Raw genomic sequence first — 72,089 nt, forward strand, 5'->3', positions numbered from 1 at the left:
TGAATCACTGTAGTTGTTAGATTAGTAACACGGTTGTTAAGTGAATCTGGCTTCTCCATTGACTTTCTTATCAGAATGTCACTAAAGGTGATCACATGACCCTAGGACAATGCAACCTTCATTTATTTATTTATTTATTTATTTATTATTTGTATTTGTATACCGCCCTATCTCCCGAAGGACTCAGGGCGGTTCACAGGCAAATAAAAAACATATATACACAAATTAATAAATTCATAAATACGAGCAGTTGCAAAGAAGCTGAATTTTGATCATGGGATCATGGGGAGGTTATAATGCTTATAAGTGTGAAAAATGGTCATAAGTGTTGTGCCTCACCCGCCTTCTTCTCCTCAGCCGGGCCCCTCCCTCCTCCTGCCGGGCCTGCTATCAGATTCAGAGTCGGATAATGAAGAGGAACGGCCTGGCATGCCTCCAGCCCCCAGCCCTGGCACCATGCTCAGACAGAATGTCAGGAATGAACAAACAAACCTCACTCCTACAGTGTGTGAGCACGAAGCCAGCCACGTTTTAGAATTGCTGGCAGCAGATCCGGAGGAAGGGAATGTACAGTGGACGGCTCCCCGCTTCCGGAGAATTGAGAGGCAATGTCAGCAGAAGGAAGGGAGGGGCAGGCCTGGATAAGTGCTGAGTCATGGAGCCACACCCCATGGCCTATATAAAGGATCTGCTTTTTGGCATTCCTTGAGTCAAGCAAAGTCTCATCTGGTTTGCTGAAGTCACACCTTGGATTCCTGCCTGCCTGAGAAATCTGAAAGGAATTTGGCAAAGCTGCAGAGGCTTCGTGGCCACGCTTGATACAGACTTCCCAGACCCAGTCGTCGGAGGGGGAGGGGGATATGACAATAAGTCACTTTTTTCGGTACCGTTGTAACTTCAATTATTAAACAAATGGTTGTAAATTGAGGACTATCTCTAATGTTTACTGGCATGTTATCCCATTTTCTACTTTTCTTTAACCCACCTGGAGGTTACCTTAAATTTACCCATCAAATACTCTTCCAATCTCTTCCTCCAACACAATTTCTATTTTCAGATACAATTTTTTTTATTATTTTATACAAATACAATACATACATACATACATACATACATACATACATATACATGTATACACACACACACACACATACATGTATACATACAGTATATATACAATTAACACCTGCGGCTGCTAGCAAAGAGCAACCTAACGCTGGCCAACGCTCTGGACGAAGCCAGAGCACATGAAATGTCCACCCAAGCGGCGGAGACACTGCAAAAGCCTGTCCCACCAAAGGCGAGCGCGAAGCCAACTCCAGTGCACCAGGAGGAGGTTCAGACCGAATCCGACGGTGAAGATGAGGAAGGGGTCTGCCGAACCGAGAAACGCGACAAAGGGGACCGAGACGAATGCGGAAGCTGCGGTGGTCAACACCAGCGCCAACGCTGCAAGTTTAAGGACGCGACATGTCACCTAGCTCAAGTTTGTCGAGCGGCCCAACCTTCCCGCCGAAAATTCAAATCGGCCAATCAGAGCGTGGAATCGGCAAGGCGACCCGCGATTGGCTCAAACAAAAAAGGCGCGGATTCAAACCAAACGACTGTGGTCATAGGCCGCGCCTCGACCCGAGTGGAGAAGAAGATCTTCACCAAACCAAAAATAGAGGGAGTACGGTGCCGGCTCGAAGTAGACACGGGATCAGCGATCACCATCATGTCCTGGGACACTTTGGCGAAGTCACTGCCGTCAGTCGCGGCGCCACCTGCAAGCACAACGGCTACGAGTCCACGACTACCAGGGAATCGCATCCCTGTTCGAGGACCACCTCCGTCCGAGTCGAGTACGGACCACACAAGAAGACCCTGCCCATCACGATCGTCGAAGGACCCTGCCCAGTCTGTTGGGACTAGACTGGTTTCGTGCCCTGGGCATGGGCGTGACTGGCATCTACAGAAGTGACTGTAACCTGAAAGACATTCTCTTTAACGAGTTCGAAGATGTCTTCAAGGACTGCCTGGGCAAGTACAAGGGGACCCCTATTTCCTTCAACTTAGACCCCCAGGTAGCTCCCATTAGGCTTAAGGCGAGGAGAGTCCCTTTTGCCCTAAAACCAAAAATTGACAAGGAGCTAGATAAGCTCATAAATCAGGGGATTTTGGTGCCAGTCGATCACGCAAAGTGGGAGACGCCAATCGTCACCCCAATAAAACCAGACGGGTCAATTAGAATTTGCGCTGACTACAAGGCGACGCTTAACAAAGCCTTACAGAAAAGCGCTTACCCGGTTCCCGTGGTGCAACACTTGCTGCACTCTTTGGGGCGAGGGCAAGTCTTTGCAAAGTTAGACTTGGCCCAAGCCTACCAACAACTGCCCGTGAGCGCCCGCTGGCGAAGCCCAAACGATTGTAACGCACAGGGGGCCTTCAAGTGCACCGATTGCAATTTGGGGTGAGTGTGGCACCAGGGCTGTTCCAAAACCTAATGGAACGACTTCTGCAAGGGCTCCCAGGGTAGTTCCTACTTGATGATGTCCTGATTTCAGGGAAAACGAGGAATTGGGGGAGCGTTTGAGAAAGGTTCTGGGCATTTTCCGGACAGCCGGATTAAAAGTCAAGGTAAACAAATGCCAGATAGGGGTCGAATCCGTCGAATTCTTGGGCTACCGGATAGACAAGAAAGGAATTCACCCCACTGAGAGCAAGGTCAAGGCAATTAGAAAGGCTCCAGCGCCCAAAAACAAAGCAGAGCTACAGGCATTCCTGGGGCTAGTGAATTTTTACGCGGTTTTTTTAAATAACAAAGCGACCGTTGCTGAACCGCTGCATAGGCTTTTAGGAAAAAATACTGTTTGGTCTTGGGGAAAGTCGGAAAATAGGGCTTTCGAAGCAGTAAAAAACCTGCTCTCAAGTGACAGCCTGCTCATCCAATATCATAACTCATTGCCCTAGTGCTGGTTTGCGATGCCTCCCTTATGGGGTGGGGCTGTACTCAGCCATAGACTTCCAAACGGCACAGAAGCCCCTATAGCTTTTACTCTAGAACGATGTCCTCCCAGAGAGGAACTACAGCCAATTAGATAAAGAAGCACTAGCCATTGTGTCAGGGTGAAAAATTCCACGAATATGTTTTTGGGCGGATTTTTGAAATCGTGACTGACCACAGACCGCTACTAGGGATACTGGCTGGCGACCGCCCAACGCCTGTGGCACTTTCGCCACGCTTGACCCGATGGACTATTTTCTTAGCCGCTTATTCGTACAAGCTGCAGCATCGACCAGGAAAAGAAGTGGGGCATGCAGACGCGTTAAGCAGATGCCCACTACCAGGGGCCATCGAAGACCCTACCGGGACGCCCGTCCTGCTTATTGACTCTTTGGACTCTGGCCCAGTCACATCTAAGGAAGTGGCTCGGCATCATACCGACATTATGTTAAGGACTGTACTCGGTTGGGTACAAGAGGGTGGCCGCTGGGCCGGCGGACCGCTTTAAGGAATTTGTTAAAAAACGGGATGAGCTCTCGGCTCAAGGGGGGTGCCTGTTATGGGGTGATCGTGTGGTAATCCCCGATAAACTAAGGGGAAAGGTACTGGACCTCCTCCACGAGGGCCACCCAGGGATCGTCCGGATGAAGGGGCTAGCGAGAAGCTATGTGTGGTGGCCACTCATGGACTCAGAGATTGCTGAGAGGGTGGGGAAATGCCAGGCTTGCCAGAGTCCAGACCCCTACCCCAACGGCCCCAGTCAGGGTATGGGTAAAACCCCAAGGGCCCTGGTCAAGAATCCACATTGATTTTGCTGGCCCTTTCCATGGCCAAACTTTCCTAGTGGTTGTCGACGCATTCTCTAAATGGTTGGAGATCATACTCATGAAATCCACTACGGCCGAGGCAGTAATCGCAGCCCTCGCCCACTTATTCGCGAACCCACGGGTTGCCTGACACTCTGGTGTCCGACAACGGGCCGCAATTCACGGCAGCCCAGTTCAAGAATACTTGGCAGAGGAGGGCATCCGACATGCCCTCTCTGCGCCTTTCCACCCTGCGTCGAATGGCCTTGCAGAGCGTTCCGTCCGGAGCGCTAAGGAGGCATTGTCCAGGCTCAAGCCAGGTGACTGGCAAACAAAGATAGACTTCTTTCTGGCCGTTCAGCACAGAACCCCAAGCACTGCTACAGGCAGAAGCCCAGCCGAATTATTGATGGGACGGAAACTCCGGTGCCCACTTGACCGCTTGAGTCCCCATTACACACCAGAGGGTTACAAGGGGGAAATAGACAAAACAAGGGAATTGGGCATAGGCGACCGAGTGTGGGCCCGCAACTATGGGGACGGCCCAAGCTGGCTCGCAGGGCAAGTAATAAAAGCTACCGGCCCAAAGTCATACTTGGTCGAATTACAAGACAACCGAGTATGGAGGCGCCACATTGATCAGATAAGGAGACGAATAACTGAACAAACTAAGCCACAGGAAACAAATTATGACCCCTCCTTATTTGAACCCACAGCTGACCATGACCCGGGGGAGGCGCAAGACTTAGCTGAGGTCCCGGAGGTCCAGCGACGCCATCAGGTTCCCGAGGGAAACGACAGGGAAAATTACAAAAGTAATCCAGGGCCGGATGGCCAAGAAAAAGAATCTGCAAATAATCCAGGGCCCGATGGCCTAGAGAAAGAGCTGGGAGGAGAAAACAGACCCTCCGAACAGCTCAAAACACCACCCAGGACTGAACCGCGCAGGGCTGAAAGAACTAGGAGACGCCCAGGTTATTTGCGTGACTACGTCGAAAAATAACATGTAAATAAAATGCAAATAGAGGCAAAGTGTTTTCTGGGAGGGGAGGAGTGTTATGTATTCTTGTATGTACCTTTAAATATTTGGGCGGGAAATCAGCACGTTGCTGATTGGACGAAGCCGCCAGTAGAACTGTATAAAAGGAGAGGTTTTTCCCCCAGCCTGTTGCTGGGTTCACCCTATATTAAAGAGCTGTTGTCACTACCCTGGTCTCCAGCCTCGTTACTTCCCGAACTTAACACTTATAAGTGTGAAAAATGGTCATAAGTGTTGTGCCTCACCCGCCTTCTTCTCCTCAGCCGGGCCCCTCCCTCCTCCTGCCGGGCCTGCTATCAGATTCAGAGTCGGATAATGAAGAGGAACGGCCTGGCATGCCTCCAGCCCCCAGCCCTGGCACCAATGCTCAGACAGAATGTCAGGAATGAACAAACAAACCTCACTCCTACAGTGTGTGAGCACGAAGCCAGCCACGTTTTAGAATTGCTGGCAGCAGATCCGGAGGAAGGGAATGTACAGTGGACGGCTCCCCGCTTCCGGAGAATTGAGAGGCAATGTCAGCAGAAGGAAGGGAGGGGCAGGCCTGGATAAGTGCTGAGTCATGGAGCCACACCCCATGGCCTATATAAAGGATCTGCTTTTTGGCATTCCTTGAGTCAAGCAAAGTCTCATCTGGTTTGCTGAAGTCACACCTTGGATTCCTGCCTGCCTGAGAAATCTGAAAGGAATTTGGCAAAGCTGCAGAGGCTTCGTGGCCACGCTTGATACAGACTTCCCAGACCCAGTCGTCGGAGGGGGAGGGGGATATGACAATAAGTCACTTTTTTCGGTACCGTTGTAACTTCAATTATTAAACAAATGGTTGTAAATTGAGGACTATCTGTAATGTTTACTGGCATGTTATCCCATTTTCTACTTTTCTTTAACCCACCTGGAGGTTACCTTAAATTTACCCATCAAATACTCTTCCAATCTCTTCCTCCAACACAATTTCTATTTTCAGATACAATTTTTTTTATTATTTTATACAAATACAATACATACATACATACATACATACATACATACATACATATACATGTATACACACACACACACACATACATGTATACATACAGTATATATACAATTAACACCTTCTGAGGGAAGGAAGTACGCTTAACAAGCATGAATTTCAAAGTAATTTTGGGTATAATTGATTCTTAAAGTAATTTTTTTCTTTAACGTACAATGTCAACCACTTTTATTTCAATATAATCAACTGAAAATCCCAATGTCTCTCTGTTTACAATTCCAACATTAATACCACAGTAATTCAGATCTGATAAACTGTATTTATTATTATTTTAAAGAGTTGCAGACATTACTAATTCCAGCCACCTGGCAAAGGACTTAAATTGCAATTCCACAACAACAATTAAAGAGATTCTTCTTCCCTTTAGACTCTTTATTAGTTTCTGTCATTTTCTTAAGCACTCAGATTTGCAAAGTTGACTAGATGCATTTTGATACATAAGATTCAAAGACTCTTTTGCTTGCCTCCCCATCCCCATTCTGATACTAGCAATGACACTGAGTTTTAGAATGAATTGTTCAATGCAATACTAGCCTTTCTATCTCAACATGCTTAGACAGATTGAATAAGCAGATTTAAGATCCTTACGTGGTCTCATCAATCTTCTGTGAAAACTAGAGAATGATTTGACTACATTTGGGAAATGTAGCCATTTTCGCTATTTCTGAATAGCGAAAATGTGAACATTACAGGGAGTCCTTGGCTTATGACCACAATTGAGCCCAAAATTTATGTCGCTAAGAGAGCCATTTGTTAAGTGAGTTTCCCCCCATTTTATGACCTTCCTTGTCACAGTTGTTAAGTGACTCACTGCTGTTACTAATAATTGTTACTAACACAGTTGTTAAGTGAATCTGGCTTTGCCATTAACTTTGCTTGTCGGAAGATGACAAAAAGTGATCACGTGACTTCAGGCACTGCAACTGTCACAAATATGAGTCAGTTTTGCCAAGCGTCTGCATTTTGAACACATGACCATGGAGATGCTGCAACAGTCAGTAAGTGTGGGAAAACAGTCTTAAATTATTTTTTCAGTGCCATTGTAACTTGAACGGTCACTAAATGAACTGTTGTAAGTCGAGGACTACCTGTATTAGTGTTCTTGAAAGTGTACTAGACCCCCCCAAACACACACATCCCCAATGTGCCTAAAGTTGCTGGACTTTCTCTAGGATTGACTTTATTGTTTGGACATTTCATCAGAAGACTAGCTACTACAGATCGTTGCCATTTCTATATGACAAGATTCTTCTGTTCTGCAAAACATCTTAGGGAGGGAAGCAAATGGAGCTGTGATAACCTTCCTAATCAGCAAGTAGAACTAAATCAGTCCTGGAAAAAATGAGGTAAAAATTTCTGAATTATTTCCCTAATTTTCTCCCCCGAGAATGCTAAACTGGCAGTTGATAGACTAATGCAATAGCCACTTCTTCTTTTTTAGTTTATGTGTGACCTTTGCCCTTTAAAGTATTTGCACACAATTGCTACATTCCCTTTCCTGCATATTTTGATATTCATTTTCTTTCCTTCTTGTTATTTTTATGCAGAAGGGCTGCTTTATTTAGCGGGACTGTGCATATTTTAGAAATGATTTGGAAGAAAGTGCTTGGCATCTCACATTAGTGCAATTCCTCTCTGGTATTCATTAAAAGAGATCAATTGTCTTCAGGCTTCTGTTTAAGTTTCAAGAAAAGTGTATTAATGCTTTAAGAATTCACTCATTAAAGTTAATGCAACTTTTAGAGCAGCAGCACTTGCTTTTTTCAGACAGAAAGATTTGACTCCTTTAATGGATGGCAGAGGGTTATATTCATTTCACGTGAGAGATGAAGCATCTCTTCGAAAGCATGTAAAAAGCATGTTCAGATTCACTATTTCATAAGGAACAAATCTTAATTAAACCATATCCATTTTAATCTCAGCAGGTGCCAGCCTCTAGCCAATGTTGGCTGAACTTGACGATGCTAAGCTGGATCAGATCTCATTAAAACTTGGATGGAAGGCCATCAAAGATTCTCACAGATGTAGGCTAGACTGGGTAGCTACACAAACCTGAAATAAGGAAGTGTCACTTTCATTTTGGTGCCAAAGCAGTGTCCATATAGTCACCAGGGCTTAAGAAAAATTTAATTTTGGCTTGAAGCGCTCCAGCGTCACAAAGTCAGCCAAGGATTCCAGATGCTGCTATACCAGACTGTCAGGACAAATATAGGCAGAAATAACCCTTCACACTTTTTAAAAACATAAAAAATAAAAAGTGTAAAGCTCTAACAATCAACCAGATCTTGAGTATCTCTAAATTTTTACAAGCCTTCTTACTTACTGGCAGGTAGCAAACATTTTACCTCACTTAAGTCACTACTGCTTACAAAGGGCCTCTGGTGGCTCAGACTGCTAAGACACTCTGTTATTAACAGCAGCGGCTTGCAATTACTGCAGGTTCAAGTCCCACCAGGCCCAAGGTTGACTCAGCCTTCCATCCTTTATAAGGTAGGTAAAATGAGGACCCAGATTGTTGTGGGCAATAAGTTGACTTTGTATATAATATACAAATGGATGAAGACTATTGCTTGACATAGTGTAAGCCGCCCTGAGTCTTCGGAGAAGGGTGGGATATAAATGCAAATAAAAAAAAAATCTTTGTGTGTTACAAAATGGTAGATTTTTGGATCTCTAAATGTTCTAGCCTCACATACTTGCAAATATATGTTTACATTTTATTTATTTATTAAATATATTTATTTATATGGCCACTCAACTCACACATAGAAAATTGATATGTAACTTTCCATCTAGACCAGTGCTATCAAACTCCCAGCCAGAAGCTGGATGTGCCACACGCTGGCCACGCCCACACCCAGTTTAGCAAAGGCGAAAAACATCATGATACGTCACATGATGATGATGATATGATGATGCTAGTTTACACCCCTGATCTAAAGTAAGAAGTCTTTACAGCAAGATCTCTAACATATGGCTTCATATAATATATGAGATGTTATAGTGGTTCAATTAATGTGAGATATAATACAAAAGAATATTTTATTTTTTTAATTTATCTTTTCCTTAAGTGGATTATTTGATCATCTCTGAATATATGTTCTACAAATATAGTATTTATAAACTGAAATGTTAGATGAGAGAGGGAAAACTATTAGTGGAAATTATCCATTTTCTCTTAGTTCTCAGATGCATTGCACGTGAAAACACTGATGGATTTAATAAAATAATGTTGCTGTAATTATTAAAGATACACTACTATATATGTTGGTCCACTCACAGAACTGCAAATTATTATTCTTCATTTAGGGACACATTCCATGTAGATACAGGGCTAACTTGCCATGACCAATTGTGATAAACTATTGTGCATTAGAGCAATGATCTGGGATGAACTAAAAAAAAGTTAGCTTTTTTCTAATATGCACCTTAATCGTGGACATGCTTATTCTGCCTAGGAATAAGAGCACAAAGTGTGGCAGAGTAAATGCAAATCCAACATTTACCGTACAGAATAATACAAATTTGGGCATCATAATTTGGAAAGTTCACAAGACCAATAGATATATAAAAGGCAGCCAAATAAATTTTGAGATTAGGGATAAAATACAGCTTCACAGTAAAAGGTTAACACATCAATAGCCTTTGTTTTATGACAAGAAGTAAATACAATAGAATATATGCATACAAGTGCAGTGAAAACATTTTTTTAATTTAAAAAAAAGGGAAAAAGAAATTTTACAAAATGTGCTTCAAATGCAATCCATATAACATGGCATCTAAATCTAGTGATGAACATCAAATATAAATATGTATGGAAATATAATGAAAGGCAATTGTAAGACATCAAAGAAGAGCCCAGTATCCTATTAATAGCTGCCAATTTTGTCTCCTTGCTATTTGTCTGAGTAGCTTTCTCATTATTTCAGATAACTGTTCCAAAGTTCTCTTTTAGAATATTTGTATCCCTGAAAAACATTCCATTGATCAAGAATTTAAAACATGACAGCCAGTGACTTTGAAACAATCAGTCATTCTCAGCCCAAACCACCTCACAGTTATTGTGGGGAAAATAGGAGGAGGAAGGAGTATTATGTGTGTTCACTACCTTATAAAGTAATAAATGCAGGAGAAAAATCAAACAAAAATACTTTATACATAAAAATCCATATTATTGAAACACACACACACATCACACACACACATTGGAAGGCTATGTTTATCTTTTCTTTCCTGATATCACTATTGCCCCTCACACACACACACACACACACACACACACACAGAGAGAGAGAGAGAGAGAGAGAGAGAGAGAGAGAGTTTATTAAAAAGATTCAATTAAAACCAATGTGAATTTTTATTAAGCTCTTGGATCTGCATGATGAAGATGTCTGGAGGTAGTTACAAAAATATCAGATTTCCCAGATTTACTGGGATTTCCAGTAACAGTGTGTTCTCCTTTTTACATCAGTAATTTACTAAAATAAAACCTGGTTATATTAACACATATTTGTGTTGTTTGAAGCGCACACCTTGACCTTTAGCTTTCTAATTTTGTTGTTGTTAGTTGCAAAGTCGTGTTCCACCCATCATGACCCCATGGACAACGTTCCTCCAAGCCTTCCTGTCTTCTAACATCCTCTGGAGTCCATTTAAGCTCATGCCTACTGCTTCAGTGACTCCATCCAGCCACCTTGTTCTCTGTCGTCCCTTTCTTCTTTTGCCCTCAATCGTTCCCAGCATTAGGCTCTTCTCCAGTGAGTCCTTCTTTCTCATTAGGTGGCCAAAGTATTTGAGTTTCATCTTCAGGATCTGGCCTTCTAAAGAGCAGTCAGGATTGATCTCCTTTAGGATTGACTTGTTAGTTCACCTTGCAGTCCAAGGGACTCACAGGAGTCTTCTCCAGCACCAGAATTCAAAGGCTTTGATTCTTTGGCACTCAGCCTTTCTTATGGTCCAACTTTCACTTTCTAATTAGACAAAGAATTAAAAGTTACCAACGAAAACCAAATGAATAACTAAGAAGAGAGAAGAAATACACAGTGTCAATCAGCACCTAGAAGAATCAAAATGACAAATTGTGTCAAGCTCGGAAAATAGTGCAGATATATGATAAGATGAGCAGATTCAATTATATTCGCATTAAACAAATTGAAATGGCAGGATATGCTGAATAGTTCTAATATTAACTATGTTGAATTCTTAGGAGGATTCAAAAGAACATGCTATATTCCAATTCTTATTCGTTGTAATTTGTTTTGGATTTTCTTTTGTCTCTCAAATTGTTAAACTATTGTCTATAAAACATAATTTGGTAAATCATGTAAACCAGAAATCACCATCTTTGTAAGCGCTTCCCAGTCTAATTTGTATTCATTTGCTCTTCCTTCCCTCACTGACCCAACTTTTAACTAATTACACACATGAAATCACAACCTATTACACACATGAGAACACTGTGAGCATATTTATCATCCCCCAAGACCAGGTCATTCTATTAAAGTACTGGCCAAGGTTCAAACATTAAAACTTCTCATTCTGGAGTAGAACAGCTTGCCAATTTGATATGGACCTTTAATTCTTGGTTGGTCTAAAAGTTTATTTTGACATGTCATTGAGACTTCTGTGAGTTTACGTTCCAGCTGTTCTACGCCCACTGTATACAATGTGAGCTAAAAGAGATATTAATTTACACACAAATAATAAAATTTGAATTATATCTAGCTCTTTTTTTGGCTCTGAATATCATCTTCCTTTCAAACTATCACATTTTCTGCAAGTTCTCCCTCTTTCAGAAACAATTTGTGAAACGCATTCGAAACAGGGCTTGGACCCACTAGCAATTCCACTGTCAGAAGGGTAGAAAGATCATTTTCAACAGTTCTCATTTCAGTTCTTAAGACTATTCTTTGTGCTGCAAGTTAATGTTTGAAAAGGCTTCTTCAACATGAACATGTTGTCGTGTCCCACTCCTCTTCTGACAGCCGGGTCGGGGAAGTCCATATCAAGCGTGGCTGCAAAGCCTCTGCAGCTTTGCCAAAGTTCTGTCAGAGTTCTCAGGGCAGGCAGGAGACCAGGATGTGACTTCAGCAATCCAAGTTAGACTTTGCCTGACTCAAAGAATGCCAGAAAGCAGATCCTTTATATAGGCCATGGGGTGTGGCTCCATGACTCAGCACTTATCCAGGCCTGCCCCTCCCTTCCTTTTGCTGACGTCGCCTCTCCATTCTCCGGAAACGTGGATCTATCCAGTGCATCATTTCGTCCCCAGCTGCCAGTAATCCCAGCTCGTGGCTGGCTTCAGGCGCACATGCTATCAGAGGGAGATTTGTTTGCTCGGTTTGTCCAGGCATGGTGCCAGGGCTGGGGGCTGGAGGCATGCCAGGACATTCTTCAGCACTATCAGTCTCTGGCTGAGATAGCAGGAGATGAGAGGGGCCCGGCTGCGGCGGGGGGGGGGGGCGGCGAGCGAGGCACAACACATGTATTTAATCATTTCGGATATATTGTCTTCCTTATTGTGCTTTTTTTGTTTATTTATTATTTATTTATTATTTCCTGATTGCTTATTTGTACCTTATGACTATTATTAAGTGTTGTACCAGAGGTGGGTTTCAGCAGGTTCTGACCAGTTCTGGAGAACTGGTAGTAGAAATTTTGAGTAGTTCGGAGAACCGGTAGTAAAAATTCTGACTGGCCCCGCCCCCATCTATTCTCTGCCTCCCAAGTCCCAGCTGATTGGGAGGAAATGGAATTTTGCAGTAGCCTTTCCCTGGATTGGGGAGGGAATGGAGATTTTACAGTATCCTTCCCCTGTCACGCCCACCAAGCCATGCCATACCCACCAAGCCCCACCCAAAGAACTGGTAGTAAAAAAATTTGAAACCCACCACTGTGTTGTATCTTAGAATTTTTGATGAATGTATCTTTTTTTTTCTTTTCTTTTATGTACGCTGAGAGCATATGCACCAAGACAAATTCCTTGTGTGTCCAATCACTCTTGGCCAATAAAAAATTCTATTCTATTCTATTCTATTCTTATTTTTCTTTTGTGCTGTGTGTGAAACTATTTCCACATCAAACCAAATTAATGCATGACTGCCAAGTAATAGATTTCTTTACTTATCAGTTTGGAATAGAAAGCAGAGTATTTTTTTTCTTTTATTCACATCTCCTATTCCACCTAAAATGTAATGAATGAAAGAAATCTCCAGCCTTCTCCAGCAATGCCATTTCCATTGCTATTGCTTCCTACATGACAACCAGGTAAACTCTAATCAAATATTCTGGTTAAGCTGCCCATATTTAAGCCATATTCAATCACTGGATGGCACCAAAGTTAGATTTTTTTTTTACTGACATTTAGCATTCAATCAAATTTGCAGCCCAACCACTCAAATATCCATACAAACACAATTAGCAATTAAACTCTCTACAGTGCAGCATTTCTGCCCTTATGGTCAGGGACAAAAAAGGATGTTCAACATTATTTCTTATGCTTCCTTGTCTATGAAACAATAACATTAAATGAAAAAAAAAAACTGCGTGAAACAATTGACAAATTCAAACGTTCAGAAGCAAAATTGTTTCCTAAGTGCCTTCAGTTCTTGTATTAACGGATCAAATCTCATTTTTTTTTTTAAAAAATGTAGGAAATATTCTCTTTCTCTCAGATATGGGACAAAAGAGTAGTTTTAGGACTAGACCTATATTACTTATAGAATTTACTAGCTAATAACTTCCAAACTGGCATTTTTGTTGTTTTTACATACTATAGTTTAAATCTCATGTTATTCAATGTTATATGTTGTTACTTTTACTGTTACAACAATAAATTACTTCTAAGTTTATTCCTGGCTTCTTCCTCCTTGAAAGTTACTTGTTAGAAAACCAGAATTTTCAGACAGCTGACAAAACTTTGAGTATCTTGTGGGTTGTTTTTGACTTTGAGGATTGCAGGTTGTATGATTACAAAACTTTTCAAGCAGTGGTGGGTTTCACATTTTTTTACTACTGGTTCTGTGGGTATGGCTTGGTGGGCATGGCATGGCTTGGTGGGCATGGCTTGGTGGGCGTGGCAGGGGGAGGATACTGTAAAATTTCAACTCCATCCCCAATCCAGGGGAAGGTTACTGCAAAATCCCCATTTCTTCTCAATCAGCTGGGACTTCGGAGGCAGAGAATAGATGCATGCGGGCCAGTCAGAATTTTTACTACTGGTTCTCCGAACTACTCAAAATTTCCATTACCGGTTCTCCAGAACTGGTCAGAACCTGCTGAATCCCACCTCCATTTTCAAGCCTTTTCTTGTGATTCAAACCTGTGCACAATTCATTAGGTATATCATTTAGTTAATGAAATAGAACGATATACCTTCTCTTGATCTTTGCAGCTTTCTGCAGCTTTCAGTCAGATATTGACAAACGGGGACAATCTTTCCTATGTATTCAAATAAAATAGCTGAGAATATTAATATTAGATATTACAATGTCTATATTTTAGATATTATTCAGAACAATGTACAGTCAACCACTGTTTTATGGTTAACTTTCAGCCCAGTTGTGCATTGTAATATTGAATAATGTGATTTGGAGGGTGGGCTTTTTTTTGTCGAAATAAAAAAAAACTATATTGTAATATTATTGTTATTATTATTATCATCATCATCAACAACAACAACAACATCCCAGGTCGTTGGTAAGGACTCGATAGCTACACAAAAATGTCAAACCCAGTCTGAACATCTGGCTGATAGTGATAATGATGATGACGATGATGGTGGTGGTGGTGATTTCTGCCTGATAGGCAGAACTATGAATCAGTGAAATAATTTAGATTGGGTAATCTAACATAGCTCTCCATCTAACATACAACTCTTTGAATAGGAAGTGCACCAACATTTGAATCATTTATTTCTTTTTAAAAAGTTTTTATCATCAAAAGGAGGATATTGAACATTCTTCCATAGGTGACAAATGGATGCACATCCAGTATGATCCATATCCCATCCGATATACCACCTAAAATGATACTACAACAGTCACTCTTTGGGAGTATTTGGTGAAATAGTGACCTCCAGTTCCAATGACATATTTCCTATTCCATAAGCAGCTATTGGAGCCTACTACCGTTAGTGCTTGCACAGATTTTAGTGGCAAACTCAGCTAGAAGTGTCTTCTCACACCACCATCACCATCATCATCTCCACTATAGCCTGTTCCTCTATATATCCGTTCTCTCAAATCCTAACATCATTAAAAAGTCTTTAACCCTCAACCTTCTCTTCCCATAACAAACAATTCTACCATCATTTGCCTTACTTAGATTACCATTCTCTAACTACCAGATCCTTGGCCTATTTTAAAAAGTAATAGGGAGAATCCCGTTTTGATAGCCTATTTCAAATTCTTGTTGCCCTTGAAATTTTTTTGTTAAGGTGGGAATAATTAAGACGTTAAGAATTAGTCTATCTACTTATACTGTTTGGGTACTCCAATCTTCTTAATTGTGTGTCTAGATATATCCCAAAGAACAAGCTGCATCAAACACAGACACTAATAAATTGTTCTTACACTCAGAGCTCTAACATTAGGGACATTTAACCTTAAAAATATTTCTAAAGAACTTAATGAGAGATAATTTTATTTTAAAAGAAAGCTGAGAAACAGTAAACTGTTTAAACCTTGCAGTGTAATCTAAGAGGTGCAATTGAAATGTTTTCTCATTGGAAAAGAATATACTAACATAATTAATGCAGATGTGCATTTGGTATTGGGAGAAGATGCCTGGAAACATTCTGAACACAAATTACTTTTTTTTTTAGATTTATTCTCCATTCCATAAAAATGGTCAATACATATTTTCAGTGAAATCTATAGAAGTAATTATTATTTAATGCAAAGATGTACAGCAAATTTGGTGGAACCAGCTCATGTTATTCTCCTACTTAAGTGTTATGTTCCTCATTCAGATGAGATTAAATAAACCAACGCTATACCACCAAAGACACTCTCTATGGATTTCTCTAAATCAAGGGTGTCAAACTCAATTTCACTGAGGGCCTTGTGTTTGACCATGGGGGTGCTGGGATGGGAACATGGCCAGGGGTGGGCATGGCCAGAAAGATGTCACTTGTGTAAGGGGTGCCTGTGGTGGCCCAAGTGCTCTGCCAGCAAAAACGGGCTCCTGAGCTCTGTTTTTGGCTGTGCCGGCCTTCTGCAACCCTGTGCCAGTGAAAATGGAGGTCAGAAGGGTTGCCTGCAGCCTTCATGAGCTCTGTTTTTGGCTGTGTCAGCCTCCTGCAACCCTCTGCCAGTGAAAACAGAGCTCCGTTTTCGCTTGCAGAGGCAACGTGGGCTGTTCCTTCACTGTTTCCAAGGTGGCCCTGTGGGCCAGATCTAAGCACCGTGGTGGCTCAGGCTGTAAGATAGCCTATTATTAAAACACAGCAGCCTGCAATTACTGCAGGTTCGAATCCCACCAGGCCCAAGGTTGACTCAGCCTTCCATCCTTTATAAGGTAGGTAAAATGAGGACCCAGATTGTTGGGGGGGCAATAAGTTGACTTTGTAAATATACAAATAGAATGAGACTATTACCTTACACACTGTAAGCCGCCCTGAGTCTTCGGAGAAGGGCGGGATATAAATGTAAATAAATAAAAAAAAAAGCACCCCATGGGATATATTCAGTTCCCAAGCCTTGAGTTTGACACCAGTGCTCTAAATAGTTTAAGTCTATATGGTGTTGTATCAAAACAGAGCCCAGACTCAATTCACATTTTTATAGATATAACAATTTTGTTATTCTCTGATTAGTTAATATTAATTAATATAATGCATACTCAATATGATTTTATTGAACTGTGTATTCTTAGCAATGATCAGAAAATTATGTGGTGCTTAATCTTTGATAGCATATTTAAGCTTGCCATCTGGTATCTAATCTTGTAAGCAGGTGATAAAGATGCACATCTAAATCAGAATTTTAGATATATATTTACCAATATATTTCCAAATTTGGCTATTGTAGAAAAAATAAAACTACTTTGCTTCCCTTTTGGGAAACTTGTTTAGGTTAGGAATGTCTAGATCAATCTAAATCGATTTAGGAATTAAATTCACTACAGGAGTGATACAAAGGTATTAGATACTCTTGGAAAGATTAGTAGCAAGACGTCCTGATTTTTTGCCCCAAAATACACATGTATTACCAAGATAAGATAAGGATTGTGAATTATGGAAGGGTGGTAACCTTTCCTCAAGATGAAGTCAGAATTATAAATAGTTACAAAAATAGTTTACAAAATAAATTATATAAGAGACAACGGCCTGGTAAAATTAACTAATATTTTCCTAACATAGGGGTTATATAGTTAAATTATATAGGTCATCATCATCATCATTATTTTAGCCATTGTCTATCCACTGCAGATGAAGGCCTCTTCCACATTCTTTATGTTTCTGAGCTTTCTTTTGACAATTGGTCCCATAATACTTGCTCATGTCATACAATCCATCTTGCTTTAGGTCTCTTTCATGGATGCTTTTTATCAAGTGGGATTCATTCTATGATTGCCTTGGTCCACCTGCCATCCGTTCTTCTTGCTATGTGACCAATCCATTTCCATTTCAATTCTTTTACTCTCTTGATGGTATGGTATACTTTTCTTTGGTCTCTGATCCATGTGCAGGTTTTCTATCTTGTCTTGTAATGCCAAGCATGTAACTTTCCATGGGTCTTTGCGCCAATCATAGCTTTTGTATCAATTGTGAAGTTAGTTTCCATGTTTCACTGACATATGTTAGAGCAGGTAGCACAAACTGATTAAAAACTTTTTTCTTCAGGCATAGGGAGAGGTTATTCTTGAAAATTACGCTTAGCTTGCCAAATGCTTGCCAACCACATTTAACACATCGTTGAATTTCCTTTATTGTATCACCTTCCACTGAGATCCATTGGCCAAGATATATGTAGTGGTCTACTACATCTAGTTCTTCTCCAGATATAATTGTTTTTTTCTTTCTTTGGTGAATTTATTAAACATACCTGGCTCTTTTTCAGGTTTATTTGTAAGGTAAATGGTTCTTCTGCTTTATGCAGCTCTTGTATGTGTCTTTGTAGCTCTTCTGGGTCTTATGAGAAAAGAACAACATCATATGCAAATATTAAGTGAATTAAATAGGTGCTGTTGACGTTTATTCCATCTTTTGTCAGTCTAGTTTGTGAAATACTTCTTCAAGGCAGGCTGAGAAAAAGATAGGTCATATTATATCGCGTTATACACCTTATTCTATGTTGATTTCCACTTTAGCATCATTAAGGCAAATTGTTGCCATTGTTTTTTCATATATTGATTGTAGTAAGTTTATGTAAGCAGTGTCTGCACGTTGGATGAGCAATACCTTAATTATTGCTTGCTGGAATACTGACTCAGATGCCTTTTTGTAGTCAATGAAAGCCATGCACAGAGGCATGGTGTATTTGTTGTGCCTTTCAATGACTTGCTGAACAACCTGGATATGATCCAGTGTGCTGAAGGACTTTTGAATCCTGCCTGCTGGGCATCACTTAATGTTGTTAATATTTTTTTTTTCTATTATCTTGATGAAAACTTATACAGATGACTGAAAAAGGCTTATTGGGTGGTAGTTCTTTAAATCATCTTGGGCCCCTTTCTTGTGTATACCAATCACTTCAGTGTTGAATTTTTTTTTTCTGAGATATCTTTATTTTATTTATTTATTATTTAAATTTATATACCGCCCTATCTCCCAAAGGACTCAGGGCGGTTCACAGGCATATAAAACATCGATACACAAAATTAAAATAATCTTTAAAAAACTTATTCCAATGCCCTATCATTAAAAATAGAAATATAAATATTAAAATCAATTTAAAACCCCTATAAAATTTAAAATCTAAGCCAGTCCTGCACAGATGAATAAATGTGTCTTGAGCTCGCGACGGAAGGTTGGAAGGTCCGGAAGTTGGCGGAGTCCTGGGGAGCTCGTTCCAGAGGCGGGAGCCCCACAGAGAAGGCCCTTCCTGGGCGTCGCCAGGCAACACTGCCTAGCTGACGGCACCCTGAGGTCCCTCCTGTGAGGCGCACGGGTCGGTGAGAGGTATCTGGTCGCAGTAGGCGGTCCCGTGATAACCCGGCCCTATGCCATGGGCGCTTTAAAGGTGGTCACCAAAACCTTGAAGCGCACCGGAAGGCCACAGGTAGCCAGTGCAGCCTGCGCAGGATGGGTGTTATCACGGGAGCCACGAGGGCTCCATCTATCACCAGCGCAGCCGCATTCTGGACTAACTGTAGCCTCCGGATGCCCTTCAAGGGAGCCCCATGTGAGGCGTTGCAGTAATCCAGGCGAGGCGTCACGAGGCGTGAGTGACCGTGCATAGGGCCTCCCGGTCCAGAAAGGCGCAACTGGCGCACCAGGCGAACCTGGTGAAACGCTCTCCTGGAGGCGGCCGTCAAATGATCTTCTAGAGACAGCCGTTCATCCAGGAGGGCGCCTAAGTTCGCACCCTCTCCGCCGGGGCCAGTGACTCGCCACCGATGGTCAGCCGCGGTTAGCTGACTGTGCGGGATGCGGCATCCACAGCCACTCCGTCTTGGAGGATTGAGCTTGAGCCTGTTTCTCCCCATCCAGACCCGTCGGCCTCCAGACACCGGGACAGCACTTGATAACCGTTGGGGTGGTCCGGTGTGAAAAATACAGCTGGGTGTCATCCGCATACAGCTGGTACTTCACACGAAACCACTGATGATCTCACCCAGCGGCTTCATGTAGATGTTAAACAGAAGGCGAGAGAATCGACCCTGCGGCACCCACAAGTGAGGCGCCTCGGGGCCGACCTCTGCCCCCTGTCAACACCGACTGCGACCGGTCGGAGAGATAGGAGGAGAACCACCGATAAGCGGTGCCTCCACTCCCAATCCTCCAATCGGCGCAGCAGGATACCATGGTCGATGGTATCGAAAGCCGCTGAGAGGTCTAATAGGACCAGGGCAGAGGAACAACCCCTATCCCTGGCCTCAGAGATCATCCTGCGACCAAAGCCGTCTCCGTGCTGTAACCGGGTCGGAAACCGGACTGGAGCAGGTCTAGATAGACAGTTTCATCCAGGTGCAAGGAAACTGATATGCCACCATACTCTCTACAACCTTCGCCGCGGCGGGTTGGAGACGACGATAATTACCTAAAACAGCGGGTCAGGAAGGCTTCTTGAGGAGGGCCTCACCACCGCCTCTTTCAAGGCGGCGGAAGACTCCCTCCACCAAAGAAGCGCTCGTAATCGCCTGGAGCCAGCCTCGTGTCACCTCCTGCGTGGCCAGCACCAACCAGGAGGGCACGGGTCCAGTAAACATGTGGTGGCATTCAGCCTCCCCAACAACCTGTCCATGTCCTCGGGGCGACAGGGTCAAACTCATCCCATACAATGTCACCAAGACCGCCCTCAGCCGTCTCACCCGTATCACCGCAATCTTGGTCCAAACCATCCCGAAGCTGAGCGATTTTATCGTATAGATAACCGTTAAACTCCTCAGCACGTCCCTGCAGCGGGTCATCCGCTCCCCTGATGTAGGAGGGAGCGGGTCACCCAAACAGGGCGGCTGGGCGGTTATCTGCCGATGCAATGAGGGAGGCGTAGCTACGCCTCGCTTCCCTCATTGCCACTAGGTAAGCCTAGTATAGGACTTCACTAGTGTCCGATCAGCTTCTGAGCGGCTAGACCTCCAGGAACTCTCTAGGCGTCTTCTCCGGCGCTTCATCCTCTCAGCTCCTCGGAGAACCAAGGGCTGGTTGGGACCTGCGCTGGGTCAGAGGCCGCAAAGGCACGACCGGTCTAAGGCCCCGCGCGGCCCGTTCCCAGGCGCAACAAGTTCCTCAGCCGAGCCGTGAGCCAGACCCTCAGGAAATGGCCCAAGCTCCGTCCGGAACCCCTCCGGGTCCATCAGGCGCCTGGGGCCGGAACCAGCGTGTCGGCTCCGTCTCCCTGCGGTGGTGAATGGCGGTCAGAAAGTCCAGGCGAAGAAGAGTGATCTGACCATGACAAAGGTTCAATGACTATTTCCTTTAAGTCCAGATCTCTCAACCACTGACCAGAGACAAAAATCAAGTCCAGAGTGCCACCCCCAACGTGAGTAGGGCCATCAACTACTTGGGTCAGGTCCAAGGCCGTCATGGAAGCCATGAACTCCCGAGCTACCGTCGATGACGAGCCGGACGATGGCAGTTAAAGTCCCCCGACTAAAAGTCTGGGGTCTCAACTACCACCCCGGCAAGCACCTCCAGGAGCTCGGGCAGGGCAGCTGTCACGTAGCAAGGAGCCAGGTACGCGACCAGCAAGCCCATCTGACATCTATGACCCCATCTCACAAAGAGGGATTCGCACCCGGCAATCTGAGGTACAGTGGTCTCCCTCGGCTCTAGACTCTCTCTAATCACAACCGCCACCCCACCACCCCTACCCTGGCCCCTCGGCTGATGAAATGCTCGGAAACCCGGTGGGCACATCTGAACAAGGGGCACGCCCCCTTCTGGGCCCAACCAGGTCTCCGTGACGCCCATAAGGCCCGCGGCACCCCCCTGAATAAGATCGTGAATTAGGGGGGCCTTATTGGCCACGGACCGTGCATTGCATAACATCAGCCGAAGGCCAGGGCCCTGAGGATCCTGACCATCCGGGGAACGGGAGAAGTTTGAGGGCTCGGGGCGCGCGATCGCCTGTAAGCATCGAGCGCGCACCCCCCTAACACGATATGAGCCCCACTTCCGCCATATCTGCCTCCCCTTACCGTGGAAATAGCACCACCCTCCACCAATGGAACACCGACTCCCCATGACCCTCGGACCCACCAACCCCGCCACGAGCATGTGCAGGAACTGGACTCCCCGGCAGGTTACCCCAACACCCACCCCTTCCTCCCACCCCCAACCCAAGCCCGTCGGTTTCCTTCCCCCTTAAAATCCCTTTAAAACTCCCTTAAAAATCTATTAAAACAGCCAATTAAAAACCCTAAGCCTCCTATTTTTCATGCCACCTCTCGGGACTCCAAAGCCCGTCCTCAAGGTGGGCCCTCGATAATCTGGAGGCCAGACCATGAGAGAGGGCATCTCGCAGGGCAAGAAGGTCAGCCGCAGTAAATGTTCGCATCACTGAGACGGTCCGGGCAAGGCCCATCCTGGGCTGGTCAAGTTGGCAGCAAAAGTCATAACAGATGATAAAATGACCATGACCAGTCTGTCCTGATGGGAAATAGTTCGAGATAATCCATGTGCGGTAGATGACAAAACCGCTGACTCAGTCAGTTCACCACCCCATACAAACGACCTGGGGTGGGCTAAGGAAGAAAGGGGAGAGGCACGATGGTAGGGATGTTATAAAGATGGTAAATAGTGGAGGGGTGTCCGCTGGACCCGCGGGTCTTCCTCCGGCGCTGTCACATATCCGCGCCACTAGGGCAAGGTCACAGCCACCCTGGGCCTATCGGGCCATCCGCCACTTCAAAGCACCGGGGCAGGCCGCCGCCGCCCACCGCCTCCGCCAGGCCATCGCCACTGGAAACGCCCCCATCGCCACCGCGAGCAGGCCACTGGAGCTCCCCTAGATGAGAGGGGGACACCCGTCGCCAAATCCGCCAGCAGACCCAGGGCTCACCAGTGACAACGCCCGACGGAGAGGGAAGGGCCAGGCCGCCGCCCTCGCCACCGCAGGTTCGAAGGGCCGATGGAGCCCGGGCGGCCCTCCAGATCTTCATTGGGGCGCAGCCCCTCCGGGGCTCCTCCCATCGCCACCGGAGACGCCCAAACTCCAAACCTCAACTTCCACTGGCCAAGTCTTCCAGGCAGGGGTCCAGGGGGCGCTGCCAACGCCCCCCTACCCCGCCGCCGCCGCCGCCAAACCGCCGAAAAAGGCTGGCGGCGGCTCGGCAAGCCGCTAGGCCCCCAGGATTCCCTCTGAGGCGCCGTGACTCCGCCGTGACTCCGGGGCTTCTCCCAACGCCCCGCGGTCCTGGCGCCAGCCACCCTATTTAGGGGTGGCGGGACCTTCCTCCATCAGGGCGGGGGCCTATGATGGTATTAAGGCCCCCCCCCAGACCCAAAAAGAGCCTGGAAAGGCCCGTCGCCGCGTCCCCGATCAGCAGGGCGGCGCCATCTTGGACATGCGCAGAAGCTTCTATCTTTAATATAGTTTTGCTATTATTTTGTGTAAACTATGACCATAGGCTTTTAGCATTTCAACCGTAGCACAGTCATTCCTTGAAATATTACAATTTTTCATTGTTTTTTTATGGCACTTGATACTTTCTCCACTAGGATATCTGGCATTTCCTCTTTCATGGGTGTTGTTATTTTTGAGTGATCTTGATCTTTGTATAGTTTTGATTAGAATTTTCCAATTATTTCTAACATCTTGTTCTACACACAAAGCCAACTTCACGTTTGCAAAAACTTCTTTTTTGTATTTATAAACTTGCATTTTGCTCTCTTAATCCCTTTGTTTTCTTCAGTTGCCTTTCTTACAAGCTTCATGTTACAGTGATGCATTTCTTCTTGGATACATTTTCTTATGATCTTGCAAAGTTCGACATACTCCAGTTTATTAGTGAAATTTCCAGTATTCTTTATTGTCCATCATTTTCTCATTAAATCAATAGTTTCATCAGAGATTCTTGATTATGCAAAGTGTTTTTCCAGCAGTGTTATAGATGTAGCAGACTGAAGGATGTTTTTGACTATTTGTTCATTTTGGTCCATAATGTTCATCTCTTTCAAATCTTGCAATAGAGCAAAGTGATTTGATAGATTAATCTCAAAATCGCTATTCTCTTACAGTTTATCACTCTTATTTTTTTTGATGTCTGTCATTTTCATTCACTGCTTTTGACAATCTATCTTCACTTTATCTCAGTCATTCCTTGAAATATTACAATTTTCATTGTTTTTAGGCACTTGATACTTCCTCCACTAGGATATCCAGCATTTCCTCTTCCATGGGTGTTGTTATTTTTGAGTGATCTTGATCTTTGTATAGCTCTGAATAGAATTTTTCAAATTTCTAACATTTCCTGTCTTGTTCTACACACAAAGCCAACTTCATGTTTGCAAAAACTTCTTTTTTGTATTTATAAACTTGCATTTTGCTCTCTTAATCCCTTTGTTTTCTTCAGTTGCCTTTCTTACAAGCTTCATGTTACAGTGATGCATTTCTTCTTGGATACATTTTCTTATGATCTTGCAAAGTTCGACATACTCCAGTTTATTAGTGAAATTTCCAGTATTCTTTATTGTCCATCATTTTCTCATTAAATCAATAGTTTCATCAGAGATTCTTGATTATGCAAAGTGTTTTTCCAGCAGTGTTATAGATGTAGCAGACTGAAGGATGTTTTTGACTATTTGTTCATTTTGGTCCATAATGTTCATCTCTTTCAAATCTTGCAATAGAGCAAAGTGATTTGATAGATTAATCTCAAAATCGCTATTCTCTTACAGTTTATCACTCTTATTTTTTTTTTTTGATGTCTGTCATTTTCATTCACTGCTTTTGACAATCTATCTTCACTTTATCTCATACCATTCTATGATTATTTCCAATGTTAAAACAATTGATAACAGTACAATTGCAGAATATAGTTTTATCACTTGACATGATGTAGTCAATTTTGCTTGTGTACCCAGATGGACTCTTCCATGTCAATTTTCTGCTGGCATTTTTCTTATAAAATGAGTTCATGATATAAAGTTCCTGTCTTTCAGCAAAATCTACTAGTCTATCATCTCTATCATCTCATTCACCACCTCCATACAGACCACTTGCTTTTTTCCAGGTATGGTTCTTCCTATTCTTGCATTAAAGTCACCCATAAGTATTTTATATCAGCATTTTTCTTTGCCTTGAAGGTGCACTACATCATCATAAAACTCTTAGGCCTCGTCATCACTATGGCTTATTGTTGGTGGGTAAGCTTGGATTATTTGAAGCTTGTATTGTTTGTTCAATTGAATAATGCATTGGGCTACTCTGTCTGATATACTTTCAATTTTACTACAGAGTCTTTCAGTTTTTGGTTGATGAAAAAACCAACTCTGCCATATTCGGTACCTCTAGTGTAGAATAAATGCCCAGTCTTATCAATGTCAACTAAATTTTCATCTTTTTGCCATGTTACACATACTACAATGATATCCCAATGCATTTTATTGAGTTCAGTCAGCAGTTGTTCTAATTGAGCTTTTGTTTTCGTTATTCGAATATCGACCATTCCTTTATCCAAAGTCCAACAGCAGCCTGAATTAACTCAGTGATTCTTAGCATTGTCTGCCTTTGGGCAGGTCTTCCCACTGCCTTGGGTAGTTGCCCTATGGCCTCCAGGGAATTAGGGCCATTTTTGAGGTTGTGGATGGAATAGATCATAATCTGCCATGTTGGTCCAATGTGGATTGGCAGATGTGATCAGTATTAGTCTGGGATATCTATCATGGCCTGTTTGTCTTGTGAAACCCTCCTGGACATATCCATGTCTGATGACATACTGTAGGATGACAAAAATTTATCTTATAAATGTTTCTTTAGGCATCTAGCTTTATCTGCTCTGTCACAGGATCATCCTATTACCCTGCCATATATCTAGGGCAAACGCAAGACAATTTTTTTTCCTGGAAGTAATGTTTCTGGCATGCATTACTCACTAGGCTGTTTTTTTCCACTGAAATAGGGGTAAGTTGTGTAAGGGCTAATTGGTAAGAATTTAGAATGGAGTTTCTGATGAAAACATAATGTTAAGTTTGCACTTCTTTACTATAGTTTATAAATTTATTATTATTTATTTATTTTATTTATTTATTTATTTAAACTTTTATACCGCCCTTCTCCCGAAGGACTCAGGGCGGTGTAGAGCCTACATTAAAACAGTTAAATATACAAACTTAAAATCACAATTAAGAAACTTATTCAATAAAGGCCGAAATTAAAAACCGTCAAATTGACCATATTAAAATACCCACTAAAATTGTTAAAATTTAAAAATTTAAAATTCAGGCCAGTCCTGCTTGGATAAATAGATAGGTTTTCAATTCCCGGCGAAAGGTCCGAAGGTCGGGTAATTGGCGTAAACCGGGGGGAAGTTCGTTCCAGAGAGTAGGTGCTCCCACAGAGAAGGCCCTTCCCCTGGGGGCTGCCAGCTGACATTGCTTGGCGGACGGCACCCTGAGAAGACCTTCTCTGTGAGAGCGCATGGGTCGGTGGGAGGCATGAGGTAACAGCAGGCGGTCCCGTAAGTACCCGGGCCCTAAGCCATGGAGCGCTTTAAAGGTGGTAACCAAAACCTTGAAGCACACCCGAAAGACCACAGGTAGCCAGTGCAGACTGCGCAGGAGTGGTGTTACCCAGGAGCAACGTGATGCTCCCTCAATCACCCGCGCAGCTGCATTCTGGACTAACTGGAGTCTCCGAGTGCACTTCAGGGGTAGCCCCATGTAGAGAGCATTGCAATAATCCAGACGAGAAGTGACGAGAGCATGAGTGACCGTGCATAAGGCATCCCGGTCAAGAAAGGGGCGCAACTGGCGGACCAGGCGAACCTGTAAAAAGCTCTCCTGGAGACGGCCGTCAAATGGTCTTCAAACGACAGCCGTCCATCCAGGAGAACGCCCAAGTTGCGTACCCTTTCTGTAAAGTGGAAGTGTAAAGTAAAGTGGATCTTTTATTTTATTTTACTATTTTATTTTTCCATAGGCCTGATATTCACAACTGAGGAAAAAAATGCTTAGGAAGTTTGATTAAACAAAACTATATACATTATAGAAGAGAACGCTTTGAAACAATTTTATTTTTCAGAAAGCATGTACTATCTTTAAAAAAAAGTTCACATTTTGCTCCATAAATCGTAGTACTGGGAGTAGTGATCGTGAAAACTGGTTAAAACAACACCGCCAAGTAAATCCATCCTTTAAGACACTTTATAATATCTCAAACTTCAGAACAAATAAAAGCTGATTCAATTAGAAATTGAACAGTGTGGAAATGGCAATATGGTTTTCAGTATTTGAAAATGCAACTTGCTGAACACAATGGGGCTCCTCCCAATCTGAAATAAATCCTTTCAGCACTCTTTCTGCCAAGGACAGTTATGATTCTGAAAATGACATGGCCAGTAACATGGATTAAGAAACCAAAGCTTTGCATGTCTGGGGAACATTCCATCATTTCTAAGATCCGAAAGACATTTTCTTGAATCCTCAAAAATTCCCCATATCTGGTCTACCTAACTAGAAAGTTGATGCCCTGTAGCTGTGATAGAGCATTTTATTCAGGCATTGGACTGATTACATTTTTTTTCCTTTAATGATCTTGTAATCCCTAACATCAGGGTGGAGTCAGGGTGACTGAACAGAGCTTGAGCATTTACTGGCTGCTCACCCTTCCTGATGCCTACCTTTAGTTTGTGGCAGATAATTACTCATTGTGCCCAAAGAGAGAAATATTTGCCACTACCTAAGATTGAACAAAGCCTCCTGATTGTCAGGTGAGAGCTCTACCTCTAGGCCACCGTGCCACTCTCATTGGACTAATTACATAAATATACATATTATACAAATTGAAAATAACTTTTCTAATACCCTTTTTATTGTTGCTAAGCTCATTGCTTTCTCCTTTGGAGAAAACATTTTAGAATTCTTCAGGAGCCACTGTGTTTGGTCCTATCAAATAATAATTGAACTACCAGTAGGAAATGTCTGACACAGGTAAAATTGTTCTGAGGTGAAATGGAGCTGCCTCTGCTGTGTGCACAGTGTGCCCATATTTAATAGGCATTATTTCATATAAAACTACAATACACATATTTCTGATTTAGCACAAATTGGTTTTTCGGAAACTGGAAAGGCAATGAATTCTCTTTTAACTCTTTTAAAATAAAGAATTACAAGTGCAAATGCAGACAATTCTGAAGTGAGGCAGGAGGGAAAATCTCAGAGAGGGAAACTCTGAAGTTTTGCGAAGACTGAATTCAGGGACAGAATTATGACAAGGGAAAAACATTCAGAATCCTTGGGGGAAGGTAACAGAATGGAATGGAGTAATGCTTATGTTTGCTGGCTGCTGGCACATAAAAAGAGAGGCCTATATGACAGCATTTATGTTATTTCTTATATAATTTAGAAATAAGAACTGATTTTGATGCCATATACAACTTAGAATCATGTTGTTTATTGGACGGCACTGGTAGGATAATTGGACATTTAGAGAAGCTCAGAGTCAATGTATCATTTTTAAAAGACATTGATGTTTCATGACTGGCACACTGGCAGGCAATTGACCCCAGCTTGGTAGCTGGCCAATTATTTCCCTCTCTTTCTCCCATTTTTATTTTCTCCCAAATACCAGACAGCTAAAGAGTTCTGCAATTTTTATCTGGGTTCAGTGGGATCAAATTTGTCTCTATCCTATCGAGGACAACTATGACTATTCCAACTAATGACAATCTCTGAGAGAATGCGAGATTCTGATTGTCATGCCTATAGCTGGAAAACAACAACAACAACCCACTTCCCCTGATCGGATAAATTGATCCACTGGAGTTGAAGAAATGGGAAATAAATTTTTGACAATCAAAGCCAAGGTGCAGTGGAAAAGAATGGAAGGGGAACAAGATAACGATTTCAAAGATTGAGGATATAGAAAGAGGAGAAAGAGAGTGCTCATCGATTGGAAATAGAGAAGATGACAAAGAGAATATCATCTACTGCAACCTTATAGCGGTTCTAACATCAGTGAGCTATGCTTACCACATGGCTACAGTAAATTGAATTTCAAATCGATGATATCTGTGATAGTGAGAGTGAAATATAGACTGCATTGGGTTGATTTGGTTCAGATCTTAGAGTGAACATGTTGTTCCAAAGGTGCTTTTTCAAAAGGTAACTGGACTTTCTGGTTTTTCTTTGAAGACGTTTCACTTCTCAACTAAGAAGCTTCTTCAGCTCTGATTGGATGGTGGGGAATGGAAGGATTTATACTCCTTGCAGACAGCTGGTCATTTGCATTCTTGAAAAAGCACCTTTGGGACAACTTTGACCTGGGTGACTGAGAATCTCCATAGATGACTTCCCCACTGACTTTCTTTGTTAGAAGGTCCCAAAGGGTGATGATCACATGGCCCCAGGACAATGCAACCATCAGAAATACGTGCCAGCTGCCAAATATTTGAATTTTGATTAGGTCACCATTGGGATAATGCAATGTCTGTGTGAACGTGGTCATAAGTCTCTTTTTTGATGCCATTGTAACTAAATGAATCATTGTAAGTTGAGGACTATGTGTTTTGACGAAAAGTATTGGAGGTAATCCCCTTATATAATGAAATAAAAAGGGTTCTGGCTAATTATTTCTTAAAAATTCTTTTGGAGCACTTTTAAAAATTGTAACTGTTATAATATTTACAAGATGTTGTTATGAGTAATGCATTGATTATACTTCAAGAAAATTTATTATATTTAACCATCTTGTTGGAGATACACAAACATACGCTCTTACTATCATTATTTCATATTCACTGAAAAAGTCTTTTTGATTTCACTCCATCCAATTTTAATGTTTTAAAATGAGCTGAAATGATCTAAAGATACTTTCAAGGGTCACACATCAAATATGTCATGTGGTAGATTAACAGAATAAAAGTATTGTCATAAGAGAAATGGGAATTGGCAAAGCAAGCCAAACATTATTTGACCTTTTCTATATTTCTCTGATAGCTGGCATCTTTTCTTTCATGAAAATTTTGGACACCTTCCTAGAGGCATGTAAGGAAGCCTTTGTAGAAAATAAGCCATGCTCAAAATATGTGCAAATTCATTAATTAGCATATTTGAGGGTATTTAATCTTTTCTGAAGCCAAACATTCATTCAGGTCTCAGTTGGCCACAGAATTCATAGTTGGATTTGAACATCTCCTCCAAGTTTCTTGTGTCCGTTTAATATTCATGACAAGCTGACACTCTGTGACAATAATATTGAAAGGATCACTACATTGGTTTCACAACTATCTAAGGAATTCATGTCTACTGTTTTATGGCTTATCTAGTATGAATATTTTCTGGTCTTGGACAGATAACAACATTCTGTTGAAGCTATTTAATTGACAGGACATTCACATAGCCAGGGTCAACATCTAATAATGCAGCCATCCAGTAATGAATATGCACACATAGGATAGCCCTTAAATAATTCCTTGAAGAGTTGGAAAAATATTCACAAACTGTAATTGTCATTATTCACTAGACAATATGAATTGTACCTCAAAAAGTATGTTAGAGATCTATCAAGGGTTTGACAAATCATATGGTTTTGTTACCACTTGGAATAAGAAAATAAGACATTTTTGACCAATTAATAGAATATAAGCATTCAGCTTGGATGATACTTTCCTGAATAGCAAATGCAAATATATAAACTTTAGATTTAGAATTAGATCTTTAAGTAATACTGGTAGATGTTTTAGATACAAGTAGTCCTTGACTTACAATAGTTCATTTAGTGACCGTTCAAAGTTACAATGGCACTGAAAAAAGTGACATGACTATTTTTCACACTTACGATCTTTGCAGCATCCTCATGGACACATGATTTACATTCAGATGCTTGACAACATATTTATGATAGTTGCAGTGTTCTGGGGTCAAGTGATCATCTTTTGTGACCTTCTAACAAGCAAAGTCAATGGGGGAGCCAGATTGACTTAACAACCATGTTACTAATTTAACAGTCATTTAACAAATGTGACAAGAAAAGTCATAAAATGGGACAGCACTCACTTAACAACTTCATCACTTAGCAACATAAATTCTCAGCTCAGTTTTGGTCATAAGTCGAGGACTGCCTCAATATTTAGAATGGAATGGAATGGAATAGAATAGAATAGAATAGAATAATAGAGTTGGAAGGGACCTTGGAGGTCTTCTAGTCCAACCCCCCTGCTTAGGCAGGAAATCCTATACCACTTCAGACAAATGGTTATACAACATCTTAAAAATTTCCAATGTTGGAGCATTCACAACTTCCAGAGGCAAGTTGTTCCACTGATTAATTGTTCTAACTGTCAGGAAATTTCCCCTTAGTTCTAAGTTGCTTCTCTCCTTGATTAGTTTCCACCCATTGCTTCTTGTCCTACTCTCAGGTGTCTTTTCTTCTGAATCCTTTTTCTCACTTTTGAATATATTATTCGAGTAGTTCTCCCCAAGCTTTCTCCTACTCTCATCCCACTATTTCTCTCTTTACCCTTTGATTGATTCTTTTTTGGGGGACGTCCCCCCCCCGTGTACTCTCTTTGTGCCACTGTAAATCCCAGTGAGATCATCTAACTGCTTTTTACTTTCAATTCCTTTGCCTTCAATATCATTTTCGTGCTCCTCATTTATGCTCTCTTTTACCACCTGCTCTCCTATTTCCTGCTCTGTGTATTCCAGCAGAATTTCTGATTTTTTGTTACCTTTTAGAGAGTCACGCATATTTTTTAACATCTCAATTAATTCCTCATATATCCAAGACTCCATATTGCCAATTTAACAAATTGTTAAGACTTTTAAATTATGTTACATTTAATTAGAACTTAAAATCCATATAGTCTCTTTTTATTTTCAAATTCTAATGTCCAATTCAAATACTTGTCCAATCCATTCCAAGTTAAAAGTTTATTGTCTTTCACAGCCATAGAAAATAGAAACCAAGTAATGTAGAAAAACAAATACTCCTTGAAAGTTCTCACAGTTTCCAGATTATCTTTTCCGGTAGTCAAGGTCACAGCTGTATTTTCTCTTCTATCTTCCACCAAGTATTGCAGTACTCTTTTTCCACCAGCAGATGGCTCTCTCAAATCCACAATACACTCAAACTAACTAATTGTCAAAACTGTCAAAAATACTTTAAATCCACATAAAAAATATTTTCCCTTGGGTTGTTTTCTTTTAATGTTTTTAGTTTTTTCAAATCCAATTGTAAAAGCAAAAATCTTCTTGGGCTTTGATGCTTTAGCCTCCACTTAGTCCTTCTTCCTCCATGGAATTTCCCAAATGCCAATTAGCTGCTAATTTCAGCTCTGGAACACCTTTTAATGTCCGAATTCAAAGTTTTCTTTTACCTGTGAGTTGACCAATCTCTCACCTGGTTCCAGCACTCAGTTCAAACACCACTCCTGCACAAAAGCTTAGTCTGGTTGCCCCAGCTTCAGAGCAGTCATTTTGAAAAGGCCGTCACTCCCACCGTCGGTCCGAAGAGCTGTCTCTGACCTATTGAAAACCTTGCCTATTCCTCTTGGTTGTCCGAGATGCCTCTCCTTCTTCCCCATCCTTATAGCTTAGGACCAGGATACCTTCGAGACCGCCTTCTGCCGCCGATTGCCTCCCAACGACCTGTGCGCTCCCACAGAGTAGGCCTCCTCAGGGTGCCGTTGACCAAACAATGTAGGTTGGCGACCCCCAGGGGGAGGGCCTTCTCTGTGGCGGCACCAGCCCTGTGGAAGAGCTTCCTCCGGGATTACGACAACTCCCCGACCTCCGGACCTTCAGACGGGAACTGAAGACTCTATTATTTCAGCGCGCTGGACTAGCCTAAGAATAAAATGTTTTAACAAATTTTAATGGAGTTTTTACTGGTTTTTACTGTTTTAGTGATCAGGCCATGATAATATTTAGTCTTAACTGGGTTTTAATGCTTATTTATTATATTGTTTTAATATGCTTGTGAACCGCCCTGAGTCCTACGGGAGATGGTGCGGTATATAAGTATGATTAATAAATAAATAAATAAATAAATAAATAGGATGGTTCTAGTCTGAAGACCTCCCGACAGCAGTTTATCCAGCTGGATTTTCATGGAGCTCTTCGGAGCCCACTGTTTTTCCAGCCAGTCTCACCACAATGATTCCAGCCTATTGCTTTTCATTGTCACTCTCTTTGGCATCTGTGGAAGCTGATCCGGTTTCTGGACTAGCCCAGACTCATATCCACATCTTCGTATGATCTCTTGGTTGCAGCTTATATTCAGTGCACTGATCTATTGCACTTGTGGTTGCCAGAGTTATCTTTCACTGCCTTTAGTTCTCAGTTCATCCACTTTTAATAGACATTTACATTAATGAACAGCCTTTCCATTAAATCAGGGGTTATTATTAAACAAAAAGGTGCAGATTGTAATAGTCCTTTTTCTCCCATATTATCACTATGAGTTATCATACCTTCATTTATTTCTATCCTATTTATCTCTGCTTTTTAATAAGCATCTCTGTATTTTATTCTTTCTTCAGAAGATTTATGCAGTGAATTTCCTTCTTTGCAAATACTGGTTGACTGTTTATCATAGATTCTGCTCTAGCCATCAAGTTGAACACTATAGCCTATTGACAATATATTCTAGGACTTGACAATGTCATTGTTTTAGCAGTTTTAAATAGCTGGTAAAATTGAAAATGTACACCTTATATATTATATTCTTTGTACGAGTTCAAAAGTTGTATCAGCCTGGCATATGACATATAGCAATATAATCTGGACATCTTCTTTCCATTCTTTTCCCATGCAGTGGCATCAAAGGATTATCAATATGGTACTAAAGGTATCATCTTAGATTCAGATTGTTTGCCCATGGTATACAGTATCATAAGCTTTCAATGGATGTTATTGTTATTGTTATTTTTCCTTCCTGCTTTGAAGTTCTTTTTTTAAAAAAATATCTCTTTGCAGGACCCCCCCTGAATTTCTTGTATTTAGTCCTTTCTCTTGCATTCATCCTGCTTTTTATGGAGATGAGACACTATGGAGTGTCTCACATAGCTTAGTTTGAAGCAACAAATATCTGTTGTGGTCCACCAGCAGCCTGTGGAGCTGGCAACGGAGTCAGACAGCGATGAGGCTGGGAAGGCCTGGATGAGGGCTTTGTGTCGAAGGCTGAGGTGGGGCCAGGGCCATGGGGGAGTGAGGTATGGACTCCAGAGCCTCCAGAGACCAATAATAGTGAGGCAGAGGAACAGGAGGAGCCTGTTCCTAATGCACGCATGAGAAGAGCTGCCAGAAGGCAAGAGCAGCTCAAGCAAAGAGGATGACTTGGGAGTAGGGCCAAGAGATGATTGGCCCTTCCCATAAGGCTTAAAACAGACCAGCAATGGCGTTTGGGCTTTGCCGGAAAACAACATTGGTAGCTTTGTCTTCTTGCATTTATTTTTGTATCGGTGTCTTTTGAATTTTTGCCAAGAAAGGCCTTTGGCAGTTTGCCTAATTGGACCAAGGTTTCTGATAGGACTGAGGAATTTGTGTTGGGAGGAATTTGATTTAATTTAGTTGAACTACACTGGGAATGAAGTAATTCTCAGCTGTTTGAATAAAGTGTGTTTGTTTTTTCACTGACTGAGTTTCCTACTACCTACTTGGGCCTGGGTCAAAACAATATATCTGATTTTTGGGAAGATATTCAGGGTTTGCTTTGGACTCTTTTCTGCTCTGTGTTTCAAGTGGGCAGTCTTTATTGGTTCCCAGTAAAGGCAGTTCCACTCACAGAATGAACCCATACTGATTCAACTCAGGGCAAATGTCTCTTGATTCACAAACAGCTGTGTCAGAATTGCATCAGTCTTATTGATCAACTATGTCCCGTGGCCTGGCAAAGATTTGATACACACCCACCTTCATTGACAGACATCTATCCCCTAGAAACTTAACTTTTCTAAACATTGTGGCAAACAAGTACAGTGCAGGTTGCTGGCTCAGTATGCAAGTAGGATAGAGTTTAATCTGCCCTATTTCAGCAGGAGGAAATAATTAGATATCAACAGAGAAGTAGTGAACTGTAGCTGTGTTGCTGAACAGAAATGTCATTAATTCCCCTTTCTTCTTATGCTTAATACAAGTTTAGATTCAAGTAATTATACTTCGACAAGGTTCTTTGGTTAAAAGTATATCTGATTATTGGAAACTTAAACTCCTAGGTGCTTTAAAGCAATAACTGATTACAGACCATCACCTTGTGTACTATTCTCTTTTCTGACAAAAGGCCACAGTGGCCCAGCTTTAATTAAACAAACTCCATCATATCAATGAAGAATCCATATACTATTCATCAAAAAGCCCCCTGATAGTAGAGCTTTTAAGGAGCTTTTGTACTGTTACTTTCGTCCTTACTGAAAATGCAACATCATAAAATGCAACGTAATGTAAAATCCAAGGATAAACACCAAGCTGATACTGCAAAGGAGTCACATACTACGGTGTGATAAGATGTTTTTCTGATGGGATATCGAACATATACACTCTTGGTGTAAAATGCTTAAAGGCAAAAGAGAAAATAAATTATTTCTGGTTGCCTCCGAAGTGTAAGCACTTAGTAGCTTAGTCCTAACCATTACAGCAGGGGCGGGTTTCAAAACCCATCACTACCGTTCACTCCTGGGTGCGCTTGTGCTCACGCATGATGCTTCTGTGCATGCGCAGAAGCATCTGAGTGGGTGGGCGGAGCCTCCCACTGCCGCTGCTACCAGTTCATCTGATCCAGGGCGAACCAGTAGCAACCCACCACTGCATTGCAGCCACTGATGTCTGGATAGGAATGCCTGTTGATATCAGGAGTTCAGATCAGGTATAGAATCAGCATTTATTGAATTAATGGAGGGATGGAGGGATGGATGGATGGATGGATGGATCAATCAATCAATCGATCAATCAATCATGCTAAAAGAGCCTCCTTACTACCTCCGTTTTCACCGCCTTAGAATTGTTTGCAATCATATGGTTTATTTTCCATAGTTTAATTGCCCTAGAGGTTGTATATTACAAGCTTTTTTAAAGTCAATACCTTCAACAATTAAACTGAACACTTTCCAAATTTAAAATGTTAAAATATAGATGAAAACAAAAAGGGCAGATTTCTTCATTCAAATTGTTAGATTCGGGCAATAACGAGGCAGGAGACCAGATGAGTAACAACAGCTCTTTACTATATGGTGAACCCAGCAACTGCAAACGGTAAAAACCCCTCCTTATATACAGTTCAGCTGGAGGCTATCAGCCAATTAGCAACGTGCTATTTCCCGCTCTATTTTCCCTCCAAAACCCTTAAAGATACATTACACTCCTCCCCTCCCAGAAAACTTTTTACCCCTATTTACATAAAATGAATAATTATTTTTCAACGTAGTCACGTAAGTACGCAGGGCGTCTCCTAACTCTTTCGGACCTGCGCAGTTCATTTTCTGGGAGTGAGTCGAGCTGGCCGGAGGGACTGTTCGTTCCTCTCAGCTCCTCCTCCAGGCCATCCGGCCTTGGATTACTTGCAGAGTCGGTCCTGCTTTCCTTCGGAGGGACCGGTTGGTGTCGCTGGAACTCAGATAAGTCCTGCGGTTCGCTCGGGTTTGAGTTAGCTGTGGATTCAATTATTGGATAGTCAGGGCCTGTTTCGTCTGTTTCTAGACTGGTGGCTATTCTTTTCCTTAACTGGTCTATGTGGCGTTTCCAAACCCGGCCATCCTCTATTTCTACGAGATATGATTTGGGCCCGGTTGTTTCTAGGATTGTTCCCTTTTTCCAGCTTGGGCCTTCACCATAATTGTGTGCCCATACGGAACTCCCTACTGTCAATTCTCTTGTTTTGCCCGGTGTTGTTTTGTACCCGTCTGGTGTGTAGTTCGGGTTTAACCGGTCTCCCCATCAGTAGCTCTGCTGGGCTGCGGCCAGTCGCTACACAAGGGGTTCTGTGTTGTACCGCTAAGAAGGTGTCAATTTTTAATTGCCAATCCCCGGGTCTGATTCTGGACAATGCCTCTTTTGCGCTCCGGACGAAACGCTCTGCAAGGCCGTTCGTCGCAGGGTGGAAAGGCGCCGAGAGGACATGTCGGATGCCCTCCTCCGCCAAGTACCCCTCAAAAAGGGTCGCCGTGAACTGTGGCCCGTTGTCTGAAACGAGTGTGTCTGGTAACCCGTGTGTTACAAAAAGGTGCCGCAGGACTGAAATTACAGCCTCTGCGGTCATGGATTTCATTAGAATGATTTCCAGCCATTTGGAAAATGCGTCTACCACCACTAAGAATGTTTGGCCGTGGAACGGGCCGGCAAAGTCGATATGGATTCGGGACCATGGGCCCTGGGGTTTCTCCCACTCTCGGATTGGGGCCGTTGGTGGTAGTGGTCTGGATTCCTGGCATGCTTGGCATTTCCCAACCCTATCGCTAATCTCCATGTCCATCAAGGGCCACCACACATAGCTCCTGGCTAAACCCTTCATTCTCACGATTCCAGGATGGCCTTCGTGCAGAAGTTCCAGAACTTTTTTCCGCAATTTCTCTGGGACTACCACCCTATCCCCCCAGAGCAGACACCCCCCTTGCACCGACAATTCCCCGCGCTTTTTTACAAATTCCCTAAAACGCTCACCCGGCGCAGCGGGCCATCCTCTTTGCACCCAACCCATTACAGTCCTTAATGTAATGTCCTTGTAAGAAGCCCGAGCCACCTCCTTGGAAGTGACTGGACCAGAGTCCAAAGAGTCAATTAACAAGACGGGTGTGCCCGGAGTGGGGTCTTCGATAGTCGCTGGTAAAGGGCATCTGCTCAAGGCGTCTGCATGCCCTAACTCCTTTCCTGGCCGATGTAGCAGTTTGTACGAATATGCAGCCAGAAAGATAGTCCATCGGGTCAATCTGGGCGAAAGTGCCACGGGCGTTGGGCGGTCGCCCGCCAGCAACCCTAGCAAGGGTCTATGGTCTGTGACGATTTCGAAGTCGCGACCGAAAACATATTCATGGAACTTCTTTACCCCGGAGACTATGGCCAAGGCTTCCCTATCCAACTGACTATAGTTCCTTTCAGCTGAGGACATTGTTCGGGAGTAAAACGCTATAGGGGCTTCTGTGCCATTTGGCAGCCTGTGGCTGAGCACAGCCCCCACCCCGTACGGAGATGCATCACAAACTAGCACCAATAGTAGTGTGCTATTATATTGTATCAATAGGCTATCGCTAGACAGGAGGTTTTTTATTGCTTCGAATGCTCTAGCTTCCGCCTTTCCCCAAGACCATGCAGCATTTTTCCCTAGTAATTTGTGTAGCGGCTCGGCTATGGTAGCCTTGTTTTTTAAAAAGACCGCGTAAAAATTTACCAGACCCAAAAACGCCTGCAACTCTGTTTTGCTTTGGGGTGCGGGGGCCTTCCTGATTGCCCTAACCTTGCTCTCAGTGGGGTGGATCCCCTCCCTGTCTATCCGGTAGCCCAGGAATTCTACGGATCCTACCCCGATCTGGCACTTGTTTAATTTGACTTTTAAACCGGTGGACCGGAAAATACTTAAAACTTTTCTCAGTCGCACCCCAAGTTCTTCCATATTGTCAGCGGATACCAGTACGTCATCAAAGTACGGTACCACCCCGGGGAGCCCCTGCAGAAGCCGCTCCATTAAATTTTGAAATAATCCTGGTGCCACACTGACCCCAAATTGTAACCTGGTGCATTTGAAAGCACCCCTGTGCGTTACGATTGTTTGAGCTTCGGCTGTGCTGCTATCTACGGGTAACTGCTGATAGGCTTGGGCCAAATCTAGTTTAGCAAAAACCTGCCCCTGCCCTAACGAGTGTAGCAAGTGTTGTACCACAGGGACGGGGTAAGCGCTTTTTTGCAAAGCTTTGTTAAGCGTCGCCTTGTAATCGGCGCAAATCCTGACTGACCCGTCTGGTTTCACTGGGGTGACTATTGGCGTCTCCCACTTCGCATGATCGACTGGCACTAGTATCCCCTGGCTTACTAGTTTGTCCAGTTCCCGGTCAATCTTGGGCTTCAGGGCGAAGGGAACCCTCCTAGCCTTTAAACGGATAGGGGCAACTTGAGGGTCTAGATTGAAGGAGATAGGGGTCCCCTTGTACTTGCCCAGGCAGTCTTTGAAAACGTCCTCGAACTCCTTCATGAGTTCGTCCTTGAGGTCGACTTCATTTCGGAAGACTCCGGTCACTCCCATGCCCAATGCCCGGAACCAGTCTAGTCCCAACAAACTCGGCAGAGTCCCATCGACGATGGTGATGGGCAGAGTTTTTTCGAACTGTCCATACTTGACGTGGACGGTCGTCGCCCCTCGAACAGGGATCCTGTTCCCTTGATAGTCCTGCACTTGTAGCTTCTGTGGCCGCAGTTTGCGTTTCGCGATAGCCGGCAAGTTTTTTTCTAAGTTGCTCCAGGACATGATCGTAATTGAAGATCCAGTGTCCACTTCCATTCGGCACGGCACTCCTTCGATGAGTGTTTTAACAAAGATTTTTTTTCTAGGCGTGTTGATGCCTGGCCCACTCTCACGGCGGTCTTATTCAACTTCGCGCCTTTTTTTCCTTGACCAATCCCGGGCCGTTTCACAGTTCCCGGGCTTTGATTGGTCGGTTTGAATTTTTGGCGGGAAGGTTGGGGCGCTCGGCAGGCTTTCGCGATGTGCCCTTTTTTTTCACAACGCCGACACGTGGCATCCCTAAATTTGCAATGTTGCCGTTGGTGTTGGCCCCCGCAACTTGCGCATTCGCCCCGGTCTTCCCTCTCCGGCCTCCCGGTGTGGAAGACTTCTTCCTCTTCCTCCTCTTCCGACTTGGCCTGGACTTCCTCGTTGTGGACCGGGGTTGTTTTCGCTGCCGCCCCTGGCGCGACCCGCTTTTGTAGTGTTTCTGCCGCTTGGGTAGACATCTCGTGAGCCCTTGCCTCGTCCAGGGCGATTGCGAGCGTTAGGTTGCTTCTGGACAGCAGCCGCCATCGCAAATGGATGTCCCTGACCCCGCAAATTAGTTGGTCGAGCAACGCGTCTTCCAAGTCTCGGTACTCACAATGGTTCGCGGCTTTCCTCAGTGCTGCCATGTACACACTGATGGACTCGCCCTCTTGCTGCATGCGCTGCCTTAATTCGAACCGTTGAACGAACTTGGAAGGCGTTGGTGCGTAGTGGGCTTTCAAAACGGTCTGCAGAGTTTGCCACGGTACCGCCTGTACCGGCGTTGGCTCAGAAAGCGATTCCGCGGTGTCGAAAACCTCGGGACCGCAGTGACTCAGGAAGTACGCCCGTTTCCTGTTGTCCGAGACTCCTTGGAGCTCGTTGGCTTCGAGGAAACACTCGAAGCGAGCCATGTATGACCCCCATTTTTCTTTGGCTGGGTCGAATGGCGCTGGCGGTGTATAGCTGGACATCGTTGCTAACCGCCCTTATTTTGCTGGGTTCGTTCCTGGTGCTCTTTTGCCTCGAGATCCCACCTTCATCGCCAGTGTTAGATTCGGGCAATAACGAGGCAGGAGACCAGATGAGTAACAACAGCTCTTTACTATATGGTGAACCCAGCAACTGCAAACGGTAAAAACCCCTCCTTATATACAGTTCAGCTGGAGGCTATCAGCCAATTAGCAACGTGCTATTTCCCGCTCTATTTTCCCTCCAAAACCCTTAAAGATACATTACACAAATAATTGATTCTGACTGCTTTTTTTTTTTTTTTAACATCTGGGTCTGAACTTTTTACATCTTCTGATGCTGACTTTTAAAGTTAATGTGCAAAATGGTCCATGAACTTTTGTCATTATAGTTCAGTGATGCTTCAGAAACTTGCCTGAAACTCAAGAGGAAAGTAAGAAATGACTTCAAGTCAGGGGTGGGCTGCTGGGGGGTCACAGGAGTTCGGAAGAAGCTTTAATTGAGATTCTGTACAGTTAGGAAAACCCCCAAATCCCACTCCTGGCTGGCCCTGCCCCCTTCCAGGAGTCTCCACGGTGCCCGTTTTGTTTTTTTATTTAAAAAGTTTTATTTTAACATTCATATCCAATAACATATTTAATATACCATCATATACAATTAATCGGACCTGCCCGGTCACCACCCCCTTCCTTTAACTCTCTTCCCTTCTCTACCTTCTTCTACTTTCCACAACCATCCTCCCCCTCTCTTATCTACATCCTCTCCTCCTTCCTCCCTACTCCTTTCTTCTCCCTCTTCTATCCCTCTTCCTTCCTTTCCTCTTCCTCCTCTTCTCTTTCCTACCTCCTTCTCTCTTCTACTTCCTTCTTTCCCATCATTCTGAAGTGGTAGCCAGGCAGCTCCAATCTTACATTAATTATACGTCTTCGATCATCTTTGTACATTGACCATCAATCCATTTTCTACCCTCATCCCCCCTCCCCCTCCCCTCCCCTTCCTCCCCCCACCCCCCGGGACTTCCCAGAACCGAATACAGGGTATAAAACTAACAACAAAAATTAAAATATAATACAAATCATAATCCATAGTCACTCCTTAAAACCTCAACTCCCCTTCCAGAAACAAAGAAAATACATTTCTTCCAATCCATTATATATCAGACCATTCCACTCCTAGAGTTCTCAGAAATTTCCGATTGAGTTAGTATTTGTTCTTGAATAATGTACATAGTTTTTAATATCCAACCTTCATCAATCAATATCAAAACAACGTTCCATCTTCCAATATTCACCATGGGTTCTTCTAAAATGTCTTTCTTCCTTAAGCAGTCTCTCAAAAATAGTTCATATTTCCAACTTAATTTCTTAAATTTTTCTATCCAACCTTCAAGGGTAAACAATAGTCCATCTTTTCACATCTTTGACATTTATATACATCAAATAATATTACAAATATCCAATATATCAATTGTAATAATTAAAATCTTCACTTTACCTTGCTTATATCAAATAACATTATTAAAATTACACCTATAACTTATCCAAAATATATCTAACAATTAAATTCTAATTAGCCATATAACAACATTACATCCATCTCTTAAATATAATATTTAATCCAAATTCCTAAATTTTACTATCTATCCTCCAAAGTTAAACAATATTCCATCTTCCTATTCCTTTATACCTGAAATATATCAAATAGTACCCCTAAAATTACACATTTATATCCAAAATAAATCATTTACAAAAATTAATCATAATCATATATAATAGAATTAAACATTCTCCCTCCCCTTTTTCTGTCTTACACTTTTTCCATCATTTATTCACCATTCAACTTAACATCTATTAATAAAGAGTTCCCAATCTTTAATACATTAGTGTAGAAATCTCGTGCTTTACAAACTGTATTGAGAAAATACTTTCTTCCTTTATAATTCACTGTTAAACCAGCTGGAACCTCCCATCTAAAATATATCTGATGTTTCTTAAGCTCATCCACTAAAAAGGCAAATTCTTTTCTCTTTCTTAACATTTTAGGAGGAATTTCCTTCATCATTATTATATCTTGTCCTAATATTTGAAATTTATTTTTATAAAATGCTTGCAAAATTCCATACCTAATCTTCTTATTTGTAAAATAAATAACCACATCTCTCGGTAAACACTTCTGCCTTGCCAACCAAGAATTAACACGATAATTTTTTTCAATATTAACTTCAAAATCTTCTGGTTCCACTCCCTCTATCTGAGCAAAGGCCTGAATAAAAATCTCTTTCAAATTTTCCTCTTTAGATTCTCTTAAGCCACTTACCCTTATAGCATATTCCATTAATTTATATTGTAATATAACCCTTTCTTCATCTGCCTTATCTACCTTAACCTGAATATCATCTATTTTATTTTCTAAATTCAAATTAATTTGAACTTCATCTATTTTCCTTTGCAAATCTAAATTAATTTGGTTAAGTTCATCCAGTCTTTCTTCTGTCTGAATACTAGATAACAATAATGGGGTAATTGATTCCTTTAATATTTTCATCTCCCTCCTCTGCTCTTCCACCATATCTTTAAAATCCAGTATTTCTTTCTCCATTTCATTAAATTTTTGATCTATTTCTGAAAGATGAGCCTCCATAAGCTCCTGTAAAAAATTCCTTAGACTGTCTTTAATATCTTCTTTCAATTTCCGTATCTGAAGTGAGGAAATTTCCAATATTCTAGAAGTGGTTAAATCTCTTTGCTTGAAAGCCATTTTAAAACTAAGTAATACCAAGAAGAAGAAAAGGAGAGAGAGAGAAAAAAAGAAAAGAAAAAAAAATTCAATAAGCTTTTCTTCTTAAACACTGTAAGAAAAAGATAATAAAAAAAAGAGATTTAAAAGCCACGGTGCCCGTTTTGGATGCAGATAAGTGTAGGGCACTCAGAGAGGCTCAGGGAAGGTGAAAAATGGGCCTACCTGAAGTTTGGGAAGGCCAGAAATGGCCCCGTTTCTGGCCTTCCCAAACTTCTGGTAGGCCCATTTTTCCTGCCTCCAGAGGGCCTCTGGAGCCTGGAGAGGCTGTTTTTGAGGAAAGCCTCCTGAGCACAGGGAAGGCAAAAAGCCACCATGGTGCAGGAGGCCAATTAGGACACACCCAACATGGCTACACTAACCCAGGAATAGGCAGAGAACCCCTTGCTAAAACTTTTGAAGCCCACCCCTGCTTCAAGTCATCTTATAATAGACATGTTCCAAAATTTCTGACTGCATATAAATATTCCAGGTGGGAACGCATATTAGAAATTAAGAAAAAATGTAAGAGAAAACAAACTACTTTAGTTTACAGTCATCCGTTAGGTGATAATTAAGGAAACTGGATAGGATTCACAAGCACTTAATTCTAGCTGGGGTATGTACCGTATGTAGAAAGTAGAACTGATAAATCTCAAATCTTGGAGCCAGCAGCAATAGTCATTCCAGGAATAAATAAAGGGAACCTCAGAGCTGGTTGATTTGTCATGTAGGATACCTTTCTATTCTATAAAACAACACGTAAGCATTGTTATTATGATATGGCCATACTCAAATTTATCCATTCCAAGTCACTTTTGCACATGTTTAATGATGCCCTAATTCAGTATTAATCCCCATGTGAAATAAATAAAATTGTCTTTCTTCATATTTTTTCACAAGCACTCATCTGTATGTAACATTTATCTTAACATACATATTTGTAGTTATTTAATATTATAATACATAATTACTGTATGCGTATTGTTGTCTTTTTTGAGGGGATGCATGAGTCAAGGGCCATATTAAAGCTTTCCTTGATGTACTAAATCCAAAGAATCAACTTGCATTCTTAACTGATATAAAGGTGAATCAGTTTACACATAAAGGCAGACAGAATGACTTCTCAACCGGGCTTAGTTAATGCTAATGCTGAGCCAAAATATTTTTTTGTCCTATTCAGATTGTCCTGACAATCCTCAAAAGTCTTCTCTGACATCCACAGACACTGTAGATTTATTTCTTAAAAGTCTGTTGTTGAATGTTGCATTACGAAAATAATTGCCAGCACAGCATTGGTTGATGAAAGAATACAAAGACTTCCCTATTGCTGAGGTAGCAACTCACTCTATCTTTCTTTCTCTTGAAAAAGAAATATAGCAACTCATTATTTTCCAGACAATGAAGGCACATGTTTTCTTCTGTGGTGCCCTCTTTGAAAGGGGTAAAATTTCTTGTTTTAAAAGATTCCTTTGAAATAACCCAAGTTAATGAACCAGCTTTGCAGCCTTAATACATATCTCTATTGAAGTCTAGGCTGATAAATGTGTCACAACTAGATCTGCTGGCTCCATTGCCACTGCTGCACTGAGAGCCACCAAACAGCTGACAAGCATTGTAGGTGTAAAGACTCAGTTCTGCTTTCAACCAGCTTGCAAAATTCCAGAAAATCCAATGATCAGGTCTCAGGAGCTGATATAAGCTACCTCTAATATACTATTGACCCCCAACAAACATTTTTCTCACTTAAAAGGCCAAATGAAACAAAACACAACAGAACAAAGTAAAATAAAACAAAGAAGTTGATTTGACTTGAGTTTTGGCTTGCAATCTAACCTTGAATATATCCAAGGTCAGGTTTTTAGTCCTGCAAGTCTAAATCTGCTTTCTCTACATCCTCTCCAATTTCTCCTAGACTCAAAATCTCATATACACATCTTGAATTCCAATGTCGAGCCCAACTTCGGCTCGACACATGACGCTACAGGGATACGGATCACGGGAGCAGCCCCTAATCAAAGATCCAAAGGGATGACATATCAAGGATTTGTTTGAGGGCTGCAGGGATCTGCGATTGGCAAGCATGAGAAAGTAATCAGCATACTGACAGCCGGGATAGAGGGAGATGAGGGGTGGGCATTAGAAAGAGCTGCTTGAATTCCAGGATTTAGCAGATGACGTGGCAGCTGAGGCTGTCAGACAAAGAGGGAGAGAGTGGCCGGGCCTCCAATCAATGGAGCAGTTCAGCCATGGGGCGGGGCATGGGCTGTGTGGGATTTTTAAAAGGGGCTGAGAGGCAGAAGTTCTCAGTGCTGACTTTATACAGAGAGACCTCGACTTTTACTGAGACCCGGTTTGTAGCAGACCCAATAAACAAAGTCACTATCGGAAAGAAAACCAAGTTGGCTTGTTTCTTCTCATGGCGTCTGACACAACTGTGGCTGAGCTAGCTGAGATCCAAGTTTAAATAAAAATGAATGAAGGCATGTGTCATAATAATGATGGTATGCTATCAAGTCAGTTGTCAACTTTTAGTGACCTTCTTTGAAATGATGTGTCCCCAATCTGGCTATTTAGACCTTCCAACAATATACTGGTTGCCTGGGTAATCATCTTTTCTTTCCATCCTTCTTTTTCCCATCTCAAGAGATATGGAACTTTGAAAAGATATGTCTGAAATATGACAATCTGAGCTTTGTCATTTGTGCCTTGAATGAGAACTCTGGATTGATTTTTTTTTTTATTATTTGCATTTATATCCCACCCTTCTCCGAAGACTCAGGGCGGCTTACACTGTGTTAAGCAATAGTCTTCATCCATTTGTATATTATATACAAAGTCAACTTATTGCCCACAACAATCTGGGTCCTCATTTTACCTACCTTTTAAAGGATGGAAAGCTGAGTCAACCTTGGGCCTGGTGGGACTTGAACCTGCAGTAATTGCAAGCAGCTGTGTTAATAACAGACTGTCTTACCAGCCTGAGCCACCAGAAGCCCTTTATTTTATTCTTATTACCTATTTATTCTTTCTTATTTGTGGCATTTTCAGAAGCTTTGTCCAATACCAACATTGAAAAACATCAATATTCTTTCTGTTCTACTTCTATAAAGTCTAACTTTTTGTTTCCATTGAGCATCTTAGGGGAAAACCATTGTGCACACAATTCTGATCATTTCAGAATAAACATGTCATAGCATTTGAATATTTTTTAAAGGCTATCATTCCTCCCTTATCAGAGTAAAAAGAGCGCTCACAGGGAAATTAGTCCAAATTATATCTCTGTGCCTTACTTCATGTCCTCCAGAAAAATAGCTAATTATATCATATTTTGAAGTCAATAGATTTTTAAGGGAAATTAGATGCTTTGTGACAGGGGAATCATAAATTAGGCTTGGTATGCTTGTTATAATAATGGCAATAGTATAGACATGTGGACTATTGTGCTGGCAATATGCAATTTGTTTTATGCATAGCATAATGAGCAGCAGACACCATTTATTTTCTAATGGGCATTCTACCTTCCAGCTATAATTTTACATTGTGAAGAAGAATAAGTTTCTTTCTGATGAGTAACATGAATAGGTCTCCTGCAACTGTCATGGTAGGTTGTCTTTTTCCAGTGCAGTGAAATTTCTCTGATAGGAAGTTAATCGAGCAGTGAGATACTTTAATTAGAAAAAGAAAACCAAACAAAGCACATGAGAGCATCTCCTGGTAAATGCATAGAGAAAGTTGGGTGGACTGAAGTCTAATTTCAGTAACGAGTTGAAGAAAAGTCTCTGAAGGTTTGTATTCAGATTTTTTGACTGATCAAAATAAGTATTCTGAAAGTTCCTGCTATGTTTGAAAAAAAAGAAAGAATAAAAAGCAGATTGGGAGAATTTGGCTGACTATTCTCAAGACATAGAGGAGCTGAAATTCTTTAATAGTTAATGAGCAATTTATAGACATTTTAGAAATGATGTGTCAGTCCTTTGAGCAGGCAAGGTTAAAAAGAAAAGCAGCAGGGATTTCAAACTGTTCTTTATACTTGTGGAGTAGAATAAGAGAATCTTGAAAACCCATCAGGATTTCTCTCTTCTGCTTCTTACACCAAATAAAATCAAGGCATTATATGTTTGTTTCCACACTTTTCCAAGACTCAGTAATCTGTTCTCCTTCCTTAATAGACCACTGCTCCCTTCCCCCATCCAAAGACTAGATCTACATTCTTATAATATAATATAATATAATATAATATAATATAATATAATATAATATAATATAATATAATATAATATAACAACAGAGTTGGAAGGGACCTTGGAGGTCTTCTAGTCCAACCCCCTGGCCAGGCAGGAAACCCTACACCATCTCAGTCAGATGGTTATCCAACATTTTCTTAAAAATTTCCAGTTGGAGCATTCACAACTTCTGCAGGCAAGTCGTTCCACTTATTAATTGTTCTAACTGTCAGGAAAGTTCTAAATTGCTTCTTTCTTTGATCAGTTTCCACCCATTGCTTCTTGTTCTACCTTCAGGTGCTTTGGAGAACAGCCCAACTCCCTCTTCTTTGTGGCATTCTTCCACATGAATTGTCAAATTTCACCTGAGCTCTAGAGTTCTTGCTGATTATATTAGTATAATATTTATTTATATACTTGGTTTATTCTTACTCTTTACCCAAAAATTCTCAGAGAATAGCATAACAATATCAGTAGGAATTGTCACATTTCTGCACTAAGTTTAGAGTGTGACCTACATGGGAGATGGGAGGGGTAGAGGAAAATAAGGAATTTGTTCAAATTCCAGTTCTTGTCACAGTTGGATGACATGAAAATAGATACACTAGTTGGGGGAAGGGCCACCAGGTAGATGACTAAGGAAAGACCAAAGTAGTACAGTCACTGGAAAGGTGATACTGTAGAATACTTCTTCTTATCCTTCTCCCTTCATAAATGTCACCTATTAGAATGATTTCTACTAATAATCATATGGTTTTATTAATCCATGTCATGCTGGGATCTCTTGGATTATATTTATTTATTTGATATCTTCATATTTACATATTTACAGACCCCTCACATTCTGGACATAAACTGTTTCAACTCCTACGCTCTGCACACCAGAACAACTAGACACCCGAACACCATCACTCTGCTAAACAAATATTTCCCTCAACACTGTCAAACTATTTACTAAGTCTGCACTACTATTAATCTTCTCATTGTTCTTATCACTCATCTCCTCCCACTTACGACTGTATGACTGCAACCTTGTTGCTTGTATCGTTACAATTTATATTGACTGTTTCCTAATATGATTTGATTGCTTATTTGTACCCTGTGACTATCATTAAGTGTTGTACCTTATGATTCTTGATGAATCTATCTTTTCTTTTATGTACACTGTGAGTGTATGCACCAAGACAAATTCTTTGCGTGTCCAATCACACTTGGCCAATAAAGAATTCTATTCTATTCTATATGTAAATACCAATATCATAACTCCATATCAGAAACACAGAGGTTATTACAGTCAAAAGGATGAGTACGGAGAATGATGAAAGAAGAACAGATTCATAACAACTAAAACTGAATTATAGAAACAAATACTGAAATATGGTTTAATTGTTTTGGAGCAAGCCTACAGAGTGTATCCAGATAAATTATCGTTTTTGCCAATTGCTACTACACAAAAGTTTATGCAGCTGTCACGAACAGCTATTTGTCCAGCTTTTTCAAGAAGTTTAGAACAATGCAACAATATTTATTTATTTATTTATTTATTTATTTATTTATTTATTTATTTATTTATTTATTTATTTATTTATTTAGATTTTTATACCGCCCTTCTCCCGAAGGACTCAGGGCAGTTTACAGCCAGATAAAACAGAACAAGAATAAATACAAGATAAAAGAATATTTAAAAAACTTATTAAATTGGCCCAAATTAAAATATAATTAAAACAGTAAAAACCCAATTAAAAACTAAAATCCTATGCCAGTCCTGCGCGAATAAATAGATATGTCTTCAGCTTGCGGTGAAAGGTTCGAAGGTCAGGAAATTGGCGGAGTCCTGGGGGAAGTTCATTCCAGAGGGTGGGAGCCCCCACAGAGAAGGCCCTTCCCCTGGGGGTCGCCAGCTGACATTGCTTGGCGGACGGCACCCTAAGGAGTCCCTCTCTGTGAGAACGCACGGGTTGGTGGGAGGCAATCGGTGGCAGTAGGCGGTCCCGTAAATAACCCGGCCCTAAGCCATGGAGCGCTTTAAAGGTAGCAACCAACACCTTGAAGTGCACCCGATAGACCACAGGTAGCCAGTGCAGCCTGCGCAGGAGTGGTGTCACATGGGAGCCACGAGCGGCTCCCTCTATCACCCGCACAGCTGCATTCTGGACCAACTGGAGCCTCCGGGTGCTCTTCAAGGAGAGCCCCATGTAGAGAGCATTGCAGTAATCCAAGCGAGAGGTAACAAGAGCATGAGTGACCGTGCATAGGGCATCCCGGTCAAGGAAGGGGCGCAACTGGCGAATCAGGCGAACCTGATAAAAAGCTCTCCTGGAGACGGCCGTCAGGTGATCTTCAAAAGACAGTCCCTCAAATATAAGGAAGTGCTTGCTAGAATCCCTAATTATTATTATTAGCAATGGCCATGTGATTGCCTGTTTGCAAATCACTTAATGCTGTACAGGTAGTCCTCAAATTACAACAGTTCATTTAGTGACCGTTCAAAGTTACAACATCACTGAAAAAGGTAACTTATGACCATTTTTCATAATGCAACTGTTGCAGCATCCCCATGGTCATGTAATCAAAATTCAGACCGTTGGTAACTGTCTCACATTTATGACGATTGTAGTGTCCTGGGATCAGGTGATCCCCTTTTGCGACCTTGACAAGTAAAATAAATGAGGAAGCCAGATTCACTTAACAACCATGTTACTAACTTAACAACTGCAATGATTCACTTAACAACTGTGACCAGAAAGGTCATACAATGGGGCAAAACTCACTTAACAAATGTCTCACTTATCAACATAAATCTGGGGCTCAGTTGTGGTCATAGGTTGAGTACTACATGTAATTGCATGTTCATTTTGATAACCAGAGAAAATTGGTTCTTATGTTTACTTTCTATAAACCTGACTAAATTTATTGGTCTGACGGTTGTATGAACAGAAACCAAAATGTATTTTACCTTGACTATTGACTTCTGCCGAGATTTATTTATATTACCAATCTTGTTTAAGCAACTAAACGGAAAAGCTGCTGGCTGGAAGCTCAGATAGATACATACTATAATAACAGACAGTATAAATACATTTGATTTTATGGATTGCAGAGATAGAAACAAAGAATGCAATCTTGCATCTGAGGTAGCTTCAGTGATGCTTAAAATTTTGTTGGAGAATAGATCACAATCTTCTAGGCACTATATTTCAATGTAACAAATTATGGCCAATTCATAATCAACAAGAGCTAAGGACTTGACTGTATTTGCAACATAAGAATCAGTTCTGCAGATCTGCTCTTCTAAATTATAGGATAAAGAGTTGGGAAGCAGATCACCTCATTATCATTCTAAGCAATTTGATAAACTATCAACTGCTCTGTTCCTTTAGGAACAGGCTGGAGCAACAATAGTACTGGAAAATGATGTAGGATAGTGCTCCATCTAGGCACTGGCTTATTAACTCATGGCTTATTGCTGAACTTATAAATGCAAACTAAATTATTTCAGATCATTTTACATTCATCTTCAATGAAGTGGTCACTCTACCTATTCAGTGTCATGTATTTCATTTCATTAAACCAATTGTGGTCATAGCATACATTATACATATAAAAGAAAAGTTGCCTTCTTTAATAAATTATGATTGAAAGCAGGTTTTGGTATGTTCAATCTTTTCCCGTGTAAGATTGGAAGTATTTAGGCAACGTTTCGATGAGATCTCACTCATTATCCTCAGGCTTTGGCTTTGTTCTTATGTGAGCAAAGTGTGGATTTTAACTGCTGTTTCTCTATAAATACTGGTGTGGGGGGTGTTTTTTGAATTGCAGGCCTAGCTGTTGCAAGCTGATTGGTTGGCTGTGTTGCTACATATTGATTGGTTAATGGAGTTTTTTGAATAGCTGGCCTAGCTGTTGCAAGCTGATTGGTTGGCTGTGTTGTTAATTGGTTAATAGGGTTGATGTTTGTGTGGGAAGTAGCATTTTATTCTATGAAAGTAACATATTTTATGAAGTAGCATTTATTCTATGAAATACCTTGCAAAATCTGCCCAGCAACATACATTGGGCAAACTAATAGGAGAATAAATGCACGCATAGCAGAACACAAGATTGCAGTAAGAAAAGAAGAAAAAACTTCATCTCTTTTCCAACACCTTAAAGCAACAGGACATGACATTGATTTTGAAGGAACCAAATTAATCTCCAAAACTGAGCACTATCACAAGAGAATAATTATGGAAGCCATAGAAATAGAGAAACACCCCCATAACATGAATAAACATGACGATACCTCCCGCTTACCAAACATCTGGAAACTAGCACCAGTCAAGAAACGAATCCCAGCTACAAAAATTGACACCAACACATGACAGGACCTCAAACTTGGAACCAGACCAGGCCCCAAAATACTACTCCCCACACAAACATCAACACATAATAGGACCTCGAACTCTGAACCAGACCAGGGCCCAAAATGCTACTTCCCACACAAACATCAACCCCATTAACCAATTAGCAACACAGCCAACCAATCAGCTTGCAACAGCTAGGCCAGATATTCAAAAAACTCCATTAACCAATCAATATGTACCAACACAGCCAACCAATCAGCTTGCAACAGCGCCTGCAATTCAAAAAACACCCCCACTACTAGTATTTATAGAGAAACAGCAGTTAAAATCAACACTTTGCTCACATAAGAACAAAGCCAAAGCCTGAAGATGATGAGTGAGATCTCATCGAAATGTTGCCTAAATACTTCCAATCTTACACAGGAAAAGACCCGAACATACCAAAACCCGCATACATATACCCGTGAAAACCTACGAACACACACACACACACTCACACACACACACACACACGTTTTGTGATGAGACTCAAATTCTCAAACAGTTTCATATTTGATTCAGATGGAACACAACAGATTGATTCAATAGACCATTTCTAGCAGGACTGTTTTAAAACATTTTAAGGACATGACAAGATTCCCATTTAATGCATAGCTTTCTTTGTCAGTTCTAGACTAATCCTTCTTTAAATCTGATGACAATACTAAGGGTTTTTTTTAACAAATAGGTGGAATTCTGAGCAAAATGAGTCTTCAAGTTCTTAAATGAATTCAGGGTGGGCTTTTTTGTGACAACTTCAAGGAATCTTAGCTAGTTTACTTAATTAAGGCTTTTAGAAACTGATTTGTGATTTTTTTTTAATGAAATTGGTTTATAATTAGCATTGTAACAAGCATTATAATAATTTTTAGCATTTTAACACTTTTTTTAAAAACTAAAAAGCAGCACTAACTGTGCTTTGAAGTTTCTCTAGGAGTACCATATATACTTTCTTCAATTTAGGACTGCATTTTCTAATTGAGTTCATCTGTAAGAAATGAAGGAAATAACATGATAGTGCAACAAGAATAAGTAAGGTCTACAAGATTTAAGGTAGTCAGATAGAAGAAATCAAATAAGAATGGAAATACATTAGTCTCAGATTATTTAAAAAAAACCTGAAGAATGGGAAAAAGCACATTTACAAACACTGAATGGACAACCCAGAAAGATCATTCTGAACAATGGTCAAACAAGAAAGGGAGAAATATAACCCATGCTCTTTACTAAAAAAGGTGTTTAGGATAGGATAAATAAAGGTTTCCAGGATTCATTTGCAATAAAGCAATAAAAGAGCACATGGTTCAAGGGCTCCACAAACACATGATACATTGGAGAAGAGGAATATATTTGTAATGCTCCCAAGACAGCAGAAAACAATACATCCAACTAGGCCAAAGTAAAAGGTACAGTGATATTTTAGGACATTGGCAGTTGAACGATAGACAGCTGACACACAATCATTTGAATACTCCTCCTCCCTATGCTTCAATGCTGGGAATCAGACTTGAATTCATTGGAAAATCAATGTCCCAAATATGCCATTAAGGAGTACTTCTACTATAATCAAACTACTGGGTAAAGCCTCTCCCACAAATGTCTTAAGGAGTGAAACTTACCAATTACTTTTTAAAAAGAAAGATCTAAGATGACTTAAAACAATCTCCAAGAATAAAAGGTGACAAACCTTTGGGGGAGGGGGATAACTAAAAATTCACAATATGATATCAAAGTCTAGCCTCCAAAGAGATCAAACCTGTCTTTAAGCTAAATGAAGCATTTTAAATACCTCTAGAAACTGCAAAAACAGCTCTAAGGTGCTTAGAATAGTTTCAGGAGTCTAAAGGTTTCTAGAAGTACAAACTTGGATATTGCAAAGTAGTTGAATGACAACCTTTGCTATGAAGACCTTAGAAGCTGCAGGAACAAAATGGATCCCTTTTGAATGAAAAAGGGAAAAAAAAACCCTTCAGAATAGCTGAAGAGTTGTCTCTCTAAGTCATTGAGTCTTATATATCTACTCAGCGGCTTTGGCATAATTTGCCTATTATGAATATTATGAAAATTTAATGCAGAAGCTAGAAATTTAATTATCTCGGTATTTAAAACTAATTTTGCCTCCAAACAAAACATGGGTAAAAGCCCTCAGGGCACATCTTGTCCTCCATGTATGAATACAGACAAGATGGTATCTGTATATAGAAGAGCTGGAACCACTCAGCCTGCTAATATAAGGGAATGATTGGGACAGATAAAAGTGAACTGATTGCATTGATTAAATGCGTAGAATGCACAGGGTTACAAGCAAAAAACTTTGGTTTCCTAGATATTTTTGTATAGTATAATGCCCTGGGAGAACCACCAAGAAGGTTTCACAGTTTTGGTTTTGGTCAAGGTAGCCCACAGTTGAAAGACACAAGAAGAATTTGGCTAATGTCCAAGAGAAGCTTTGCTATATGCACCCCACAATTTTCCCATCTCTGGGATATACAACAGCCAATGAAGTTTGGTTCTCCAGGGAACTTATCAACAAATTCTTGAGATGGTTGTTAAGAGTTATTAATGCCTGGAAATGCATTACCTGACTCTGTGGTCTCTTCCCAAAATCCCCAAAGCTTTAACCAAAGACTATCGAACTTCCCCCTGGACTTCGACAACTCCCTGACTTCCGGACCTTTCGCCGCGAGCTTAAAATCTATGTATTTGTCCGCGCGGGGCTGGCATAGAATTTGTAGATGTTTTATGGGTTTTATGGGTTTTAATTTTTAATTAGTTTTTTGGGTTTTAAATGTATTTTAAATTTTGGCCCAAATTTAATAAGTTTTTTAGCTATTGTTTTATTTGTTTTGTGTGTTTTGATTGTTGTTTTTATATGGCTGTTCACCACCCTGAGTCCTTCGGGAGAAGGGCGGTATACAAATTAAAATATTATTATTATTATTATTATTATTATTATTATTATTATTATTATTATTATTATTATTGTTGTTGTTGTTGTTGTTGTTGTTGTTGTTGTTGTTATTGTTATCTACTATTGACCTCACCCCATTCCTAAGAGGTCTGTAAGGGGTGTGCATAAGAGCACCAATGTGCCTACCATTCCTGTCCTAATGTTCCCTTTGATTGTATCCAATTCATATAGTTATTTCATTCTTATGCTTATATATATGACTATATAAAGGTAAAGGTTCCCCTTGCACATACGTGCTAGTCGTTGCTGACTCTAGGGGGCGGTGCTCATCTCTGTTTCAAAGCCGAAGAGCCAGCGCTGTCCGAAGACGTCTCCGTGGTCATATGGCCGGCATGACTCAATGCCAAAGGCGCACAGAACGCTGTTGCCTTCCCACCAAAGGTGGTCCCTATTTTTTCTACTTGCATTTTTACATGCTTTCGAAACTGCTAGGTTGGCAGAAGCTGGGACAAGTAATGGGAGCTCACCCCATTACACGGCAGCACTAGGGATTCGAACCACTGAGCTGCCTACCTTTCGATCGACAAGCTCAACGTCCTAGCCCCTGAGCCACCTCGTCCCCTTATGATTATATATCGTATAGTTATTTCTTGCTTATGCTTATATATACTGTTGTGACAAATAAAATAAATAAAAATAAATAAATAAAATGGTAGTCACTATTGTTTCCTCAGAAATTATACATGCAGCAGCAGATGAAAACAATTCTTTCCACCAGAGTTTGTATATCTCTTTGTATATCACAAAATGATTATTTTAGACACTGTATTTTTTTTCAAGAGACGATTATGTTTACTGAAGACTCAATATGTTGATTTTTTAATGCAAGGCAATGAATGAGATAGTATAAATCAGTAAGACATTTTCTAAACTAGGTCAGTATTTTAAATCAAAACATAAAATTCATATACTAGTGAGGTTGGATCTTTAGAAAGTGATATCCACACAAGAACAATTTCCTGTTTTACAATAAAACAATGTTATGTTTTTCCATAGAAAAGCTACAGAAGTGTAATAATCAACACCACTAGCAGGCTTCCCAGAAATGTTTCTACTAGACAAATAAATAGGAGAATTTATTATTTGGTATCTGGGAAGGATTGTGTGAGTACAAGATAGTACAAGGCTAATACGTTACTTCAGGAATAGACTTGACAGCCTCTAGATAATTTTTTGTTTTACATCAGAATCAACCACCATGCTCATCAAATATATACTGTAAGACTCATGGGTCTAAATTTTTTCAAAGTCTTCAGTTAATCTATCCTTCCTCTATTTGTATTTCAACGAATAGGCAAATTATCTCTTATTCCTTTAGAAACAACAATCAACCAGATCATATAATAAAAAAGGAGGGGGGATTTGAAGTAGTAAACACCTGGATGAAAGTGGAAACAACATCCCATTATCATCATGCCTTTCCTTTTTATCAGTTAGAGACATGTTATTGTCCTTGACAGTGTATCACTAATTTAAATTACAACAGAAATACTGTACCTGGAAAAAAAAGACTTACATCCCTGAAGATTGGTTTCTCTCTCTCTTTTTTTTTAATAAGAGAGAGGAAACTAGGAAAGTATTACTTGGCATAAGTTTGCAAACTACATTTTGTGGTAACAGTGGTTTGATGTATTTTCTGGCTAACAATCAACTTAGCATTGTCTGTAACTATAATAAGCCATTGTTCATCTGCTCTGCAATAGCAGCAAAACAGAGTTTACCATACATTTTGAAAACCATTATAGGTTCTGATTCTAGGTATCTGCAGGAGAGATAAGGGGAGTCAAATGATAATATCTATTTATCTGTCTGTGTATCTGTGTATATGTCTGTCTTTCTATCATCTGTATCTATCTATCTATCTATCTATCTATCTATCTATCTATCTATCTATCTATCTATCTATCTATCTATCTATCTATCTATCATTTCAGGTCTATAAAATATACCAGAAAATGTCAGAAAATGTGAATAGATGAAGGTGTCTTTTGTCTAGGAATTGAAAGGTAGTGAGAAAGAGAGCACAGCTACTTCTCCCCAAATGATTGTGCATGGAATTTATAAGAAAATGTTAAAGTATGTATGGCCCATGTGAATTACATAATCTAAATTAATAGAATATTAAGCAATTTATTTTTAATATTATTCTGGTAAACGTGAGGGTGGGGAATTGGATACTTATTAATGGCTGCAACAACAACCCAAGACAGGTATCATAGAAAACCTTAGTCCTTGTTAACCATAATTAAAAGGCATCCACAGGATCTACAAGTTTCACTAGAGCAGTGAAAGAACTCTGCTTTTTTTTTTTTAATGAAAGGACCGCCAGAAAGAATCAGTATAGAAATCCTAAAATTGGAATTGGAAACCTAATAGGTTTTATCAAATGAACTGAACAGGTACACAACTCATTTACAATATTTCACTGCAGATAGACATGCATTCTCTAACTCATTACAGTATTTGAAGATACAGTATTTCCTTATTGTTTAAAAATATTATTTAAGTTATTATTAGACATTCTTTATTCAAAAGTTCCTGATTTAATAGTAAGTGCTACCTACACTGCTCAACATTTGATACCCAATCAACTTAAAACTAGACTAGTGGATTCCATGACTTAATTCTAAAAAAATATGTATAGCACTTTTAAGTCTAAATATAAATATTGAACTCTCTATATAGAAGCTAACATATAGTCTACATTTGCCTTCATCCTAAAAAAAAAGTTTGTGTGTGGTGTCAAAGTGTATATTATTATTGCTACAATTGATTTTTCAGTTAATTCTACTCCACACATTTGTGCCTGCAGCATATGACATAAAAGATATGAAGACTTGCTGTCATATCCTGCAAGAATTAACAAGAAACTGATTAGAACGCTAAGGTTTGTTGTTGTTTTTTTCAAAACCTAGAGAGAATATCATGATATCTGGGTCAGAGGAAAATCTCTTTTTTTCCCCATAGGTCATATTTAAAGAGTAGTTGTCATCCAGATGTTATCCACCGGATTGTTTTACAAATCTTTGGTGGCTGTCTTAGGCAAACTGATGACCTACTTTGGCATTTAAAATAAAATCTTCAGCATCAGTCATTAATTGATAAGTTCTGATGCATACAAAATCCATTTACATACACAACATACACAGAAGTATTCCAACATGCATATATATACCAAACTCAAACACACTTTGTCCACGTTGTTCCTTGTATTTCCTTTAAATAACCCATTTTTGAGACCCTTAAGAAATGATCATTTGACTTGAAAATGCTTAGGTTTCTGTCTTTAATTGCAGCAAGAAACTTGCAACCCATGTCATGTTGGTCAACTGGCTAATGGGAACACAACAAGGGTGTGTCATATCTTAAAGGGCCACTTTTTGGGCTAAACGCACAAGATATCCGGGCTTCAAGTTGCTCATTTAGGCTATAAAGCTTCATTCATCGTGACTCCAACTGTACTATTATATCATATGTTTGTGAGCCAACACAGCTAGTTATGAAAACAAATGGAACATGCTAATTGCAAAGCAGCAATCTAGTCATGACCCAGCCAAACCAGGCTCATGATTTGTAGGAAGTCACAGAATAGTTACAAAAAGATTTTTTTTCCCCTTTGGCTTAGCACCCCTTTACTTTCTTTCATGAAAATTTTTGATTTTTTTTTTAGAAGCACTACTCTGAAAATTAGCTTTTCATCATTAAACAAGAACTTGGACTGAGATAAGACATGCTAAAAAGTCTTTTAAAGCTTTATTTCTTTCCCTATTCAGTTCAAGATGAGTTCTATTGCATATTTTGCTAAAGGAAAAGGCGTGAAGAATAAGTCACTTTCTTTTCAGGAGACTAATTCCAGACTAACTTCAAAGCTTCTTTATTGTGGCAGAAGAGTCCAGACCTTTTGTACCTTCATCAAAGTGAGAACAAGCCCACGTGAAAGCAAGGGCAACTTCTTGAATAGAATCTTGAACCATTGATCTTTAAAAATTCCAGGAGGCTTTTAGTTTCAAAGTGAAAAAAAAGAGAGAGAGAGAAAGAGAGATTCCAAGAGGGAATCCTCTTGTGAGCCCTCATGTGCCCTCTTTGTTTATTTTTATTTTCCTTACCTTAATAAAAGAGTTAAAGGGTACATTTCCCCCCAAAATAGCAAACAAATGGGCAACATGAAAGGGAATATTAGAAATCTACTTTACAGGACAGGGAAAATGATATATTTGCTACTTTAAAAAGAGCCACCTCCTGGTGAGATGAGAGGCAAAAAATGTAATAAATAAAAGAAAGAAAGAAAGAAAGAAAGAAAGAAAGAAAGAAAGGAAGGAAGGAAGGAAGGAAGGAAGGAAGGAAGGAAGGAAGGAAGGAAGGAAGGAAAGAAAGATGGAAATAAAAGCTGAGAAAATGCCATAAAAGTTGAACTATCTCTATTTCCTATTGACAATTGCTATTTTGTGCTATCTGTTTTTAGATAATCATTGCCCTCATTTAACCTTTCAATGGTGACTTCTAAAAAAGAAACTGTTGGGTCCCTTTTACCTTCTGCTGTTATCTTCTGAGAATTTTGTGTTTAAATAGCTGAATGAGTACTAGATCTAACTTAGCAATAATGCCTATGCATGAGTATAAATGCTAGAACCTCTATTCTCTATCAGTACAATCCTGTTTTAACACAATCCCCTCCAAGTAATGTCATTGCATGACCTCTAGCATGTTAAAAGACATGGAAAGGTTTGAACGACTATGCATAACTAGCATGTCAGTAAAATGTGGGGTTTAATTAGTTAGATGGATTTCTGTTCTTGTTTTTTTTTTAATATTTGTAATTCCTATAGACCTGGGGTTAAATGTTATGAACATATCTTAGGTAAGAAAGTTAATAAATAAATGTTGATTGCCAATATGCCCTGGGGTCATAAAACCGAAATATGGATGCTGTGTCTTTCTTTATAATTAGTGAACATATGCATAATTGGAAGAGGAAAAAAATGTGGCATCAGATAATTAGCATCATCTTCATTAACTCAAGACTCAGAAAGATCAAAAGCAACAAGGATGCCCTGTCTTAAGATAAAGATAAAGGTTCCCCTCGCACATATGTGCTAGTGTTTCCCGACTCTAGGAGGCGGTGCCCATTTCCGTTTCAAAACCAAAGACCCAGCGCTGTCTGAAGACATCTCCATAGTCATGTGGCTGGCATGACTAAATGCTAATGACACACGGAACGCTGTTACCTTTCCACCAAAGGTGGTCCCTATTTTTCTACTTGCATTTTTTACATGCTTTCAAACTGCTAGGTTGGCAGAAGCTGGGACAAGTAAAGGGAGTTCACCCCATTACGCAGCTCTTGGGATTCGAACTGCTGAACTACCAACCTTTCAATCGACAAGCTAAGCATCTTAGCCACTGAGCCACTGCAAGCCTTAAAATACTCACTGATAAATGATAGTCAAGGTACACATATCAAGTTTCTATGCTTCTATAACCTAAAACTAAATTTCCTTGTGAGAAATCTACCTGCTCTGAATCTGTGATATTCCTTTCTTCATTGTGAGCTGCTCTAGGGGTCTTGACACCTATTATCTATCTCTACATGTTGCCCATGCATAAGGATTCTTTTCTCATTTAGTGTATAGATAGCTGGCAGGGATATGTCTGGCAAATGCTTCGAGAATGGGAAAGGAAGCAGTAAGTGTGATTCCATTCCATTAGCTCAACATCTCTTCCATTAGAGTTGGAATTATTCTACAAGTACAATCGGTCCACTGTAAATTAAACTCTAAAATTCTTAAGGAAGTATGAATTGCAGACACTGAAGTTAATATTGATTAATTGCTAGATTCTGCTTTTTAGCCGGGTTAACAGAATTGGACAGGACTTGAGAGCTGCTAGTTTTTGTTTAAAAGAGCTGGGTTCTGGAAATGGGTTCTTGCATTCCTTAATCACCAAAGGACAGTGGGGTTTACCGTGAATTTTGTTTCTTTTGCTAAGCCAACACTATCACAACAAACAGGAATTAGTGATTTTTTTCACATCTGTGATGAAGAATGAAGATGGCTCAGAACAAGAAAACATAGTATTAAGTAAATATAAGCCTCGATTTACAGCATATCACTTAGTGATTGTTCCAGCTGACAAGGGACCTCCCCAGAGCTATTTATGAATCTGGTTTCAAAGTTCCAAAGCCTTCCACCCCCCAGGTAATTTGATTACTTTTTGGTTGCCTGGCAACCAGCTCACATTTACAATAGTTTGCAGCATCCCACAATCCTATGCCCATGATTATTGTTATTGTATTTTTCATGTTATTGTGATAAAAATTGGTGTTTACTTCTAGTTTCTGGCAGAAAACATCCATTGGTTAAAGTGGGTTGACTTAATGACCAAGGCATTCACTTAATGACTGCCATGTTCACTTAATAACTGCCGTATTTGCTTAGCAACTGCAGCATTTGCTAGATAGTTAGATTACTGCAAAAAAGTTTATAAGATTGAGTATGGTCACTTGCTGACTTGTTTAACAACTGGCACAATGTATGGCCATATTCTGGGCTCAGTAACAAGCGTAAGTCAAGGACTACATGTAATTGGTAATCACAAAATTGGTACTTCCTTATAATTATTACCATTAATATCCCTAAGATTTATTTTTTACTGTCGTTGTCAGTTTACTTGTCTTCTTCCTGCTTTAGTACCTAATATTAATAATATTCCTAGATGCTGCTATTAATAATATAGCTGCTTCAAACTCCTGTATAAAAATTGGGACATACTGTACATCTAACAAATAACAATTGCATTATTATTTCTGAGAATTAAATTAATATAAACAATTCCAAAGAAAGTCCTCCCTCACATATAGATGAATTTTTATAAACATTGGAGTAGAATGAGGCTGGCGCTCAGTAAAGTTGGAAGTGGTGGTTTGAGTACTGTTGCCTTTGCATTGCTGAGAGCTTTCGTTATTAATGTTCTTCGTTTCTACTGTTGTTTTGGGAGCTTACTAGGAGTTATAATACATCGTACCTACATATATACACTTGGTGTTTGGGTAATGAAATTTCTGCCCTTCAAATATCTGAGGACTGGGATGCTACTCAGCAGTCTTGACAGTCTCAACATTGAAGGAATATTATTGTCATTCATGTTGGATGTCTCTCCGAAAATAAGAAAGTGCTTCTTGCTTCACTGGCATGACAAGATTGTTTTTCTTGGTGTTTTCCCACAAGTGAAAATACACAAGGAATATACAGTACTCTTTTTGTTTTTGTTTTTCTATCAATCGAGTGTTGATCCATTGATTGAGGCAGGAATTGACTGCCCAGCTTGACACTCGAACTTGATGGCGTGGGCTGACAGAGCATAACTAGCCCGAAGTCACCCCCACTGGCTGTCATGCCTAAAGTGGGATTAGAACTCCAGCCTCCTGGTTTCTAGCCTGATGCCTTAACCAGTAGACCAAACTGGATCTTGTTGGAATGACAATATTTTTTTGTTTTTGTTTACATTTATATCCCGCCCTTCTCCGAAGACTCAGGGCGGCTTATAATGTATAAGGCAATAGTCTCATTCTATTTGTATATTTTTTTTTTTACAAAGTCAACTTATTGCCCCCCCAATAATCGGGTCCTCATTTTACCTACCTAATAAAGGGTGGAAGGCTGAGTCAACCTTGGGCCGGGCTCGAACCTGCAGTAATTGCAGGCTCTGTGTTTTTAATAACAGGCTTCTCTATTGCCTGAGCTATCCCAGCCTATTTTGTGTCCTAAATGAAGGAAGGTGTAATTAAATCAGATTAATCAAGTCATTTTATAGCAAGGGGCTTCCTGGGGTGTTTCCAGTGGTGGGATTCAGCCAGTTCGCACCACTTTGGGAGAACCGGTTGTTAACTTTCTGAGCAGTTTGCTGAACTGGTTGTTGGAAGAAATCATTAGGGCAGAGAACCGATTGTTAAAAACCACTGGGTGTTTCTTTCCCCAAATTGCACCCGTTTGGCTCAGCGTTAAAATTTTGCCAAGCCATGAATAAACTAATCTTAAACAAAATCAACGTTAAACCGTCCAAATAGATTTATCCTAATGTGATTCATACATTCTCCCAGTCTCTCCATTTTCATGATGTGTTTATTGCATTGCATTGCATTGTAAAGCCAATTTGGCAGAAGAATATTTGTATTAAGAATACCTGGCATCTTCTTTATACACTTTAAGGATCACCTGTGGGAAAATGCTAGAAATTAAAATATAATCGGAGAAACAGCTATTAACCAAACTCTGTTCAAATTCAACTCTGTTATAGATATCTTCACATCTTTTGAAACTTTGACTTTGACTAACCTTTGTTAGTGTTGTGCATTAGGATATATTTTTCTCTATTTTAAGTGAATATATATGTGTGTGTGTGTGTCTGTGTGTCCCTATAATGTCCATTTTCTCATTTTACAACAAAAGACCTGAGGCAGCATTAATATCAATACAATACAATACAATACAATACAATACAATACAATACAATACAATACAATACAATACCATACCATACCATACCATACCATACCATACCTATCTAGTTCAGTAATATAGTAATATTTACCCATGATTATAGATGGATACAGGATATTATTGTGTGATGTCTATGGGGGAGTTTTCTTTTGGGTAAAGGTAGCCTGCAAATTGAAAGGAAAGAATCTGTGCCAGTTTGGCAAAAGCATAAGAGAAGCTTCCTATTGTTAGACTTTGAGCCTTGGAAGTAGGCAGCATATACATGCCTGAATAAATGAAAAAATAAATAAATAAATAGTGGCACTCCAAAGACATGGACTTAAGTTTCTGCAAGCATTCATACACACATGCATCATGTGTCACATCCTGCTATTGTTGTTAAATTCTATCACATCCGTTGTACATATTAATTGTACATATTTTAAGGTTTTATTCTTGACAGATTTTTGAACAATAGAACAAAACAGTGCAACGAAAACAAACCCTAGCAAACAGAATGCAAATTCCTATTAAACTCATCATGACAGTTTGGAAAAAAGGCACAATGAAATAAAAGTGTTCTAATCTGTTTATGAAACATCAGAAGTATAAGTGTTGCATGAACACCCCCCCCTCCCCAGATGATGGGGATTACTGCTCAAAACGCTTGCTGCCTTCACTGCCTCCATGTCCCTCTCACAATGTTTGTTGTTGTTAGTCCCAAAGTCATATCTGACCCATTGTGACCCCATGGACAATGTTCCTTCAGGTGTTCCTGTCCTCTACCATCCCCCATAGTCAGGGGTGAAATCCAGCAGGTTCTGACAGGTTCTGGAGAACTGGTAGTGGAAATTTTGAGCAGTTTGGAGACCCGGTAACATAAATTTTGAGTAGTTCGGAGAACCGGCAAATACCACCTCTGGTTGGCCCCATAGTAGGAAATGGAGATTTTGCAATATCCTTCCTCTGGAGTGGGGAAGGAATGGAGATTTTGCAGTATCCTTCCCCTGCCATGCCCACTAAGCCATGCCCACCAAGCCACACTCACAGAACAAGTAGTAAAAAAAAATTGGATTTTACCCCTGCCCATGGTCCATTTAAGCTCATACCGACTTTTTTTTATTATTTGCATTTATATCCCGCCCTTCTCCGGAGACTCAGGGCGGCTAACACTATGTTAGCAATAGTCTTCATTCTATTTGTATACAGAGTCAACTTATTGCCCCCAACAATCTGGGTCCTCATTTTACCTACCTTATAAAGGTTGGAAGGCTGAGTCAACCTTGGGCCTGGTGGGACTAGAACCTGCAATAATTGCAGGCAGCTACTGTTAATAACAGACTGCATTAGTAGCCTGAGTCACAGAGGCCCTTCTGACTGCTTCAGTGACTCCATCCAGCCACCTCATTCTCTGCCATCCTGTACTTTTTTTGCCCTCAATTGTTCCCAGCATAGGCTCTTTTCCAGTGAGTCCTTCCTTCTCATTAGGTGGCCAAAGTATTTGAGTTTCATCTTCAGGATCTGGAGGCTCTATCCGGTTCTATCATCTCACAATGATAGAGCCAGGCAACAGCAAGTCTATTCAAGCAAAAGCTTCTCCTTCTGTAAAGATAACAATTGACAGCATCAGCCTCACTTTTTATGATACCAAAGAATCTTCTCCCCATCTTTGCAGTCCAAGTAGTAGAAAGAGGAGGGATGTAGGAGGTGAATAGATTCTTTCTTCCACTGTTCAAAACACTTGTATATGATTTCCTACATCCTAAGGAAGAATCGGCTTTGATGTCATTTCATTCATTAAATTTAAAATTGTAAAGATGCACCCCCATTCAGGATTACACCCTGTCCCAAAAAAATCCCTGCTTGGCTGGGAAACTCTTCTCTTTCTCTCTCTTATTCTGACCCTAGAAAATCTAGTTTCACAACTAGGTCACAATTCTGGGGGAAAATAGTTTTCTCTCTTGGTTTCCTTTTATGCTTTTCCCTGTGTATTCCCCCAAATATAAACATCTTTCACATGAATCTTTGTTCCCAAACTAAGCTGCGTCTTACAGCATGCTTGTGTTGAATCTGTGAATGTCTCACATCTTAACTTCTTGCCCTCTTTGCATTAGCATGTCATGTTTGCGATGAGTAGAAGCTTTAACATGATATCTTTATTTTTAGGTGTGTTTTTTTTTCCTGATTTCCCTGTATTGCTGAGCTCTGTGTGTTCCACTACAATGGGTTGTTTCTTGAAATACTTGGCTACCACTGGTTTTCTTTGAACTCATTTTCTATTTCTCTTATTGAGCTGAAAGTTTGAAAGATCATGAGGACTGCTAACTTTGAAATACATTTTCTGTGTTAGCCTGAAAACTACAGATTATAACAAATAATTGTTTGACCAATATACCATTGATCTCAAATATCATTTAATCCATGATATTATCATTTAATCAATTGCATTGATTAGTTATTAAGTACAGTTTCAGCTTGTGATTTCCAGAAGCATGTTAGTGTGTCATTGGAAAGAAAACTCATGAACAGCCGACTCCCCTTTCCCTTCTCAGCTGTTTTTGCAGCAAGGTTGATCCTAGTCAATGCTTCTACTCACTCAAGATCACAAACCCAATATTCAGTTTTTAAAGCCTGGTCACTCACACAAAGGGCATGTTGAACAATGTTTTCAAAGTGAAAGACTCCACCCTCCCACATCCAAATACAAGACATACAGCATCTATTTTATAGGAACAAAGAAATGTTTGTTACAAGGTTGATGCCAAGCACTTCATATTCAGATGCAGAGGAAATCATGGTAAAATAAACATGTGAATTAGAAAAATATGCACTAAGCCACTGTCTCTACTGTGCTATGTGCTACTGCCATTATGCCTATGTTGGCACTTAACTCTAGCAAACTTTTCTATTTTTCCCCACCCTGTTTAATGACCTGACATGTTCAGGAACCCAACAGAATTGGTGCTTGGGCCCCAGTTCATTACAAAATGGAATCCATAGAAACTGAATAGCAACCTCATGTTTTTGCAGAAAACCATTAAAAATGGTCATGGAATATGCCTCACTATTGCTCATCAGTAAAATTAAAAGCAACAGTCCTAGCAGTTTTATGTCACTGTTGCACAGCTTAATGAACATCTTCTTTCCATTTTGGAGCCTGCAATAAACTCTCACAATTCAGAGCCACATTTTCCAGGGTCATCACCAGACAAGCTGTACAGTCATTAGAAGCCAAAATAAAAGGTAACATAAAGTTTTAAACCCTGATTATAAAAACCATAAAGGTGTGTGTGAATACATTCTGGGTAAGCTCCTTCTCACTTGAAGTATCTACAATGATTAAACTAAATATAATTGAATTATAAAGATCGTGGTGGCTTAACATTTCTCTTTTCCTCTCGGAGAATGAAAACTATAAAAGTGGAACACTTTTATCCTAATACCAGATACAATCAGAACTATAGTTCAGCAACTCAGGTCCATCATGTTATGTATTCATGTTTGTACCTTTAAATATTTGAGCGGGAAATCAGCACGTTGCTGATTGGACGAAGCCTCCAGCAGAACTGTATAAAAGGAGAGGTTTTTCCCTCAGCCTGTTGCTGGGTTCACCATATATTAAAGAGCTGTTGTCACTACCCTGGTCTCCAGCCTCGTTACTTCCAGAACTTAACATTGGCGACGAAGGTGGGATTTCGAGGCTAAGGAGAACCAGAACCGAGCTGAAGCACGATAGAACCGAACCCAGCAAATCAGGGCAGAAAACGCGGAGATGGCCAGTTACACTCCGCCCGCGCCGTTTGACCCAGCCAGAGAGAAATGGGGAACGTATATGACCCGCTTGAAAGCTTTCTAGAAGCCAACGAACTGCAGGAGTTCCAGATAACCGCAAAGGGCTTATTTCTTAAGCCACTGTGGTCCGGAGGTCATCGATATTGCGGAAGCCCTGGCAGAGCCAACGCCGATACAATCGGTATCGTGGCCAACTCTGCAAACCCTACTAAAAACCACTGCACCCACACCGTCCAAATCGTGCGGCGGTTTGAATCGGAGGCGAAGGCAGATGGAGGCGAATCCGCCGGTGACTACATGGCCGCACTAAGGAAAGCGCCCAAGGACTGCGGGTACCGAGACCTAGACGAGGTGCTGCTCGAGCAACTCATCCGAGGGTCAAAGACATCCGCTGCGCGCCGCTGCTAGCAAAGAGCAACCTACGCTGGCACAACGCCTGGACGAAGCCAGAGCACATGAAATGTCCACCCAAGCGGCGGAGACACTGCAAAAGCCTCTCCCACCAAAGGCGAGCACAAAGCCGGCTCCAGTGCACCAGGAGGAGATTCAGACCGAATCCGACGGTGACGGTGAGGATGAGGAAGGGGTCTGCCGAACCGAAAAGCGCGACAAAGAGGACCGAGACGAATGCGGAAGCTGCGGAGGTCAACACCAGCGCCAACGCTGCAAGTTTAAGGACGCAACATGTCGGCGGTGTGGAAAGAAGGGGCACCTAGCTCAAGTCTGTCGAGCTCCCCAACCTTCCCGCCGAAAATTCAAATCGGCCAATCAGAGCGCGGGATCGGAAAGGCGACCCGCGATTGGCTCAAATAAGAAAGGCACGAATTCAAACCAAACCACTGTAGTCATAGGCCGCGCCTCAACCCGAGTGGAGAAGAAGATCTTCACCAAACCTAAAATAGAGGGAGTAAGGTGCCGACTCGAAGTGGACACCGGGTCAGCCATCACCATCATGTCCTGGGACACTTTGGTGAAGTCACTGCCATCAGTCGCGAAGCGCCACCTGCAATCCCAACGGTTACGGGTCCACGATTACCAGGGAAATCGAATCCCTGTTCGAGGGACCACCTCCGTCCGCGTCGAGTACGGACCTCACAAGAAGACCCTGCCCATCACAATCGTCGAGGGGACTCTGCCTAGTTTGCTAGGACTAGACTGGTTTCGCGCACTGGGCATGGGAGTGACTGGCATCTACAGAAGTGACTGCAACCTGAAAGACATACTCTTGAACGAGTTCAAAGATGTCTTCAAGGACTGCCTGGGCAAGTACAAGGGGACCCCTATTTCCTTCAACTTAGACCCCCAGGTAGCTCCCATTAGGCTAAAGGCGAGGAGAGTCCCTTTTGCCCTTAAGCCAAAAATTGACAAGGAGCTAGATAAGCTCATAAATCAGGGAATTTTGGTACCAGTCGATCACGCAAAGTGGGAGACGCCAATCGTCACACCCATAAAACCAGATGGGTCAATTAGAATTTGCGCTGACTACAAGGCGACGCTAAACAAAGCCTTACAGAAAAGCGCTTACCCGGTTCCCGTGGTGCAACACTTACTGCACTCTCTGGGGCAAGGGCAGGTCTTTGCAAAGTTAGACTTGGCCCAAGCCTACCAACAACTGCCCGTAGACGCCAACACAGCCGAAGCCCAAACAATTGTAACCCACAGGGGTGCATTCAGGTGCACCCGACTACAATTTGGGGTGAGTGTGGCACCGGGGTTGTTCCAAAACTTAATGGAACGACTTCTGCAAGGGCTCCCAGGGGTAGTTCCCTACTGATGATGTCTTGATATCAGCGGAAAACGAGAGGAACTGGGGAGCGTTAAGAAAGGTTCTGGGCATTTTCCGGCAGCCGGACTAAAGGTGAAAGCAAACAAATGCCACATAGGGTCGAATCCGTCAATTCTTGGGCTACCGAATAGACAAGAAGAATTCACCCACTGAGAGCAAAGTCAAGGCAATCAGAAAGGCCCCAGCGCCCAAAAACAAAGCAGAGCTACAGGCATTCCTGGGGCTAGTGAATTTTTACGCGGTCTTTTTAAAAAACAAAGCGACCGTTGCTGAACCGCTGCACAAGCTTCTAGGAAAAAATACTGTTTGGTCTTGGGGAAAGTCGGAAAGTAGGGCTTTTGAAACAGTAAAAAACCTGCTTTCAAGCGATAGCCTGCTCATCCAATATCATAACTCATTGCCCCTAGTGCTGGTTTGCGATGCCTCCCCTTACGGGGTGGGGGCTGTGCTCAGCCACAGACTTCCAAACGGCACAGAAGCCCCTATAGCCTTCTACTCTAGAACAATGTCCCCCCCAGAGAGGAACTATAGCCAGTTAGATAAAGAAGCGCTAGCAATTGTGTCAGGGGTGAAAAAATTCCACGAATATGTATTTGGGCGGGATTTTGAAATTGTGACTGACCACAGACCGCTGTTAGGAATACTGGCAGGAGACCGCCCAACGCCTGTGGCACTTTCGCCACGATTGACTCGATGGACTATTTTCTTAGCCGCTTATTCGTACAAGCTGCAGCATCGGCCAGGAAAAGAAGTGGGGCATGCGGACGCTTTAAGCAGATGCCCACTACCAGAGGCGATCGAAGACCCCACCCCGGGGACGCCTGTCCTGCTGATTGACTCTTTGGACTCAGGCCCAGTCACCTCTAAGGAGGTGGCTCGGGCATCATACCGGGACATTGTGATAAGGACTGTACTCGATGGGTACAAAGAGGGTGCGCTGCGCGTAAAGGTTTAAGGAATTTGTAAAAAAGCGTGATGAGCTCTCGGCTCAAGGGGGGTGCCTATTATGGGGTGATCGTGTGGTAATCCCGGATAAATTAAGGGGAAAGGTATTGGACCTCCTCCACGAGGGTCACCCAGGGATCGTAAGGATGAAGGGGCTAGCAAGAAGCTATGTGTGGTGGCCACTCATGGATTCAGAAATTGCTGAGAGGGTAGGGAAATGCCAGGCTTGCCAAGAGTCCAGACCCCTACCACCAACGGCCCCAGTCAGGGAATGGGAAAAACCCCAAGGGCCCTGGTCAAGAATCCACATTGATTTTGCTGGGCCTTTCCACGGCCAAACTTTCCTAGAGGTTGTCGACGCATTCTCTAAATGGTTAGAAATCATACTTATGAAATCCACTACGGCCGAGGCAGTAATCGCAGCCCTGCGCCACCTATTCGCAACCCACGCGTTGCCTGACACTCTGGTGTCCGACAACGGCCCGCAATTCATGGCAGCCCAGTTTGAGGAATACTTGGCAGAGGAGGGCATCCGCCATGCCCTCTCCGCGCCTTTCCACCCTGCGTCGAATGGCCTTGCAGAGCGTTCCGTCCGGAGCGCTAAGGAGGCATTGTCCAGACTCAAGCCAGGAGACTGGCAAGCAAAAGTAGATTTCTTTCTGGCCATTTAGCACAGAACCCCAAGCACTGCTACAGGCAGAAGCCCAGCCGAACTATTGATGGGACGGAAGCTCCGGTGCCCACTTGACCGTTTGAATCCCCATTACACACCAGAGGGTTACCAGGGGGAAATAGAAAAAACGAGAGGAATGGGTATAGGCGACAGAGTGTGGGCCCGCAACTATGGGGACGGCCCAAGCTGGCTCGCAGGGCAATCATAAAAGCGACCGGTCCAAAGTCATACTTGGTCGAATTACAAGACAACCGAGTATGGAGGCGCCACATAGATCAGATAAGGAAACGAATAACAGAACAACCCGAACCAAACGAGACAGATAGTGACCAATCCTTATTTGAACCCACAGCTGACCATAACCCGGAGGCGCAAGACTTAGCTGAGGTCCCGGAGGTCCAGCGACGCCATCAGGTTCCCGAGGGAATCGGCAGGGAAAATTACAAAAGTAATCCAAGGCCGGATGGCCAAGAAAAGGAGTCTGCAAGTAATCCAGGGCCCGTTGGCCTAGAGAAAGAGCTGGGAGGAGAAAACAGCCCCTCCGACCAGCTCAAAACACCACCCAGAACTGAACCGCGCAGGTCTGAAAGAACTAGGAGACGCCCAGGTTATTTGCGTGACTACGTCGAATAATAACATGTAAATAAAATGTAAATAGAGGCAAAGTGTTTTCTGGGAGGGGAGGAGTGTTATGTATTCATGTTTGTACCTTTAAATATTTGAGCGGGAAATCAGCACGTTGCTGATTGGACGAAGCCTCCAGCAGAACTGTATAAAAGGAGAGGTTTTTCCCCCAGCCTGTTGCTGGGTTCACCATATATTAAAGAGCTGTTGTCACTACCCTGGTCTCCAGCCTCGTTACTTCCAGAACTTAACACATCACATATATTTTGGGGAAACATTTCTGTGTGGATGCAACTAAAATATTTTCTGCCACATTGTTTGGGTACCAGTCTTTTAAATGTATTATGTTTTTATTTATTAGATTTATATCTGTCTATAAAGATTCTCAGTCATCCAGGTCATGGTTATCCCAAAATTACTTTTTCAAAAGACAACAGGACTTTCTTTGTTTTTGTTTGAAGATGTTTCACTTCTCATCCAAGAAGCTTCTTCAGTTCAGTTCTTCAGTTAGATGTATACCTTGTCTTTATCTTAGGAGTTCAATGAATTTTACAGTATGTCTCACCCTCCAGTTTCTTTCTCTTTCTTTTTCGGGGTCTGTTTTTTTTTGTATACAATTTAAGCAGGTGAACGTACCTAATACTCCTTCCTCCAACTATTTTCCTCACATCAGCAATCCTGTGAGATGTGAGAGGCTGAGTATGAGTATCCTAAAGATACCCAGCTGGTTTTTCATGCTTAAGGTGGTACAAGAACTCACAGCCTCCTGATTACTAGGCCAACACTAACTATTACACAACAACAATCCTGTGAAGGAGATTAAGCACAAAACCACACATTTTTCTAGCTGAGAATGGGCTTGAACCTGGATCTCTTAAACCCTTATTCCACACCTTCATCACTACACTGTACTATTTTCAGTAGGTACTGATATGTACATATATTACTATTTAGGCAAACATTTCAAAAATTGACTAGGCAATCTATAGCACAAAGAAGGGACAAGTAGCCATGGGAAATTAGAGATATGATGACTAGATATATTATATCTGGACTTCGTCAACTGCCTGACCTTCGGACCTTCCGCCGTGAGCTGAAGACGTATCTATTTATTCGCGCAGGACTGGCATAGGAATTTTAAATAGTTTTTAATATTTGATACAAATTTTATGGGGTTTTTATGGTTTTAAATGTTTTAATCTGGCCATATATCTAATAAGTTTTTTAATTATTGTTTTATCTGTATATTATTGCTGTTTTATCTTGGCTGTGAACCGCCCTGAGTCCTTTGGGAGAAGGGTGGTATAAAAATTCAATAAATACTAAATACTAAATAGATATATTAGGAAACACGTTTTCTTCCCAAGAACACATTCCTGAGTGA

Source organism: Ahaetulla prasina, chromosome 3 (assembly GCF_028640845.1).
Source record: "Ahaetulla prasina isolate Xishuangbanna chromosome 3, ASM2864084v1, whole genome shotgun sequence".
NCBI classification, from domain to species: Eukaryota; Metazoa; Chordata; class Lepidosauria; order Squamata; family Colubridae; genus Ahaetulla; species Ahaetulla prasina.